The sequence below is a fragment of the Grampus griseus genome (genome assembly GCF_964374135.1).
Source record: "Grampus griseus genome assembly, chromosome: 16".
NCBI lineage: Eukaryota > Metazoa > Chordata > Mammalia > Artiodactyla > Delphinidae > Grampus > Grampus griseus.
In genome coordinates this window covers 55,334,507-55,385,680 of record NC_139010.1, presented here as the reverse complement: position 1 = coordinate 55,385,680, position 51,174 = coordinate 55,334,507, and the positions used below count along the sequence as shown (strand labels likewise).

The following is a 51,174-nucleotide window of genomic DNA, read 5'->3' as shown; positions in this document are numbered from 1 at the left end:
GACACGTGTACATATACCTGAAGCCCTGTCCAGCATACAACTGTTTTCAGCCTGAACTCTCTTTTGATTCCAGGATAGGCAAAAAGTCTTCATCTGCCACTTCACATCCACTAGAATGGCTCTCATTAAAAACAAGCAAAACAAAATAACAACAAAAAAACAAAAAAAAAAAAAGAAAGGAAAAAGAAAATAACAAATCTTGACAAGGACGTAGAGAAACTAGAACCCTTGTGTACTGTTGGCAGGAATGCAAAATGGTACAGTCACTATGGAAAACAGTACAGTGGTTCCTCCAAAAAATTACAGAATTACCACGTGATCCAGCAATTCTTCTAGGTTTATATTCAAAAGAACTGAAAGGAAGGACTTAAACAGATACTGTATAGCAATGCTCAAATTGGCTCTATTCACAATAGCCAAAAGGTGGAAGCAACCCAAATGTCCATCAACTGATGAATGGATAAATAAAATGTGGTATATTTGATGTACAATGGAGTATTATTCAGCCTTCTAAAGGGACAAATGCCACAACATAGATGAACCTTGAAAACATTATGCTAAGCAAAACAAGGCCAAAACAAAAGCGTAAGTATTGTATGATTCCACTTACATGAGGTACCTGGAATAGGCAAATTCATAGAGACAGAAAGTAGACCTGAGGTTACCAGGATGGGGGGGAGGGGAGTGTGGCGTTATTGTTTAATGAGCATAGAGTTTCTGTTTGGGATGATGAGACAGTTCAGGAAATGGATTGTGACGGTGGTTGCACAACTTTGTGAAAGTAATTAATGCCACTGAATTTTACACTTAGAAGTGGTTAAAATGGTGAAATTTATGATACATATATTTTGTCACCAAAAAAGAAAAAAAGCTTTCACCTGATAAATTGGAAAAGCCTTTCTTGGAAAAGTCACTTGTGTTGAGAAGGTTCTGGGTCCAGCGGATTGATTATCAATGTCTACAGGGTAGAGGGAGTGGTGGCATTCCTGTCGCGCATCCGTGTTCCCTGCGGGCTAACTTCCATAAATTGACTCTCAAATGGGGAAAGTAGCTCTTGCGTCATTGTAACTTGGAAGGGTTCTTTTGACCATTCGGACTCCTGAACTCCACAGGCGAGAGGATGAGCCCAAACACTGACACCAAAGGGAGCTGCTCAGACCCTGAACGGAGCGGCAGTGACTGATGCCTGGGGGCTGGTGCTGAACTGGAGACCTCGGCCCAGCTCCGGAGGGCAGCACCCCTCAGCAATAGCCCCTGATGTCAGGTAGGAATGTGGCCCATTGTTGCCATGGATTGTTTCCCGAGAGAAGCTATAAATCCTTTTTTTTTTAAATGTACTCTATCAGGTTTTAAGCATTGGCCACTAATTTTAAAATTTCTTAAAACACAGTGAAGGCCAAACAAGATACACCTATGGGCTGTATTTGGCCCATGGGCTGCCAGTTTTTACCTCTGTCATACATAAAAAAAACTTCTTATTCCCCCTTTGACATTTTCAGCGTGCACAAGAAGGCTTGGGAAGTTCATTTCCAGAAGTTCATTCCAAAAACAGGCTCTGGGAATTCCCTGGTGGTCGAGTGGTTAGGGCTCCGTTAGGGCTTCCACTGCAGAGGGGGCAGGTTCCATCCCTGGTCGGGGCACTAGGATCTTGCACGCTGCACCGTGCGGCCCCCCAAAAATAAAAACAAAAGCTCTGGCTCCCGGATCAGCTACCCTTGTTGCTGCTTATAAAACATGATGTACTTTCCCTAGTCTCTGTGCTGGAACCACGAATGTGGATCTAAATCCTCTCATTCTTTAAAACAGTAGAATAAAAAGGAATGAAATTTTGCCATTTGCAAAACATAGATGGACCTGGAGGGTATTATGCTTAGTGAAATATGTCAGACAGAGAAGGACAAATACTGTGTGTTAACACTTATGTGTGGAATCTAAAAAAGAAAACAAATGAATGAATATAACAAAACAGAAATAGACTCACAGATACTGAGAACAAACTAGTGGTTAACAGAGGAGGGGGTGTGGGCAAAATAGAGGAAAGGAATTAAGAGGCACAAACCACTAGGTATAAAATAAATATGTTACAAAGACGTAACATACAGGACAGGGAATATAGCCAATATTTGATAGTAACTTTAACTGAAGTGTAATCTATAAAAATAAAGCATTATATTGTACACCTGAGACTAATACAATATTGTAAATCAACTATATTTCAATTAAAAAGAAAAAAAGAAAAAAACCTGCTGTGTTCCCTCCTCCTCGGTGAAGGCCTCTGGCCCACAGGGCTCTCCTACTTCTAAGCCCGCATTGCCCATTCTCCCCTCTAGGTGGCAGCACTGCTACCGTTGTGCTGACCAGCCATTGCTCTCTGGCATTGTCGTCTTGTTCATTTTCCTCTCTTGTTTTCCAGGTCTCTCCTGGAGAGAGACTGTTATGATGAAGGGGAGATCTGGATTTTGGACATCGAGGCCTGACTTCCCTTGATCCATGATTCCTCCCTCCGCCTCCCCAGGAGGCCTGGGCTCCTTGCTGACTCCCTGGCCTCAAGGCTGACATTTCTTTGGTGACAGACGTGCTGAGGGGTGCTGGGGGGTAGACCTCGAGGCCCCTTGAACTTGGAGAGTGGACCAAGCACGGAGGAGGGCCTGGGGCCTTGGGTTCTATGGGAGTGGCTGTGCCCTAAGAAGCTACAGCTCCCAGCCTCCAATGGCCATAGCCCTTCCAAGAGGAACGACCTCTACCCACACCCACCTCACCTTACACACACACACACACACACACACACACACACACACACACACACACACACACACACACACACACACACCGTCACATGGCTGATTGGACCCATAATGCACACCTGGCCCAAAGGCAGCGCACCTATTAGCTGGAGAGCAGCCAGTGACCAGTTGGCCTACATGAAACTGGCAAGCTGACCCTATCAGATTCTGTCTTGAGAAATAGAAGATTTCAATAGGAGATTGAAGGACTGTTGGGCTGTAGAAAGAGAGAAGCAAGGTGGGCATGGGAGCCCTGGGGGTCAGCTCTGGCTGTCCCTTCCAAGGAGCAGTTCTGGGGATGCCCAGCTGTGCTCTGCTGTCGACCCTTGGGCTCCTTGAGATCTTTGTTCTTCATGCTCTTTATGCCTAATGTGGTGTCTGGAGGAGCTTTGATTCAAACATCCTTCTCCACCGATTTCCTCACCTGGTCCCAGGTGCTGCTTGGCCATTGGGTTTGGGGCCCAGCACCCATGAGACAGACGTGCTTATCCTCGATCCTTAGGGCGCGGCTGCGCCTGCCTGCCATGTGTTGCTATGAGTCCATCTCCCAGATGCTGCCTGAGCCCAGCCACAGAGCATTCTGCTGAATAATCCGGAAGAGGAAGGTGGGTGATGATAACCTCACTGTCATGGACCAGCACGCTGAGCCGTGAAGCCCTGATGGGCAGTGGAACAGCTGACCAGGAGAGCAGGCGTTCCCCATGTCCCCGCCATCCCTCCGAAGCCAGCTTTGGCAGGGGACCTTGCCTCCATCCTCCTGGCACTACTGCTCCCATTTCCTTCCGTCCCACGGCTTCCTCCGTGCTCTCCTCTAGCCCTGCTCCCCTGTGTATGGGCTCATGGTCACCAGCTGAGCAGAAGAATCCCCTCCCCAGCTTCTAATGGCACCTCCAGATTTATCAGGATTAAAAGAGATGCTTTATAGGAAGAGAAAAGAATGTAAAAGAAACTAAACATGTAACTCTCTGAAGTAGCTCGTATTCATGGGCCCAATTCCTCACCCTCCCTGCATTCATGCCCTTTGCGATACATCCCATTGTGACAAAGCATAACGCCCCATCTCTGGAGGCTTAGCCACGTGAATGGCTTCGGCCACTGGATATTAACAGACATGGAAAGAGTCTTGAAAAGCACATGCACGCTGGGGTTTGCTTGCTCTCTTGTCTCCGCTGTCATCGTTGAGAAGGAGAGGGCCAGGTTAGCCCGCAGGTCCCTGGAGTAAGAGGATGGACCCGAGGAGCAGAGCCCCGCCTAGCTCAGCCAAACCCCCAGGCTGTGTGCAGATCTGTGTTGCTTTAAGCCACTGAGTTTTGGGATAGTTTGAATTTGGGGCAATACTAGCTCATATACACCCCACCCCCAGGTTCCAGCACCAGGAAGGGAAGGAGACTCCTTCCCTGTGCCCAGGGCAGGGCATCAAGCTTCTCTATGGGGTCTTGGATCTCGCCATCTCCTCTCCTCTGAGGGGGCTGGAAGGAAAGGGCAAGGATCGTTGTGAGGCCTCCCAGCTCTCCAGCAGGCTGAGGACACAGAAGCAGCTGGAACAGATGGCCTTTCGGGTCTCTTCAAGGCATGGAGTCGATGCCTTCCTAGAGAAGGCATGACGTCCAAATGGGTCTGCAGCCTGGGAGTTCCAAAGGCTGCCTCCGTTCCCTTGGGTGCCCTGAGATGAAGAGGGCAAGAGAGATCATCTCCCTGAGAGAGACTCAGAGATGGTGGTTTAGGAAATTGTGCTTCCTTCTGAGTGAAAGCAGTGAGAATACATCCCATATGTGGCCTTGTGCCAGGACACCAAGGGACACAGCTCCAGGTGACAGGGGAGGAGCAGGCTTTGACCTGAGCTGAGAGTCAGGGCTCAGTCCCCCTCCTCCAAAAGCTCCAGGAGGGACGCACAACCCTCTCTAGAATCTCTGATCTTCTGATTAAACCTGTTTTGCCCCTGAAGGTAAACCTGAAACTCTTTATTCTTTCATTTTCTTACATTTTTGTTTAAGAATAGTTTAAAATATTTGAGTGAAAAACAAAAGACTCCACCATCTTGTGTTCTCCTATTTTTATTGGAAATATACAGAATTTCAGCTACATTGTGGGCATAGTGGGCTTTGATGAGCTTTCCTGAGAACAAGCCACCAATTACAACACTGTTTTTGTGGCAAATGCATTGTGAATCCTAAGTAACAGTCCCACAAATGGCCTATTAGAGCATAAACCATTACCAGGTGGGGCATGATCATGTTTCCCAAACTATTTATTTCTAGAAGCAATCTGCATTTCAGTAAGATGTAAAGAATCCCAAACTTTCCTAAAGCATCTTTCATTATAATATGAAGCATAATTTATCTAACCTGAAAAAAAAAAAAAAAACCAGAAAAGAAGTCGACCACTTTTTCCTAAGCATTTCTTTCCCATGGTTCGATGTAATCCAATCCCAGATGTGCAAAGATTTCTTCTTCACTTCCTGCTTTGAGAAACATCCTCTGAAAGTATAACAAGACATGTGTGCATTCAGATATTTTTGTTAAGCATCTCGATGCTGACACAGTGAAAATATAACTTGTAGAACTGTTTTGTCAAAACAAATCACTGCCAAAACACATTACCCTGCTTCTGAGGATAGAAATTCATCTTACCTGACTTCCGTACTTTTTGTATTTTCCCACCCCCCAAAACTTAATAAGTTAAGGTAAAAGGATGACAGCCTTACATATTCAACTAGAGGCATTATTCTTCCTACGGATCTGTAGTTCTTAACCACAGTTGCTCATTAGAACTACCTGAAGGAGTTTTTTAAAAAAAATGTTGAAAACTGAGCTATACTCCAGTCCAATGAAGTCAGAAGCTCGGAGAGGTCTTGTCCTCCATCTGTTTAAGGGGGCTGGGAAATTCTCCTGTGCAGTCAGGATTACATACTGCTGCCATTGGTAAGGAGGAGCGGTGATTATAGGATACTTGTGTATGCTGGGGCCTCCTCCTGGCCTTCCACCCCTGCCCCGCTCCCGCCAGCCTCCCACCGCATGATCTCTGTTAGAGCAAGCACCACTTCTCCTCCAGCCCTTCTTATTATAGCACAGCGTTGGGCCTGTAGGAGGCACTCGCTTATGTTGAACTATTTGTTACGTGTCAATTTGTAAGTCTTCCTGCATCGTGTTATGTGAAGCTGTCTCCACTCACATGCTAGACCACTGAGGCTTTCCTGCCAGCATCCACAGCCCTCTCTTATGACAGCAGCACCTTGATTTTTCTTTGGGAAACCACTCCTCCCTACTCTCAGTCTCTGAGGGTCAGGTGGGGCTAATCCCACCTCCAAGGAGGGGCACATGACCCAAGCCTGGCCAATAAGAGCCATGGAAAAGGGTTCAGGGATTGGCACATGGCCCAGGCCTGGCCAGTGAACATCAGCTAGGGCTCTTGCTGGAACTATTAGGAAGGAAGCTCTTTTCTGAAGGGGTAGCTAAGCTAGAAGGATGGAATTTATAGGAATACCCTGCCTGAGAGTGAAACCAACACTGAGGGAAATTTGCATGATCACCTTGATACAGCCACACCTGAAGTCCATGTTATCCCAGATGCTACAGTATATAAGCCAAATTCTTTTCTTTTTTTTGCCATTTCCATTTTGTATTCGGTTTCTGACACTTGTGAGACAGCGCTAACTAAATACACCTCATTTAGACTATAAGCTCCTATAGGGTAAAAGCCATTACTTCTAGTTATTTTGTGTCTTCTTCCTCCTCAGAGCTCTGTTTAGTGTCTTTGATCACCGTAGGAAGAGTAGATCTTGGCACTTGTGGACTTAGTTGAATATTTAACTCTTCCTAATTCATACAGTAATCTATCATTTTGCTGAGGCAGCATTTGGACTACTGCAAGGCTAGCATACCAAGTGAGTCTCAGCTGGTGTGTGAGTCTAGCTGACTGCTCATCTACATCTCAGGGCAGCTCTGTTGCTCTCCTTCTTGCAGTGGACTCTCATTAATGACCTATATGATCACTCAAAATGCTAATTCTCACTGCATCTGAGGGGTACTTGAGTGATATTTGTGATTTGGGGGGATCCTTAGTTTTCTTTGGAGTTACTCATTGCAGTTACCAAGGATATACCAAACTCAATTAATATTCACTGTTGGACTGGTTCTAGGGGCCCAACTAGCCCATCATCTTTGAGTCCAAAGCCTCTGAGGTGCATTCTGGGCCAGGTGGGGGCTATGCTCCCATCAGGATCTTTCCAGCTGCCCTCAACTGTGATCTGTGCAGACAGGGCACTCGGGCAAAGGAAACTGAACCTGGACACTAAAATTAGTTCTGGAAAAGCACTCAGGGAGCCAGCCTTGGTGATGAGGATCAAAGAGGCCCATCTCAGGGAGACAGCTCCACCTTGGTCTTGTCATATAGAGCGTGGTTATCCAGCACCATCTTCCGGTCGTGTGTAGCATAGCGCCGGAGGTCTCTCTCAAACTGCTGGATAAGGAATAATTAAAATAAATTACTATCAGGACTTCCCTGGTGGAGCAGTGGTTAAGACTCTGCGCTCCCAATGCAGGGGGCCCGACTTCGATCCCTGGTCAGGGAACTAGATCCCACATGCATGCCACATCTAAGGAGCCCATGTGCTGCAACTAGGGAGCCTGCCTGCCGCAGCTAAGAACCAATGCAACCAAATACATAAATAAATTTTTTAAAATAAATAAATAAATTACTATCAAGTCTAGAATGTCTTCGGTATTATGTGTTTAGAGATATTTAAATCCCAATACAGGAAGTCCCCTATATACAAACGAGTTCCGTTCCGAGAGCACATTCGTAAGTCCAATTTGTTCGGTAAGTCCAGCAAAGTTAGCCTAGGTACGCAACTTACATCGTCGGCTATATAGTACTGTACTGTAATAGGCTTATAATACTTTTCACACAAATAATACAAAAAAAACAAACACGAAAAATAAAACGTTTAAAATCTTACAGTACAGTACCTTGAAAAGTACAGTAGTACAGGACAACAGCTGGCATACAGGGGCTGGCATCGAGTGAACAGGCAAGAAGAGTTACTGACTGGAGGAGGGAGAGGAGGTGGGAGATGGCAGAGCTGAAGGATCGTCAGCAATAGGAGACAGAGGGCAAGCTGCGATTTCACTCATGCCTGACGCTGATGGCTCAGGTTCTGGTTCCTTGCTGGAACCAGATGCACGTTTGCATCTTTGAAAGTTCACAGTTTGAAGGTTACTATGTAGAGGACTTACTGTAATGAAATGTCTACCTCCACTAAACATTCTCCAAGCAATTTTCTCCCCCAGGGCAATAGTCTACGATGACAAAGCTCCATGCTCACATGCACACACTAGACTGTAAGCTCTGTGAAAAAAGGAACCTGATTTGTTCTGTTCATAACCATATTTCCTCCTCAAATGACACCTGGCACATAGATGTACAGCAAATATTTGCTGAATGAATACATGAGGATTGTGAGGATCGTGTCCAAAATAATACCTGGTCCAGAGTAAATGCTGGATAAATAATACTTGGTGTTGTTTTTTATTTGGAATATCACTCATATAAAAGAGGATGAGGGGTTAGGAGACCCAGATTCCAGCCTGGATTTTGTTCCTGTCTGGCTGTGCATCTCTCTGCAAGTCACCCAGCCTCTCTGAATCTCGGTTCAGAGGGTGGAGGAAGTGCATGAGTAAGGTCCCCTCTGGCTGTAACATCCTCTCATACGAGATTCTGTAAAACTGATGGTCTGAGCCACCTGCCCCAGAGTAGCATCTCCTATGATCAGGGTGAGCTCGGAGGCTCCAGGGAGCAAAACCTGCAGCCTTAGATAGAGGACAGGGAAACCCTGGAAAAGGAAGACAATGAATGAAGTTGTCGTTGAGGTTAATTTTCCTAAGAAGCACAGATCTAGAAATGTTGTCCTTTCCATGTGGGATTAGGGAGCAAGGAGGGAATCATTGCGCCCTCTAGTGGCGAGTATGGGAAAGCTGGCAGAGACTGGGAACTGCCCTTCCTCACCTGGCTGTGTGAAGACAGACTTTCCAGCCAGAAGTTCTTTATAAGGGAGTGGAAGAGAAACTATGGCTGTGGAAGAATCAGGGTGAAGCAGATTCTGGGTGCAGTAGCTGCTGGCCTGTGAAAGTACAGGAGTGTTGCTTAGCACACGGCCTCCTACAGTCCTGGGCCACTTGCCTCCTGTCCCCCCAGCACTTAGAGCAACGGCTCCTCACACTGGGCGTGGGGGGAGGCTGGAGAGGATGGGGTAACAGGTGCAGTGAGAAGCCCCCCTTGGCTCCCCAGTTCTGTGTGGTGAGAGATCTATGCCTGGACTCCTCTGCTAAATCCTCAGGAGCATTTTTCCATATTCTGTCAGGAATTATAATGATGTCTTCCATTTGAAGGGTAATCATATTGACTCAACCAATATTTATTGAGCACCTACTATGTGACAGGTGTGTTCTGGATGCTTGGACTACAACAGAGAACAAAACAATGATGTCTGCCTTGGTGAGGCTTGGATTCAACAGGGGACACAAATAAGACACAGTAACAGCATAAGTAAATTACATGATATGTTAAAAGGTCATGCTGCGTACAGTGCAGGCCTCATAAAGGAGGTAGGATCTGAGCAAGGACTCGCCCAAGGTGAAGGAGCTAGCCAAGTGGACTCTGGGAGGAGCACACCGTGCAGAGGGAACAGCTAGAACAGAGGCCTTAGGGAGGGGCGAGCCTGCCTGGTTAGGGAGAGAGCAGTGGGGAGGAGTTCAGAGAGATGAGGGTGTGGGGAGACCACGCAGGGTCTCGTGGCCACTGGAAGGCCTTTACTCTGCGTTGAATGCGGAGCCCCTGCCAGGTTTTGAGCAGGAGAGTGACCCGATCTGACTTATGTTATGACAGGATCACTCGGCTGTAGGGGGCAAGATACCAGTCAGAACAGCTGTGGTCATAATCCGGGCAATGATATCCTAGTTAATGTTTATGGAGAGCTTACCCTGTGCTGGGTGCTGGGCTGATTTCTTGCTTTATATTAATTTCTGATCTACTCTATTATCACTAGTATTTAACAGCTTCTAAAAGAGTCTAACAATACTTCTAAAAGAACAGTATTAAGTATACAATTAGCCTCAGAATTGTGTTAAGATGAAGGCACTGTCTAATTAATCCTCATTACAACCCCGTGAGGTTGGTACTGTTATTAGTCCCATTTTTCAGATGAAGAAAGGAGGCCCAGAGAACCTAAGTAATTTACCCAAGGCCACACAGCCAATGATGGAGATAGGACTCAGACTCCTGAATCCCAAAGCTCAGGTTCTTTACCCTGGACAGTTCTGCCTTCTGCTTTACAAGCTCTTTAGTTTCTCTCAACAACCCTGTGAGATAGGCAGGGCAAGGATGGTGTCTTTTGTTTCAGATAAAGAAAACTGAACATTGAGCAGGGGCAGTGATACTACAGTCTGGCTGTATCACTGGTCACAACACACTTCAGAGGTTGGCCCGTGCGTGCTGCATACAGTTGTGCAAGTTGTGCACTGCAAAACTCTAGAGGGCGCCATTCACTGTGTAGTCTTTGTAAATATGCATGTTTCTTATGACAATTTTCTGGGAAATGGCAGTAAGGTATTTTAAGGAAGAGATGCCTTTTAAAGTTGGCGAAAGGGGGCCATTTGGGCTAGTAAAGAGGCTGGGGTAGCCTAGGCATCTAGCCACCATTGTCCATGTGTTTCCGGAGGAGAGAGTGTACCTCCTCTAGCATCTGACACAAACGTGGACAATACTCTTGAAGGAATCTCAGCCAATAAAGTCATGCTGACAAACGGCACATCTAGTTTGAAGAAATATGATTCAGAGGAAAACAAAAGCTTCTTTTGTTTGTTTTTTTAAACTAATGAAGTCCATACCCAGTCCAGAAATTGCACTGTACTTGGATGGTTCTAGAAAAACCTCAGCTTAATGTGTCCCAGTGGATGCATCCTACTCAAGAAATCTTTAGGGCACAAGATCCAAAGGAAACTTTGTCAGCTTAGTAGATGAGACAACCTGGTAACTTAATGACCCCAAACTGGGGTGAGATTAATAGGTGAAGTGGCTTAAGAACATTTCCCAGGTGCTGAAATCTTTGGGTTAAAAGGTGAAATTAAATTTCTAACCTACAAAATTTTAGACCAGATCTAAACCTGGTCACCCACCAACATGTATCCACCTGGGGACAAAACACATCGCGTTCAGCGGTCACATAAGCGGGGGCGTAAAGATGGTAACACAAGTAGCTACTGTTTGCTGAGCCCTTACCACGTTTAAACACACGCATCTCATTTAACTGGATGGCAAACTTGGGAGGTGGGCGCCACTATTATCCACAATATAGATGGGGCAACTAGGACTTGAAGAGGTTATAATTTGTTTAAAGTCACCCAGCTAAAAAGTGGGAGAGCTTAGTGCTCTGTTAGTGCCCCGCAGAGCCAATAACAGTAATTTCTGAGAACTCTGAGAAAAGAGAATAAAATGTGCTGAAGAGACGCCCATGTTCAAAACAAAGTGAACAAAGAACAACCATCTCTGCCAACGAATCCTGACTGGCATGACCTTGCATAACGCTGGGCTTCTTTTTGGAACTCTCCCCTTTCCCAACAGACTCTGTTCCCAGAGACGTATGTCTATCAAACAAAGTGCATTTATGATGTATTGTTTCATCAGCTTTTCTAATTTTAATGAATGAAAGATGCCAGCCAACGTTTTTGATTAGGGTAAGAAGCTCTAGTGCTGAGATCCTGTGCTGAAATGATTCCGGCTGAAAGCAAACACACCTGACATTTAACTCAAGGTTGAGGACAATTAATTTCTACGTCATTTATCATATAAAATCCTTTAACGACTCATGTCACTCAAAGCAACAGCCAGCTACATGGGAAAACAGTGTGGGGTGTTAGCTGGGAGGGTGGAGCACAAGCTAATGGGACGAATCTCGGGCGCCATGTCTATGAATATCACATGATGGGAGCTGGGAGCTGCCACTCGGCGAGCACTGGCCCCGTGCCTGGCGTGGTGCTGGGGGCTTCGCCAGCTTCATCTCGCTGGATCTCTGCAACCCAGGGAGGTAGAGGCATTTTTGCCCTGACTTTCCTGATGGGAAAACTAAGTCTCAGAGGACATGGGGAACTTGACGGAGATCACCTAGCTCGCAAGAGTCAGAGCAGGGGCTTGTGACCAGGTCTGGGATGAGCCACATTGTGCCTTTAGCCACCAGACTGCTTTCTCTGCTTCCATGGTTCTCATACTTTAGCTGCGTCACCTGCAGGGTTCTTCCAAACACAGATTGCTGGGCTCTTCCCCCAGAGTTTCTGATTCAGAAGGTCTGAGGTGGGGTGGAGAATTTACATGTCTCCCCTGTTCCCAGGTAAGACTGATGCTGCTGGTCAGGGGATCTCATTTTTTTTCTTCTTTTTGTGTGTGTGTTTTCAAAGCCTATGCAAGCCTTAACCTCTAGGTGGTATTGCTTCCTCTATATGCAGTCACCCAAGTCCTACTGATTTTACCACCTAAATAAGACTTGAGAGTCTTTCTTCATCTGCCCTTCCCAGCCATTACTTTAATTTAGATCTTTCTCATCCTTATCTAGACTGTTGTGTTATCCTCCTAGTCTAACTCAGTAGATGATTCAGATCATTTAAATAGTTTCCCTGTTACCTATAGGTTAAACTGTAAGATCCTCAACATTTATAATCCATCCCCACATTCTATTACCTGCCCACTTCCATATTGTATTACATTATAAATCCCCTGAGCGTGGGGACCAGTATCTTTGTATTCCTTATATTGTGAACATAATAACGGCTCAGCCAATAGTTGTTGACTTAATGAAGGAGGCAGGCTCTTGGCTTGGCAGTTAACTATACTTCTCTAGAATTAAAATGAATTACTCTGTGTAGTAGGAATAAGAAGATTCTCTTATTTTCATATATTAATAATTCACACATTATTATTTTATGGTAGTAATGTCATACATTCCTCCAGTAATATTAATTTGAATTAATACGATTTTAAGCTATTACATGCAGTTGTTCTGAGTTCCTGTAGAATTGTCTTTTTTTTTTTTTTCCCCCAGAAGGGAATTAATAGAATTGAGACATAACAGGAGCAGAAACACTTGGTTTTGGACATCCGTTGTGGTACAAAATAAAAAATTAGCAGTCATTGACTCCTTGTTAGAAACTTGACTCCTAGTCAAAGATTTATAAACTTTACCTTGTGTAAATAAGTCTGTAATCATAATCATTTATGATGCTCAGAATATACCAATGATTCATGAGCCACTCTAAGGGAATCGTGTAACTGGTATAAATCCGTACTTGGTTTTGTTTTAATTTGCAACTTTTCTTCTTAAAGTCTTTTTTAATCTAAAGTTTTGATGGGTACATTGAAACACGGTAAAAATTATTGACAGTTGTGACATTATTTTTATCAAAAATGTTTACATCATAAAAACAAGTTTCTTAGACTTATTAGAAGGGTAAGATTTCATGACAGATGAAATATTTAAGATATGCTTCATTTAATATATCAGTAAGTTTCACTAACTACATATTTTGTGTTAATTCATTTATTTTTTTAAATTGAGACATAGTTCACATACAGTAAAATTTACTGTTTTGTAGTGTACAATTCAGTGGCTTTTAGTATATTTATGAAGTTGTCCAACTATCACCAATCTGTAATTACAGAACATTTTTATCACCCCAAAAGAAATCCATGCTTGTTAGCAGTCACTTCCTTTTCTTCTCCACCTTACCCCTGGCAACCACTAATTTACTTTCTGTCTCTATGGGTTTACCAATTCTGGAGATTTCATATGGATTTATACAATATGTGGCCTTTTGTGTCTTGGCTTCTTTCTTTTTTGTGTGTGTCATATTTTTTTTTAATGTTTATTTATTTATTTATTTTCTTATTGGTCATCCATTTTATACACATCAGTGTATACATGTCAATCCCAATCTCCCAATTCAGAGGGGATCTCATTTTGAGAATAACTGTTCTAAATGCATCTGTCTCAGGTGACCATGTGCAGGTGGAATGCCCTGGTTTAGAGATTTCTGGCCACTTCCCTCTCTCCTGTCCACCCCCTCCCCCTTCCTTGTCCGTCTCCCCACCCATCCCCACCCCCACTGCCATTGTCTCTCCCCTGGGCCCAGGTAGACCCAGTCTACCTCTTCTGGAAAGCTAAGACCATCCCACGGATACAGGTAGCGCTTACCCGGGAGCCAGTCCAGCCCAGCAGGGCAAAGGCATATTGCTCGTAGGGGCACATGACCAGGTCCACACGGATGGCCTTCCAGGTCTTTCCTTCCTGTTGGGTGGACTTGTCACTGTCCACTCTCTGATGGTGCAATTTTAAAATCAGAAAGCATTTTTGAAAATGATCTAAAGCATCCACTTGTCTGCTTGGCCCCTTGAACTTTTCAAATGTCGACTCCACAAGGTCACAGTATAAAAGTAATCCCTGAAAATAAGCAGAAAGACATCAGGAAGAGTCCCTGATGCAGAGGGTCAGAGATTTCATATTGGGCTCTTAATGAACGCTCTTAAAGAAAGCTTTGCAGATTTAAGCAAAACGTGGGTGCGTTTTGTCCTTGCCTTGTGAGCCCACCTGGCGACACTAGCAGAGGGAGCCATGGAGTGGGTGTGTTACACTCCCTCTGCAGCAGAGGAACTTAGCGATTAGAGGGGCCAAGCCAAGGCCACTTCATGGCAAAGCTGCCAGAGAATCTACGCCCGCAAGGTCTGACGGCTGACCAGCGTTCACAAACGTGCCGCATTCCCTTAAGTACAAACCAACTGTGAACAAAAAGCCGTGCCGTTTCTATGCGGTTGTTGAGTTTTAGTGTCCCTGCATAAAATACTGATGACTAGGTCTACTTGGCCCCAAAGTTTGTGGCTCAGGCTCAGCCGCGTTGGGGCCTGATGACTCACTCTTTCTAGGGAGGACTTTGAGACTGTTGCTCTGCCTGCCTTGGAGACTCAGACAAAATTGGTGGCACGTCACCGAACGTCGCCTAGTCAGAAAGTTACGCCCAGCAAGCTGCCATCCTCCAATTCATCTGCTCCGTGGGACTTCCTCACGGCACAGGGCAGATGTGGGGTAGGGAAAGGCAGAGCTATGCAACTAACTGCTGAATCTGAGTATCAACTAGAAGAGCAAATAACCTGAAAATAATCTAGTCATAGCTATTAGGGTGTATGTTCTGTTCTCGGATTCTTTAGGTCAGACATTCTCAAATATTATCATCAGACGCATTTGGAAGGTTTGTTAAAGCACGGTTTGGGAGGTCCTGTCCCCGGAGTGATTCGTGCGGGGGCGGGGCGGGGGGGGGGGAGATGAATGTGCATTTCTAATAAGTTCCCAGGTGGTGCTGATGCTTCTGATCTAGGGACCATAGTTGGAGCATCACTCGTTCCATTTGCTATTGTTATTAGAAGCGCTTGGCATTTCCTGCGCAATCTACCCCCACCCCCAAGAGACATTGTTTCAATTCAACTCAACACTTTGAGGAGGGGATGCTTTTCCTTTTGCTGATCTCAGAAGAGGGAACACTTGGCCCTTCAGTGCCTCTCCCAGAAAAGGCATGAGGAAGAACCGGCGCCGTCTGAAGCTGGGGTGGGGAGTGGGGGGTTGTGGGGCAGCGCTGATGTCAGGAAGAGCCTCTGGTGCAGGAGGCAGGTGTTGCCCTAGGCAAATCTAACAACCACCTCCGGGAAGACACAATTCTGCTTTTTAATGAAACTTACTAAGATTAGTCAATATCACAACCTTTCGTGTCAATTTCAATTATGTAAATCTGAAAAGCTAGCTATTAAAATATCAAAACAGTCTTACTTTGAAGCCAAGTTTGTAACTTCCCTCCCCCCTTTAAAAAAATTCACAAAGCTGGCTTCCTAAAAGTTGTAAACTGTGTTTGCACTATCGCCACGTGGTAGTGACACTTTGGCTGGTCATAGACACACGGGCCACCCACCAGGCAGGAACCCAAACTACACCCAGCCAGCCCTCCCCTCTTTGGGGTGAATTGCTGGTGGCCAGTGGAGTCTTCTGGATGGCACTCTCCCCCCAAGATCAGTATTTCCAAGCTCTTTTCCTCCCCTTCTCCCACGGAGAGGTCTTCTACAAGGACCACATGTAGATTCATCTGATAGGCAACTGAAAACCATACCCATTGGCTGTTCATTCGTTCTGCAGGTGTTTTAAAACATCGTATGTGTATATGCGTGTGTCGTGTAAGCATGTGCTCGAGTGTGCCTGCATGAGATATAATCATTTTAATCTGGAAAGTGCAGATTTTGGTAAGAAAGGCAGGAGTGGGGAGTGAGGTAGAGGTGGAAGTTAACCATGATTCACAACAGAGGTGTTGGGGGCAGGTGGGGGCTGCAGGGGTGTGGACAGAGCTGGTGCCCGATTGTCAGCAAGGGAAGGGGAACAGATGCTCGCGTTCTCCCCTGGGTCCCCTCACCCGGCACAGTGCCTGGCTCTCCGGCAGAGTTCAGTATACAGTCGTGCAGGAGAGATCATGACTACAGCCACTGTTTAATAGGCATTTATCAAGCCCTGCACTAATTCTCTCAGTTAATCCTGCCATTAACAAATGAGAGAGGCTTGCTATCCCTGTTTCACAGATGAGGAAAGAGAAGCTAGGAGAGAGTCCGAGCTCCTACAGCCAGTACATGGCAGGGTTGTGCTTTTAAAATCCTAAATCTAAAACCCGCGTGCTTAACCTCTGCCTCCACCAGTGTCTGCCCATCTCTTTGCTTGGGGACCAGCAGTATGGCTGCCTGGCGGCCGAAGACAGACCAACGAAAATGAGGCTTCTTGTCCCCATCTCCCAACCCCATCCCATGTCGTGCTGGGACAGTCTCAGAGCGTGGGGAGGGTGGTGACTGTCTACCAAGGTCAAATAGGTCCACCCTTGCCAGAGCCCCTGATGGGGGTCCAGGCAGCCCTGTCTCCACCCAGGCCGTGGCTGGCAGAGCCCCTCAGGGTGCTGTCTGGCCATGAGAATCTTTCAGCTTTCCTGCTCGAGTGGAGAAGGAGGGCCAGCTTAGGTTCGGCTGGCTCTTTCTCGTCCGGCATTCCCCTGGCTCAGCCTATGACGCTCACGCTCAGAGCTCCTGGCTGTCTGGATCCCCGCTCCTGAGAGAGGGGCCTCGTGGGTGAATTTGGATCTGGTTCCAAAGTTGGGTCTTCGATTCTGGTACTCCTGGCACCAGAGTCGTGTGTTTCTTAGACTAACTGTGTCTGAGGTCTTCTTTCTCCTGTGTGTCAGGGAGATTTGTCCACACCCAGAAGATGCTAAATCACTCAGGAGAAATGAAGCTGTGCTGGAAAAACACCAGCCCCAGCCTCCTCAAGCCGTCCAGGCCTACGGGTTCCTAGGGAAGGGCCCTCTGGTCTCCTCAGCGCTCTCACTGGGGTTGGGCAGGAGTCAGGGCCCTGCAGGTGGCTCTGGCCACAGGGTCATCCTTAGTTCCCTCCACTGGGCAATATGCGGCCCGGGGCAAATCCGATCTCAGTGGGTGGGGGCTCCTGAGCCATGACCTCTGCTGGGCCCAGCTTACCCTCATTAGCTCACTTCTTCCCATCTCAGCACAAAGTCAAGGTGGTTATTGACCAGCATAGAGTTCAAGGCAGCCCCAACACCTCTTGGGCTGATTTTATCCTAGTCTTAGCCCCACCCCTAAGCTTGCTCTACCCTGGTTCACACCTCCCAGGTCTTCTCAGCACACGCTGTTCATTTTCTTTAGGGCTCTGATGCCTCCGCACATCCAGCAGAGAGACAAGCCGCCCTCGGCCCCTTTGGTAACAGGACGAGTGTGTATACACAAGCTCACAACCCGGACTCTAGGACCCAAAGCAGGTACGTCTCGCTGCATGTCACTGGCACTGTGTAAGCTGTTGCCAACAACTGAGAATCAGTTAGATGATCATTGCACATTTCCAAGGTCAATAGTGTGCCGAATCCAACGGTATTAACATAATTCTTGAGTGCCCAAACATCTACTTATGATCTTTCTTCTTACCTTTCTTTCCCATAAGTTTATCACTTTCGGCAAAAGTTGTTGCTCTTCATCCTCTGTTGATCCTGGGCTGGTAATTAAAAAATCTACATCATGCCCAGTCTTCTTACGCCTGATTTTAAAAATTGTATAAAATTGAAATGAATTAGATTTTTAGCTCTCAATTTAAAAAAGCCACCTGGGTTTCTATGCCCCATGCTTAAGGTTTGCAACACAAAATGCTCATGATGTATCTTTTAAACAAAAGATCCTTGGTTACACAACTCTCCTCCTTGCAAAATAAATTTATGACACAGAAAAATTAAAAAATCATATACGGTACGTATATGATTATGTACATGTGGGTAAAAATGGCAAAGATTATTTCTTCTCCACACCCACACGTGCACACACTCCCACACACCAGAGACAAGCTGGACAACAAGCAAACCAAGAATTATATTCACGTAACATGAGATAGGGTTCTTGCAATTACGACATAGACTAAGGGCATTTTCTTGGATTTGATCTTGTCTTCCCACTTTCTCCGTCACCTCCACAGCCAACAGCCACCATGTAAGAGGACCACGGGGAGAGATGGAGAAGGGTGTGGGAGGGAAGGAGTCTCTTTCTGAAACGGGGCTTCAATATCCAAAAATTGCACACATCTCTGTGAAGAGTTTATTTATTCACTCATTGACACAACCAATATTTCTCAAGTGCCTACTGTGTGCCAGGCACCACGCACTGGCTCTCACTGAGCACTAAGCTCCCGAACCTTAGTGGGGAAACACGCATACAAACAATTACTTGACAGCTGTCCAGGGAGAACTGAGGAGGTGTGCCTCGCCCAGCATGGGGAGGAGGGAGTCAAGGAAGGCTTTCTGGGGGAGGTGGCATCTGAATTGAAGCTTAAAGGATGAGGAGAAGTGAGCCAGCTGATGAGTTGAGGGAAACAAGCCCAAGCAGAAAGGTGGGACGGAGCAAAGTCACAGAGGCGAGAAAGAGCTCCGTGTGTGCTGAGAGTGACCAGCCACCTGGGGTTGCTGGAGTGAAGCATGAGGTGCAGGAGATGAGGCTGCAGAGAGAAGCTGGCGCCAGACCCCGGAAGGCCTTTTGTGCCCAAACTCCTGAGCATGGGGAGCCACTGAAGGTGTTAGAGCAGGGGAGGTAAAAGCAGCCGTCAGCATTATTTACCTCCGGAATCCTCCCGTCATGGTGACGAAGGCATCAGGCATAAATGCCCAGACGGCCTCTTTAACCAGCACACCGACTGCTTCTGCTTCGGCCCTGGTCACACAGCTGACAAGGTCTTCATAATAGAGGAATCCTGAGAGGCCATTGGACAGGTCAATGGAGAAAGGGACATATCTCGTGTGAAATGACCAGCCCTCAGTGAGAGGGGATCCGTCCCCACATAGAGCTAACGTGGCCACAGACATCAATGCCAAACTGTTCCCCAGAGACCGAGTGATCTGCGTTCTCTTGGTTGTGAATTTTTCATGTTAACAATGGCTCTTTGCTTTCTGACTGAGAGACTTACAATTTCCTGACTAAGGAAGAGGCAATATTCCATATCCTAGAACCAAGCTGTTCAAATCTGACTTCCTATTGAAGAACCAGCCCTCCTGATCAATAAGCTGTGCCCTATTATTTTAAAAAGATAATGCATAAAGATTAGGGGTGGGAAGATTTGGGGTTGCACGGTTATAGATGAATTACAGAATTGAAGTCAAGAATAGGAAGGCGGGGGCTTCCCTGGTGGCGCAGTGGTTAAGAATCTACCTGCCAATGCAGGGACACGGGTTTGAGCCCTGATCCGGGAAGATCCCACATGCTGCGGAGCAACTAAGCCCGAGCGCCACAACTACTGAACCTGCGCTCTAGAACCCGCGAGCCACAACTACTGAGCCCGCGTGCCACAACTACTGAAGCCCACGTGCCTAGAGCCCGTGCTCCGCAACAAGAGAAGCCGCCGCAATGAGAAGCCCGCGCACCGCAATGAAGAGTAGCCCCTGCTCGCCACAACCAGAGAAAAGCCTGTGCGCAGCAACGAAGACCCAACGCAGCCAAAAATAAATAATACAGTTAGTGTGGGGGCACTAACTATAATGAAAAGATTGATAATTTGGATTTCATTGAATATAAGAACGTATATTCATCAAAGGACATTATCAAGCAATGAAGAAACACGCTACCAACTGGGAGAAGATATTTGCATATTATGTATCTGACACAGTGCTGGTGGGGTGTCTGCTAGAGCTAAATCAATAGCTATTCAGCCTCTGACCCAGCAATTTCACTCCTAGGTGTATGCACAAGAGAAATGAGGACATATATCCCCAGGTACAAGAATGTTCATAGCCAAAACCTGGAAATAATTCTAATGTCCATCAACAGGAAATGGGTAAATAAATTATGATACCAATGGAAGAAAAATTGCTAAGAGGGTAGATCTCATGTTGTGTTCGTACCATATTTTAAAAAATCAATTTAATAAAATTAAACAAATCATGTATAAATGTGAAAAAAAATGAACAACAATTTCCATTTGGCTCTTTTTTGATACAAAAATTTCATCATGGCTGATAGTCACAGTACAACTCATTTGGTAACCATAAAACTCCTGTGATTACTCAGGATGTACCTAAACCAAAAGTCATGATTAACAGCAATTTCTTTAAGGACATATGCAGGTGTCAGGAATGAACATGGAGATAGTTTAATAATTTGTTGACACCTATGAAAGCAACTTAATTGGCTTTCCTTTTGGGTATGGTAGGGAGGTTAACTTATTACCCTGTTCAGGGTTACATGTGTGCTGTTATATTTCAGAAACCAATGTGGCATGTGAATCCTCAAGCCTCAGGGAATTAAAACCAAGTATGATTATAAGTAAAACTGAATCAGGGTTTCACCCCTGGATCGTACTTTCAACATGTTCAGTTAGCTTACCCTTGGCAAAATGCTAAACTATTCCCATTGACAAGTCCATTCATTGTAGCGCTGCTACAAGGGACACATAAAGCCTGGGTTTTTCAGCTATAAGTATGATAGGAAGGCATTCCTCGAGTTCTACATAAAACAAAAGCATTAGATAGTCGGATGGCCATCACTGATGGATTGAGAGAATAATAGCTGCTTCATTCATCTGTCTGGAAGAGCCCAAATAGGAAGAGAAAAATCCAGTTTACAAAGCTGGGGAATTGGGAGCTACTTGGATCCCAAGAGCATTCGGTGTCAGTTGATAAAGGTTTTCATCTAAGGGAAATACGGCATTGCCTCCCATTTTCTCTCTATGTGTTGACAGCCCTTACTATCATTCTGAGCCACGTTTAATACTTATGTATATTTTAATACTTACGTATATATTTCTATGGCAACTCTAGAGCTGGTGTCCATCACGCTTATTAAGTGTGCACTTTCAGAAGCCCAGAATATGAATGTGGGTCTTTTTTTCCCTTAGGCTCTTTTAGTTCCTATGTGGCATCTTATAAACCTTATTAGCAATTTTTCGGAGGCTAGCAACTTAATGAAGTTGGGGAATTCTATGGTAGTGTTGATGTGAACCACCAAGAATTGATTTCTTCCTCTCCTCTTCCTTGTTTCTTTTCATCACTTAAACAGAAGATAGCTGTTTTCTCTTTTCTTTTCTTTCTGGTCTCCTCTTGTAGAAGATTCCCTTACTTTCATCTGATTAAAAATGTTGACAACATCCTCATTCTTTCTAACTCAGAAGCCATAGTGCTCAGAACTGGGGCTGTGACTTCCTTTCAAATCCCAGTTATATTGTATTTCTATTGCATATTAAAAATAAACATTTAAATCATACAATTTTTGACCCTGTTTTTTGACATTCCTTGATTGAAAAAAATATACCAGGACCCTTCATAAATAGAAGTGATCAAGCCATCTTCAACCTCCGTGAGGCCCTGCCAGGCTTTCAGATGCCTGTCTCTACACTCTTCTGGGTTAAGGAGTCCTGGTTGGGTAGATAAACCCCTGTCTAGATTTCCACCATTTCCCTTCTATGTCCTGGTTCTTACAGTTTCTAAAGCAGATCCGTATTTGTACCAAGCAACAGCTCTAGTTCGTTCAAATATTCTTTACTCCCCAACTCTCCAGGTCAACTTTCTGTCTTGGATTCCTCACCCATACCTCTTACCCAGCCAGGACCCAAATATCTGAAAGGGTCAGTTCAGTAAGAACTAGATCAATGGTGCAACCAGGTTTGACAGCAGGATAAAGGAATGACAACAGCCCTCATGCAGGGTATATTTGCTCTGTGCCAGGCTAAGCGCTTTGCCTGCAAGATCTGATCTGTTCCCCACTTACGTACTGATGTTACCTCCCTTTTATAGATGAGGTAACGAAGGCTCAAAGATTTTAACTAACTTTCTCAAGATGACACGACTGGAGAGTGCCAGAGCCAGGATTTGGATCCAGGTCTGTCTGATTCCAAAAGCTTGGGCTTTTAGCCATAGCATGAAAAGAGGCCAAACAAGAGACCAGCTCACCAAGACTGGAGTTGACGTATGAAGTACAGCAGACAGGTCCCTACCACAGCCTGACCAGCCCCTGGCAACAACATGAGATTTTTTTTAGGAGAGACAATTCACCTGCTTTCTGCATTCTTGTGAATTTCAAAGTTTTGTCCGACCTTATTTTACTCAGAGATCTGAACCCCATCCTGAACCATTTCTCAGATGTCTTCAATCCCACTCCAAATACAGAAGTAAAGAGCTGAAACAAAGGGAAAGGCATGCCTTTAGTTTCTAAAACAATCATGTCAATGAAATGATACTTTTCAAGGTCAAGCGATTAAGAAAAGGTGTAAACAAGCTCTGACCTAGTTCCTCCTGAATATGACAAGCAGGTGGGCAATGGTAATCTTTCAGAGGCGTTTCTATTTCAGGAGGGTCCCTTCCTGACATATGTTATTACTAAATGAAGCAGAAGGGAGGAGCCCGCCTCTGGCACTGCCGAGGGCTTCCAGATATCCAATAAGGACTGCCTGCACTGTCAATGCGTGACCACAGGGATCTGTACCCAACCCTTGGCCAAGAGTGTCTTACACACACTCATGCACATTCACCCTCACAATTTAAAGACGGATGCACGTGTAGGTTGCGTGAATTCTCCACCATCACACAACTGGTAAGTGTCAGAGCCCAGACTCAACCCAGTCTGTCTGCCCTCTGAGCCTGGCCTTCTGCCCTCGACCACAGGTTAGCCTGAGCATCACTTCTGAACCCAAGGGATTGCTAGGTGGAAGTCTCTGGACCCTGCAACTCCAAGGTAGGGAACATTGGGAGGTAACAAACCCTGCTTCAAAGTAGACAAGGATTCAGTGAGGAACAGGTTTCTTAAAGAACAGGTTTGTTCTTTAAGAGTAGGTTTGTTTTGTCTCACAGTCTTAGGGTACCCAGGAGTGACAGACTCTTGGGAGGTAAGGTCATTTGTATCTCACCATAGCATGGCAATAAGCTCGAGCACCCGTATTTATTTAGGCATCTCCTTCCTAGACCACTGCTATGGACTGAATTGTGCCCCCCCCCAAATTCATATGTTGAAATCTTAACCTCCAGTGTGATGGTATCTGGAGATGGGGCTTTTGGGAGGTAATTAGGTTTAGATGAGGTCATGAGGTGGGTCCTCACGATAGGATTAGTGCCTTTATAAGAAGAGACACCAGAGAGTTTGCTCTCTCTCTGTGTCATGCGAGGACACATTGAGAAGGAGGCCGTCTGCAAACCAGGAAGAGAGTCCTAACCAGAGCCCAACCATGCTGGCACCCCAACCTCAGATTTCCAGGCTCTAACTGTGAGAAAATAAATATTTGTTGTTTAAGTCACTCGGTCTGCGACATTTTGTTATGGTACCCCAAGCTGACTAATACAACCACTTAGAATAAGTAATAGGATTAACTGAAAAACCATTTTTGATAAATACATATAAAAATCACGTACTTTGAAGGACTGATATCGTTCATCGTTTAACACAGCTTTAACTTCAGAACTTTCTCCATCTTCAATAATTTCCTGCACGAACAGTTGAAAAATATATTACCTTAGTGATGTTAACTGCAGTCTAAGATTTTCAAATCCCCAGATCTAGTAGCTTGATTTTTCATGAAATACACCTGCTGTATACAGGATATTTCCTTAGCTGATCTGGAGAAAACAAGACATTTCCTGCTTGAAAAATCTCAGGTTATTATATTTCCAAGGACCCCTTTACAATCCTCAAGGAGGAAGGTACAGAATGATTAGGGTCCAAATCTACAGGACACCAAACCAAAAGATTCACTGACAAAGGTGTGTCTAAATATTTGAGATAGTTTTCTTTTCAATTAATATAAACTAGCTGAAACAAGAGGACTTTTCATCTGAGCCGGTTAATTTTGGACCCACTGAAAAGCTAATCCGGGTTCAAGCCCTTATGATGTCCAGCTCAGAGCCACCCAACATCCTCTAAATAGAGCTGGGATTATTTCCCTTGAATAATTTACCTCGAGCTTGACTATATCGAAACTTACTCTTGGATGACCAATTTGCCTTGCCAGGGAATCCTTAAACATCATTAAATAAATAACTACCAAAATAAATAAATAACTACCCATCCCTGGCTCTCTTCCTAGAATATACAGGTAGAGATGCAGAATCAGCTCCACTGCCCATCACACCCACCACCATTCTGGAGGGCAATGTCCCCTGAGTGGAAGTGAGGTTCTTCACACAGCCTGTGTTTGAAGTCATAGCATCCTCTCCCGTTGAGCTTTCAGGTCACTATAGTCTTTCACTGTGATTAATGATACGGGAGAGTTATTTTCCCACTAGCTGACCCCACGTAGCTCCAGGAGAGAAAATACTGGAGTAGGAATTACACAAATATATATGTGTATCTATCTATCTATGTAATATATATGTTATAAAATATATATATCTATATAATCTATATTAGAGAAAAAGGAAAATAAGTCATGAATACCACATCTATATAGTTAACAGGAAAATCCATTAACTGCAACTCTCTCTCTCCCTCCCTCCCTACCTACCTATCAGGAGTTGGGATGGATCACCTTTCACCCTTACCTCCATGACACACTTCACTCTGTCCCCCAGGCAGGGAATTCCTTCTGTGTCCCTCATACTGATGATTGTGAATGGCAGAGATTTAAGTACAGAAGCTGCTCTAGTAAATTCCAGACAAAAGACTTCATTTTCTTTAAACTCATAATTTTCAGCCAATACCTCAAAGGCATCCTGAAGAATAAAACCAGATGAGCAAAACACAGTCTGTTTCTCGGCCCCTAGCCCCCGAGCCAGCAGCCACTTGCAAACACCTCTTGCTCTCTGTTAAGTATTAGAACACCTCGTGACTATTTCCTCAAAGATCAGGATTGGGTGTCCTGTACTTTTACACCCCTCCCTTGGTGGATGAGCGGAATGGAGTTGAAAAGACAGGCCACAGAGTGCTTTGTAAGGAAACTTTGCGCTCTCTGCCATTAGATATTCAGGAGTGATATAACTATAAAATGATACTGTGCTCATTGCATCTTCCTAGTTGTTACTTGGCACGATCCTTCCCTCTTTGCTGACTGTCCCCGCAGCCTGTGGCCAGGATTCTGTCTTGATCACTGGGAAGCCCCATCTCTTATTTCATGCGTGAAATATAGTCAGCACTTAGCACAGGCTTGTTGAATGAATGGGTATAATCATAAGTGGCGCAAACCCACAGGCAGGGTTATTTAAGGTAGGGGGTTATTTAAGGTAGGGCACGTTTGCATTTCTGGCAGAGGAGGAAGCAGCTGCAGCTGTGCGGCCTGATGCTCAGTGTGCCCAGTAGCTGCAATTTCCTGGTGCTCCTTGCACACGTGGGGCTAGAAGACTACAAAGGAGAAGTTTTGTATTTGATATACTAATGCCTGTTTTATCTGTCTGACTACTGACTCTAGGCTGGAGGACAAGCAGTTATAGGCTTGTTCGGGTCATTTGAAACATAATTATTGAATTTCAGGGCTGAATTTAGAGATGATCTATAGCTAATTCCTTTTTGAGCAGATGAGGAAACTGAGGCTCAGAGAGAGGAATTGACTTGCCCCAGCTAGTTAATATCAGAGAGGCTGAATCCAGGTCTGCTGACTCTCAATCCTCTGGCTTCCCAGCAAAGCTATTTATGCACAATTGCTATTTCTATGTAATTTGCTCTTACTATGTAATGGACTAATTACAGTACATATTTGTTCTTTCAGAATATTTGCCTTTGATAACTGTTGCGTCCATTAATGACAACTCCCGATAGATAGTAACCTACTGTCTCTAAAGAATGTGCTCCATATATATTTGTCTATTTCCATGACAAAAGGAGACCCATTCTTGACAGAAAGAGGAACCAGAGATCAGGTTAGAGGAGTGGGTAAGGGTGTGAAAAACATTCCTAGATTTTCAGGAATATTCATAACTTAATTTGGAGATTCATGGAAAGAAGCAGAAAGCCCTGCGTTTGCTCTAGGTGTTGTTGTAAATCTCCATTACCGTGAACATGTGGTTCCAGTTGTTTAAAGTGGTTTTTCTCTGACACGCGTACTGAGAGATCTTTTTTACAGCAAGTGGTGGAGTCTTCTGGAAGTCCGGGTTGGGAGTAGCTGAATAGTCTGTTCTCACCTAAACAAATGCATAAGCATCCATTTTAAATAACAATTAATAGTGGTAATAATAATAGATGTGTGTGAAGAAAAAGGCAGTTTGATGGTAATTGTCTCTGGAAAGAGAATAAAATCATAGGAGGCTCAAATTTTACGTTATATGCATCTCTAATATTTGAATTTGCTACAATTAACATGTATTATTTTTGCAATCTGAAAAAATAACATGAAAAAAAACTACCAGTTAAATATCATTTTTCTTTTCTGTGAACTTATGTAGTTATGGTCCGTTGGTGATGGGTGTGGAATTAAGAGCTTAACTTTGTTTTTTTCTTTATGAATGATCACAGTAAGAAAAAAAATAAGAACCTTCTACTTTTCTGACTGCTAGACATCAAGACTTCAATATTTTGAAATATTTGTGTATAGACTTGTTTGTAAAAACAGCTACCATTTATTAAGTGCATATATAAATCAGGCTCTGTCTTAAGCACTTTACATGTGTGTTATTCTAATCCTCATAACCATCTTACAAGATAGGCAGGCACTATTGGTCTCATAATGTAGTGGAAGAAACAAGCTCAGAAAAGCTAAGTGACTTGTCCAAGTTCACACAGGGCGTAAGCAGAGAACCTGGGGTTTAACTCAGGTCTGTTGGTTCTACAGCCCATGTTCTTAATCATCAAGCAAAAGGCAATGAAAATCACATTCGTGACACTTACAACAAGCTGGTGTTTTCCTGTAATCTCCACCGGTTTTCCTGCTCCCATACTTTCTATCAGCCAGGAGACGTCGAGGAGTTCTAGCTGTGAGCTGGCTCTTACGTTCTGTACCTGAAGCCAGTCAAGAACCTCTGAACCAGAGTTGTTTTCTGCCACAATGTGGGTGACAGAATCACTGCAGAATGCAAGACAAAGTTACCAGCTGAAGGGACTTTTGAAATGAGAAGCTCTCCTCTTTCCCTGAGGCGTTTCAGAGCATTCCATCTGATGGAGAAAGATGCACAGTAGACCTGACCATAGGCACAGAGAACCTAGACCTCCATGCAAGGGAATTCTACTTAAATTAGTGTAACAACAGTGGTCTACGTTACATATCAGATGCAAGAAAAATTAAGAAAACATTAGTAAGATTGTGGTGTCAATGGAAAACCAAGGTCCAGAGAGGATGGAGGATAAAACCGTTCTTAAATTAGCACCTTGCACTCTGCTTGTGGCTTTGATGTGCCACTTCGTTTTTATTTGTAGAGGGCTTTAACCCAGTGCCTTTCAAACTTATTTGTGACCCACAGTTAGAAACATATTTTATATCATCACCCAAAATATAGATGTAGATGTCGATATGCTTATAACATCCCACTAAATTGATCTCACAACCCATTAATAGGAGGTGACCAGCCTTTGAGAAATATTGTTTTTGGTTTTTTTTTTTTTTTTTTTTTTTTTTTTTTTTTGCGGTACGCGGGCCTCTCACTGTTGTGGCCTCTCCCGTTGCGGAGTACAGGCTCTGGATGCGCAGGCTCAGCGGCCATGGCTCACGGGCCCAGCCGCTCCGTGGCATGTGGGATCCTCCCGGACCGGGGCACGAACCCGTGTCCCCTGCATTGGCAGGTGGACTCTCAACCACTGCACCACCAGGGAAGCCCCTGTTTTACATGTTTTTCAAAGTACAACCCTGTGATGTAAGACCCTGTATCTTTTCCCTAGTAAGTACTGAGCACTTACAATGTTTCAGCACTGTCCAAGTACTTTACATACATTATCTGATTTAATACTCACATAGCTCCTCAAGTAAATGTCATACTTGTCACACTTCAAAAATGAGGAAACTGAAGAACAGAGAGGTTAAGAACATCCTGAAGGTCACACAGCTGGTAAATGATATTTATCCTTTTTGACTGTCTTTTCTGGGTCAAGTATGTTATTTCTAGTTTTTAAGAAGTCTCCACAGTCAGCATTATATCATTGGAACTAATAATTTTTAAGGCTCCTTCAGTTCAAGTAGTCTATGAATCTGGGAAATAACAAGAGCAAATAGTGTACTTAGGTTATCTAAGAGAAAAAAATCAATTTTCTTTCTTTTTCCCACTTCTCTTGCTTGACTTCTTCTTTCTCCTTCTCCTTTTCTTGACTGACTCTTGGATTCATTGGGTATTTTTTGGTTCACTGTTATATGCACAGCCCTAGGTTTCTTGTGGTGGTGATGGGTACCGAAGAAGAAAAGAGAAGTCTCTGGGCATCAGTATCTTATGTTAACAGTATGTTATGATAAGACACAAGACATGGACAGGATCTGCAGATGGTACACAGAGAGGGAAAAGAATTTGGTGTGGGCTGGGAGAGGTGGATGGCTTTGTGGAAAAGCAGGATTTGTGCCCTGTCTGGGTGGAAGGGAGGGATAAGGTACCTGGTAGGCAGAACTTTTGGTCGTCCTGGAAGAAAAGGTTCAGAGGAAAGGAAGGAGAATGGCCTGTACTGGAGTGAAGAATTCATGTTGGGAAGTAGTTGTAGATGTGGCTGAGTACCACATTACAGAGGGTCTTGGAAGCCTGGCTGAAGAAGTTGGATCTTGTTTTCTGGGATTATGGAGCCAATGAAGGCTTTTGTGAGCAGGACATGGATAGCGTTGTCGTGTTATTTTAAAAGACTAATCTGTTACACACAATGATTTGGAAGGGGGAGTCATGGGTTGGGGAAAGGTGGGGAGCTACTTAGGAAGATGAATCACTGGACCAGATGTAAGATGACTTTAACCCCAATCTGGTTCCTATAGCTCTAGAAAGGAAGGCAAAGAAGACATATGATGGACAGCTGGCATCGCCTATAAAAGATGGTGTGGAGAATAGACTCAAATATGACTCCAGCTTATCTATCACACTCAAGTATTATCACTTTTGGTAGAAACAGGGATTTAGGAAGTTGCATCTCTTTGGGGGAAGGGGTGGGGGAGTGGAATTGAAGTTTATTTCAGGCATGCTGCATTGGAAGGATGGCTGGAGATCCAAATGAAAATAGCTGGCTGACAGTTGGGATCTGAGGCTGGCGCTGGGAGAGAGGTGAGGGCTGGAGATCAGAGCTGAGACCATCTGGATGGCAGGATGTGCAGCAGGCCCAGGCAGAAATAAGTCAGGGTAAAACGACCTTTTACAGGGGATGAGGGAAGACGGCTAGCTGCTTCCCTATTCCAGATCCATATAATTCCAAAGATTATTTATGGTAAACTTCTTGAAAGATTGTTTATGTCAAGACTTGAACAACAAAAGAATTAACAGGGCTACATAGTAATTATTATTCCTTCTATATTTCTGCCCTTTGAAGGGAAATTTTACTATTACATTATTTATTATAATATTTATTCTTATTATTATAAATAGGGTTTTGTCTGAACCTCAGAGGGAGCAGGGTGTGCTGAGGAGGCGCTCTGGGGCTCAGTGTCCAAATTTAGACCCCTCACCATCCACTCTTGTACCACCATCCCCCAGTGGGGATATGTGAGCTCACCCTATTGGATGAGGACCACGTTCATCTCTTACTGAATTCATATAAGCGTATTTGTGAATATAGGCTATACATCATATGAAGGAAGACTCTGATTTAGACTTCCAACCCCTGCTCATTAAGCAACTAGCAAACAAAACAAAACAACAACGACAGCAATAAAGCACATACAAAAACAAAAAATCAAACATTCACATTGTGCTATTTAGAGTTCAGTACTGTTTGTCACTCGTTCCCACAAAGTAAGAGCTTGAAAGTCAGCATTAGGAACTTTGACATCATCACAGTACAGTCATATCTCAGAGATATTGCAGGTTCGGTTCCAGACCACCACAATAAAGCATTTGTTCACTTTCTGTTCTGAGCCCTTAGCAGATAGTATTACCAAGAAGGGTCATCCCCTCTAGTATGTTCTGCTGCCAGTGTCTTACTGCTGTGTTGTGGCAGCCCTTTGCTGATACAGTGGTTTTCTCTCTGCCCTGAAGACTCCAGTATTGAAAAGACTAATCATATTTGAATATTACCACGTAGCAGAACCATGGTAGGCACATTTCATACACTACCTCATTTAATTGTCAATAACACTATGAGGTAGGTATGATTATCCCCATCTAAAAATAAGAAAAGAGAGCTTTTGAGAGACATTAAAAATTCACCCAGCTAATATTTGGTAGAGCTGAAATTTGATCTGAGGTCTGTTTTAATCTAAAATCTGTGTACTGGGGGACTTCCCTGGTGGTGCAACGGTTAAGACTCCATGCTTCCACTGCATGGGGTGCTGGTTCGATCCTTGGTAGGGGAACTAAGATCTTGTGTGGCACAGCCAAAAAAATAAAATAGAATAAAACCTGTGTGCTAGACCACACTGAGCTGTCCCTCTGTGACTTTGTGCTTAATTCCATGGCTCTGGAGAGAGCTATTCCTTTTCTCAAAAGGAATACCATCAGGATGAGTATCACCACCACCACCACCACCATCATGATCACGATGAAGATTCTCTCCGAAGTGCAGAAATAGAGGTGGACTGACACTTCCTACATAACACTGTTAGACACTCTCTCCCTGCTGCTGCCACATAGGATTCATGTTTCGATGTTTTATGTCCAGTATAATATGGGCTACAATAAGGACTGTCCCAGAAGTCTGAAAGAACAGTTGCTATGGCTACACACCAGGATGGAGTAGTCACAGAGGGGCTGTCAGGCTCCCTGAGCTCTGGGTTTTGCCTAAACTTCGGAGGGAGATAGATGTGCTCAGGAGGAACCCCCGGGGCTCCTCTTCCAAATTCAGGTCCCTCACCATCCACACTTACCACTCCCGGTTCCTCCACACCATCTCTCACCTAGGGTATCTCTGGACTCAGCCCTGCCTCTAACAGACATTCTGAATGCCTAGGGATGTGGGGGAAGGGTGCTGTAAAACAATGAACAAACAATTAAATACTGGTATACACGAAAGAAAAAGACTAGAGAGAAACATTCCAGACAATCAGCAAGAATAACAAAAACTACGTGCATGCACGCACACACACACACACGCACACACACACGCACACACACTCTCACACACACACACACACACACACACACACACACGGATATATTCTTACTCAATCCGCCCAAGAGTCTTATGAGGTGGGGAATGAAATTTCAAATGAGAAAACCAAGCCTACAGAGGTTACATGAAGCCAAGATTCAAACCCAGGTGTTCATGACTCGCGTAATCTCTTAACGTTCTGCTAGACTGTGGTTAGACCCCTGTGCGAGGTTTTGTTTGTTTTAAGCATTTTTCTATATTTTCCCATTTTCTGTCATGAACCATCTTTCATCACTTTTCCACTTAAAGGAATAAATACACATGCATGTCATTTTCAAGGGCAAAGCAACCTGGGATCGGGGCTGAGATGGCTGTTTGGGGCTGGCCCCAAAGACCTGGGCTTTCTTCTTATGATACAAGGTGGCAGCGAGCCTCAGGCAGCCACCTTCCATCTCTCCTAAAGACCCCAAGGCAGTGCTGAGATGGCTGTTCCTGGAATATCAGTGGATTCCATTCTTTAAGTGCATCCAGTTTCTTAGCCATGACCAATTAATAGTGCCTTGGAGTAGGTTTGGCAGGCTGTGAACCAATGACAGGAATTCTGAACTCGGATTTGTCCTTCAGCTTCCCACAGGGAAAACCATGCAGGGTCCTGTTCCTCAACTGGTGCTGAACTGAAATGTGCTTGACTTGATGCTTGGCATCGCTAAGGGCAGGGACAGTGTTATAATCTGCCTGGTTATAATCATGCCTGGCGCCCAGCTCATGGCCAGATTTATAGCAATGGTCAATAGAGAGCCCACTAGTAGAATGAACTGATTAATCTATAGCTCTAAAGGAACGTTTCTAAAATTCTAGTGTCTACTAGAGACACACAGGAAGGTGGACTAAAGTTCAGATGCATGAGCCTTATTACCAGAGATTCAGATTCAGTAAATCTCACCTAGGGACCAGAAATATGGATTTTGACAAGCTCCCTTGGTGATTCTGACATAGTCAGTTCTAGTTATCTACTTGGTGCACAACCAACAATCCCCAAATGTAATGGCTTTGAAAAGGAACAGTTTTGTTACGTCTCGCAATTTTGTGGGTCAGGAATTTAGGCAGCTCAGCTGGGCCATCCTTCTGTTGCATATACAGCTGATGGAGGTACTGGTGTTCCACACAGCCTGCGTGTCTGGCACCTCGGCGAGGGTGGCTGGGAGGTTGGGCTCAGCAGCACCGATCAGCCTGAGCACCTTTAAGTGGCCTCTCTCAGGGGGAACTCAAACTTCTTACCTGAGGCTCTGGGGTCCAAGGAACAGCAGAAGCCTCAGGGCCTTTTATGACCTAGCCCCCAAAGCCACATAGTGTCACTCCTGCTGTACCCTATCGGGTACACCAGGCCCCCCACCCCCAATGTAAGGAAAGGGAAAATAGTCCCTTTCACTCCTTGGGGGCCACCATATTTCAAAACCACCTCACAGCCCAAGAACTCCACCTTGTGGAACGGAGCTATAGAGAAAGATCGCTCTTTACCTGCCCCAGCTTAGATCTGATCCCCATGCTGGACTTGCTGCTTAATTACAGCAATGTTTCCCCACATGGTACTCATTTCTCTGCAGGCACATGAAATAATTTTAGGGAGTACATAACTGAACATTTTAAAAGTTTATATGTTTATTAAATCTATATGTTTAAATTATGTATATCAGACCCATGGTTTTTATGATTATTATTCCTTAAGATAGGGCTAAATTGCAATGATTCTGTTTAGGGGCAATTAAAAGAAACACATTAGGTATATATAATCCATATGGTAAAAGATATTATAAGGATCATGAATGTGGCCCTCAGATGTCCAGAAAGCTCTAAACTGAAAGAGTAACTCACAAATCTCAGTTCCGATTTTTTTTCTCAGATACCAGTATTCCTGATCTTTCTGTCTTTCTTTTCCCAGTTGGTCCTGCCTCTTGATACAATTAGAAAAACTCTCCATGAGGAAAGAGGCAGCCATCCTTCTTTGCCAGGAGCCAGACTGACACCCCAAGCTGTCCTCATGGATGGTCACCTGCTTTTTTCTTTGTCTTTAAAACTCTTTTCTTTCCCTGGGGAGGGCATTCTTTTTTTTTAAATTAAAGTATAGCTGATTTACAGTATTGTGTTAGTTTCAGGTGTACAGCAGTGATTCAGTTATTTTTTTCAGATTATATTCTATTATAGGTTATTACAAGATATTGAATATAATTCCCTGTGCTATACAGTAAATCCTTGTTGCTTACCTATTTTATGTATAGTAGTTTGTATCTGTTAATTTCTTAATTCTTTCCATCTGACATAGGACTTATTTTATAAACAATAACTTTAAATAGTTATTTATAGTTGAGCAGAGACATTCACAGTTTAAAAATATCCTCTTGCAAATTTCCCTAGCAACTGATCTGTTTCAGAATCCCTGACACTGAAAAATCAAGGTAGTTTTATTTGGTTTTATCGCACATTCTTACTAGCACCAGTAAAGCCAAGTTTCTATTTCCAGTCCTTGATATACTTAAGACTGAGAGGGTCTTGCCTTGAGTTTTTGACCCACAGTAAATGGGACTATGAACATTTTCTTTTTTTTTTTTTTTTTTGCGGTATGCGGGCCTCTCACTGTTGTGGCCTCTCCTGCCACGGAGCACAGGCTCTGGATGTGCAGGCCCAGCGGCCATGGCTCACGGGCCCAGCCACTCCACGGCATGTGGGATCTTCCCGGACTGGGGCACGAACCCGTGTCCCCTGCATCAGCAGGCGGACTCTCAACCACTGCGCCACCAGGGAAGCCCAACATTTTCATTTTTAAAGTCCACAAATTTTGAAATATAAAGTACTTTGGACCAGAGCAGGACTAATTTTTACACTGCATACTCTTGAACTCAGAAAAATAAAGTCTTCATTACTTTGCTGATTACAAAGATAATACAGGTGCATTGTAGAAAAAAAAAGTTTAGTGACAAAAATTACTCTTGGTAATCATAAGTTCCTTTGGTTGGCTTCATATTCACCAGATAAATCATTCTTTGAGCAAATATTTCCTGAAGCCTACTCTGGGTAAGAAAATTGTCAAGGGTATGAAGATGAGGTCTACACAATGGCCCAGATGACGCCCTTGCCCTTATGGAATCAGGGACGGGCAACTGGGTGAGATGAGGAGCAAACCCAAGTGGAAGAGCCGGGGCCCAACCCTAGGCCATGGATCACACCTGTGTCCACGGAGGAAGTTTCTTCCTCTAGGAAGGCTTCCAGGGACCTTAGGTCTTAGATGCAGAGAGGTGCAGGGAGGAGCCATTCAAGGTTGGGGGAGAAAGAGTGAGAAAAACCCATAAAGAGAAACCAATGCAGATGTGTTTGGACATTGGACCCAGAAGAGGCCTAGAGGTGGACCAGTTCCACATCGTATTTTCTAGAGCAGGTAACAGCTCTTTCATCTGGTGTTTAGTTTATTTGGCAAACAATGACTTTTAATATTCTTATTTGAGATACCACAAATTTGAAGTGATCAGACATTGTCAAAGATAAACAGAGCTGGATACTACTGAAAGCAGTAAGAATAGATTTTATTCAGTAATAACTATTGCAATAGGGAAGAGGGTCCAGCATGAATGGAACTCAACTTCGAGCGAACAGAAGGCAGGAGACCTTGTAAAGGCTGGAGTGTGGGAAAGGCACCGAGAGGCATTAAGGGGGCTGGTCCTTGTGACCTGGCCACCTGGATTTGCTAATTGCTGCTTATTCAGAGGAGAAAACGTCTGGAATCTTTGTGACAGGAGGCAGTGGGGCAAGTTAGAGCAAGGGGCCCACTGAAGTTAGGCCTTTACCTTCCTGCAGAGACTGGGGGTGAGAATGATCTCCTTGGATGTTTGCTCTCAGGTCCTTGAGAAGACAGTTTTGGGTGGTTGGAAGATTTACATCTCAAAGGGGCACAGAAAGGGTTTATACTGGCAAGGTTTCTAAAGTACCTGCTCTAAGAGGGGGTTCAGGGGTCTATCTGCCTATTGCCAGGTTTTGGCTGGAACAAACAGTAAATTCTCTGGTAATCTTGAACTTTCTCAGGCAGGCATTTTAAGGCGGGGCCAGGGGTACAATCCTAGGGACATGGCCTTAAGCTGCTAAAAGCCACACTAGAGTTTAGTCAAGGAAAGAGTCTTTATCAACATTCAGGTGAAAAACCATGGATTTGACTACCAGGAAATTCTGTGAAGACAATAGTTTTGGGATAATGAGTGAGGCAGAAGCCACGTTTCAAAAATTACGTAGTGAATGGATGGAAACCAAAATGACACAAGAAGGCTCGAAGTGTTGGGTAGGAAAATGCTAATTTTAAAAAAAGAGGAAGACGAGTACATACTTGGAAAATACATTATGCTATCTTTTCATGCTAGGTGACAACAAAGGTACAGTTCCTGACTCTCCTGTCTGATTTTAAACTCTTTGCTTGCAGGGTTCAAGTCTTCTACTATTTTTTGTCTCCAGAACCTGACACATATTGTGCAGAGTGGGTACTAACAGAACCCTTTATATGTGATGCCATGATGGTCTATCTTGCTTTCAGTAAAATCAGTGCCTTCCAAAGGTACCCTTGTAGACAAATTATGCAGGTCCAGGAAGGGCAAAAGTATCCTCTGATGGGTTTCTACAGCTTGAACAGTGGAACTCAGCAAGTGTTAATCTGCTGGGCGATGTAACCATGGAGATCCACCCTTCCTACCCAGCCCTTTCTTCTTCAGCATCAATGATTTAGGTCAAGACATAGATGGTAGGCTTAGCTAATATGTTCCTAGAGGAGGGTTGATGCAGATAAAGTTTTAAAATAGCTCAAAGTACTGGAATCAAGGATAAAAGAAGAACATGACAAACACTAGATTCTGATCCTTCTCTATCTTGTCCCAGCTAGAGTAGCTCGAATATCATGAAGCCGCTCTAAAATTTAAGATGTTGGCCATGGAATAAAATTCAGAAACCTTTTTAATGAATGTGCACAAATGCCTCAAAGGACTTGACACCTCTCCTGATTTATATTTCAAGAACCAGCTTCCTATGGCACATGGAATAGCATATCTTTTGCAATATAACATAAATATTAATGAAGTCCAATCCAACTATAAAGATACAGTGCACATATGCTAGAAATTTAAATAGTTCCAGATAGTTCTATGCATTCAGGTACCCCATTTCTAAGCTGTGTGTTCAGGTCCAGGTAAAGTAGGAATCAGATTTTTCCTCAAATTTAATCCTCCTGGCAGCCAAAGAATGTGTTAGAAACTATGGAGATTACTGTCTATTTTCAGAGCATTTTTAATTTTAGCTCCTCTTTCTCTGAATCCTATATATCAAAAGGAGAGATCTAGCTGTTCTTATTGAGAAGTATCCTTTCTTTTAAAAAACAACTTCCTTTATTTTCATTTTAAAAATACACGTTTATTGTAAAAACATTTGGAAAACACAGAGCATAAAAGCAGCCATAATGTCTCCCTACGACCTCCTCCGCCTACTGCCTAGTCTCTCCCTACTACCCCTTTCCCTACGAAATAGACAATTTGATGGGTTTCCTTCCTTTCCTTGTTCTATTTATTTATGTCATTTGATCTAGTTCAGAGTGTGGAGAGAGAGCCTTCTCCTTAGGGATTTACTGTAAAGGTCAATGGATTCAGCTAAGTAACAAGAAAACAACCACACTTTACATTTGTATAACTGTTTTAATTTATCCAAGTATATTGACATCCATCATCACATATGGTATCACATCAGATAGACTAGACCATTTATCAAGAAACTAAGGTCAGAGAGAAGAGGGGGGTCTTGCCCCACATCACATGGCTGGGAAGGGTCAGAGCCAGAATTTGAGGTCTCTAGATTTCTTATCTAGAGATTTTCCCCTACAATAATTTCCATTGTCTTTTCCAGTTAAAGTCTATATAACTATGTATGGAAATTCCGTTTGAGAGCTAGGACTTTTACTTCTTGTGGTTAATTTTTGTGCCATAAAACACATTTGTATTTAATGTGTCTTCTGAGCAGCCAGCCTGGGAACCTTGCCACCGTCATCTCACAGCAGCAGTTGGCTCACCGTGCGCCAGTTTCCTCTGTCGCCTGAGCAGCTGGGCTTGGTCCCTGGCAGCAAAGCTGCCTGTTGGGCTCTTGTCAAAAGAAGAAGCTTGCCTCCCAGCGTCTCTCCTAGTACCTGCCTCAGCTACCGTGTGCATATTCGTAGCTGTGCCTGTAACTAAACTAGTCAGCTCTTGCTGGAAGTGTGGACATTTCGACAGAGAGCTTTCTATGTAAGTGATGCCTTGACCATCTGGCTCTCACCTTCCTGTCTGGCCCTTTGCCAAATTTCTTTACCGCAAAGAGCAGTTCCATATTTGCTAAGGCTTCTAGTTTCTACTTTTTCAGTTTCCTTTTTTTCAATTTCGGTTTTTAGCCACTTACCTATGTCGTCTTTCCCCCTCCTGATTCCAATATTTTATGTAAGTCTGTTAAATAAGGCAGACTCAACAATTGGATGACATCTATGATTTTGTGGAAGGGATGTTTCAATGAGATTTTGAGCTTAATATCCCAAATGAGATAGGGGTTAAAAAGGAAAAAAGAGGCAGGAGTTGGGGGAAGGAGACCATGTAAAGAGAAATCGGGTGAGGGAGACCATGGGAAACTCAGGAATTTCTGAATGGGGCACTTCAGTAAAAAATAAATAAATAAAATGTTTCTATGAGATTGACTTTTCATATGAATTATGGGTATTGTGAAAATTATCATATCTGATTACTGACTTTTGACATATGTTTCTCTAGCAATCTGAAACTGACACTTCCTCAGGAAATGCTTGTCAGTTTTATTTTTTAATGTCAAAGACCATCTTCAAAGTAAAAATGTATTTTCACACAGAATTCTTATCGATTTTCCTGAAAAAAAAAATGCGGTCCAACTATTCCTTGGACAATCAGAGCCAGCCAATTGCATTAATTATCATTCTTTATTCACTACAAGCCCTCTGGCAATTCTGTTTGGAACTGTTTATGCCAAGGTTCTAATACCATTTGTGTCTGGATTTTGTTTTGTTTGAAACCAGTGAAGAGTTTACGTAACTGTTAGAAAAAAAGCAGGGCCAGCGCTGGGATGTGAGTGGGTTTGCTAGTGAACCAGTTGAGGTGCCCCACATGCTTGCTTCAACTGCCTTCTTGTCTGGGCTCTGAGCTCATCACTCTCAGCGTGGTGTCCATCACCCCTGGACAGAGCTGCCCCTGAATCTTTAACCAGCATCCCTCTCTCTACAAATCCCACTCAGACTGCTGCTTAGAAAAGCATGATCAAAGCCACATTTGGTGCCTATGGTGAGCCAGCTAGTCACTCATCCTAGACCATCACAGACACTACCCACCTTAGCACAGTCAGATGCACAGCTCAAGGGCCAAGCAATCAAACCAATCTTTTTGCTTCCAAGCAGCTGACAGTTTTTGATTGAACTCAGTGGTGCTTTAGTTTAATTTGGTCAAGAACAAACTCGAATGGTTTCATAATTGAACTTCCCAACTAGGTTTCTGTTGATCATCCCTAGATACCTCATCTCATAATAGTGAAAGGCCAAAAAAAAAAGAAAATTACGTTATCTTTTGGTGCCAACTGGTTTCAATATAATTGCATCAAATCCCCACTCATCTTATTTCCCTTAACTAATGGCCTCAAATTTGTTGTTTAATTTCATACCTGTTCTCCCAGTGGGAGAGTCACCTCTTCTGTAGGTGGAGGAAAACACGGGTTCCAAAGAAGCCCTGCTTATTCACAAACTGAAATCCGTGATGTCTTACCTGAGCTCGTTTTCAACCCTGAATCCTTTCCTTCGAGCCAGCTCCATGAGGAAGGTTCTGCGGGTGGTTCCCATTTTCTTCTCCAAAATGAAGAGGACCAAATCTCCAAACTTGATGTCATAAGAAGGGGAGGCCATTGAGGCACCCAGCTGCCTGGGTCTCTTCTTCCGAGGGCCTGAGGGGGCCACGTGCAGCGGATCCATGGGAAGAGACTGCTGCTGCCTTTGGCTGTGCCAACAAGTGGTGTCTCCAGAAGTGAGGGAGAGCCTGCCCCTTCTTCATAAGGAGCCCTGATGTCATCTCACCATCTCACTGGGCTCTGCCCTGTTCATGACTTCCTGCTGAAGATCCATGGGGAATTGCTACCTCTGTTCATTTGTCCAGTACAGAGATGATAATGGAAATGGTAAATTAACTTTAGGGTGCCTATGCATAATCTCATCAGATCCTCAGAATAACCTTTTGAGGAAGGTAGGGAAGCATCATTTTCCCCATGTTATTAATTAATTAATTAATTAATCTATTTACTTATTATAAATTTCTTGAGACCCCTCTTGTCTTTATTTATTTCTTTTAACATCTTTATTGGAGTATAATTGCTTTACAATGGTGTGTTAGTTTCTGCTTTACAACAAAGTGAATCAGCTATACATATACATATGTCCCCATAACTCTTCCCTCTTGCGTCTCCCTCCCTCCCTCCCTCCCTATCCCACCCCTCTAGGTGGTCACAAAGCACCAAGCTGATCTCCCTGTGCTATGCGGCTGCTTCCCACTAGATATCTATTTTATGTTTGGTCGTGTATATATGTCCATGCCACTCTCTCACTTTGTCCCAGCTTACCCTTCCCCCTCCGCATATCCTCAAGTCCCATTCTCTAGTAGGTCTGTATCTTTATTCCCGTCTTGCCCCTAGGTTCTTCATGATCATTTTTTTTTTTTTAGATTCCATATATATGTGTTAGCATACAGTATTTGTTTTTCTCTTTCTGACTTACTTCACTCTGTATGACAGACTCTAGGTCCATCCACCTCACTACAAATAACTCAATTTCGTTTCTTTTCATGGCTGAGTAATAGTCCATTGTATATATGTGCCACATCTTCTTTATCCATTCATCTCTCGATGGACACTTAGGTTGCTTCCATGTCCTGGCTATTGTAAATAGAGCTGCAATGAACATTTTGGTACATGACTCTTTTTGAATTATGGTCTTCTCAGAGTATATGCCTAGTAGTGGGATTGCTGGGTCATATGGTAATTCTATTTGTAGTTTTTTAAGGAACCTCCATACTGTTCTCCTTAGTGGCTATAACAATTTACATTCTCACCAACAGTGCAAGAGGGTTCCCTTTTCTCCTTGTCTTTATTTTTGATGATTTTTTAACCTCCCAAGTAGCTTGCATTCTCTTCCCCTCATAGGTTGGCACTGCAATACATTGGATTTCTGTAGTTAGCATGGGTGTTATTCATCGTGTATGGTTGTTTTGATTTTACATAAATGGCACTGTTATACTTCTCATCCTGCTGGTCACCTTTTTATTTTTCACTCAGAACTGTGTTTTCGGATCCTTTCACATTACTCTGTGTTCTAATCTGTTGCCTCTAATTGCTCCATCGGAATTTCATGGTGGGCATTTTAACTATGCTGGTGCATTTTATAAGTTAGGAAACAAAGGCTCAATGTACTCAAGATCACAGAATAAGGGGCAGAATCAGATCTTGATTTAGGTCTTTGGGTTTCAAATGCTAAATATCTCAGCTTTTCAGTAGACTAATGTTGTCTGTTCAGGAGACTAAGTAGTCTGTTATATAAGCCTAAAATTAATCTTTTGGGATGGGATGGGATGATCTTTAGGTGAGAATTACTGCCATAAAGAGACATTTTCATAACTTTATGTGTAAAATAAATTTCGTGTCTTTCATCAATACACTTTACTAATCTCATTTCCGGAGCATCTACTCTGTGGCCATGGCAAGCACCTAAAAGCCTTAGCTGACTGAATCCTCACACCACTGTCTGGTAGGTACTAGCATCCCCACTGGGTTTAACAACTTTCTCAAGGTCACAGAACTAGTCAATGGTCACAAGTAGGAAATGACTGAATTTAATCTGAGTATGAAACCTGTGCTCTTAACTGCAAAGAAGCCTTCCTCTACATGTGTCTTCCCCAATAACAAATTTGAGCTCTGCTCATCCATTCTGCCTTATTTGAGACTGTTGCTACCTTCAAAAGTACATGAACTCCTCACCACAATACCAGGGAAAAGTGATATGACAGCTGCCTTCAAGCCTTTGCAAAGCTATCTGTGTTGATTAAGAAAGATCAAAAATCTTCAGATGGAACTTATAGAGTAATACATTTTTTTTTGGCCCCAGCCGGCAGCTTGCAGGATCCTAGTTCCTGGACCAGGGATCGAACCCACGCCCCCTTCAGTGGAAGCACAGAGTCCTAACCACTGCCTCCAGGGAATTTCCAGAGTAATAGATTTTAACTCTCTGAGAGTAAGAACTTTTTATTAACTAGGGTTCTCTAAAAATAGAGAGGCCACATTGCATAGTGGGATATTACAGGTCATGAAAATTGTTCAAATAGAGTCCAAACAACTGTTTGTTGAAATGTTACAGAAGGGATTTAAACATCTGGTAAGACCTTTACTGCAGTTCTACCGTTCCAGTGTGCTGTGATTGCTTGCCAAAGATCAAAATCTGGGATGAGAGTCCACTGTGGTCTTCACTGGTAGGCTTTTGGTTACTGAAGTGCTGAATGTTTCACGTGAGAATGCAGTCTTAACTACCAAGTGGCCCCGTGGCCTGGAGTAGGGGAAAGATTCTGGCAAGAATCTGGGATTGTCGTGTTCACCTCCAGGGTATGGCCAGAGGAAGAACCAGTATGTCACCTAAGTGGTAAAAGGGATGGAGAAGTACAGAGACATGGCTGAGAGCTCAGGCTCTGACATCGGGCTGCCTGTACAAATCTCATCATCTCCATTGCTTTGGAACTGTGACCTTGAGCATGGTGCTTCACTTCTCTAAACCTCAGATTTCCCCATCTGTAAAATGAGGATTGACTGAGGTAACCCACAGCAACTCCTGAGTGGAGTGTATGGCACAGAGGAAGCACTTTAAATAAATGTCAGTTGGTAGTGATTTCGTGTTTTGTTTTTAGAGAAGTCCCACTTTGATCTGAAATCAATTCTATATGATTTATAAAGCTATTAAATCGTTGAAATATTATGCTAACCAATGTCTTATTTAATTTGCTTTGAATCATTTGTATTGGAAAGATTACTATCAAAAATTAAAAATGTGATGATGCCTGTCTGGTTATTAGGTTATTGTCTCTCAATCAAGAAATCTCTCTTTCTATGATCTACTCTATGCCTTTGGGGCTAGGACCGTGCAAACTCCATCTCTCATGTCATCTGGCTCCGTGTTGGGCCCTGCCGATAGGGTGGCGCTAGAGAGAGAGAGAGACTGCAAGCCTGGAGAGGGGAGGACTTGACCCTTTTGATTTGCTTGCTGATACTTTCAGGGTCTTCTCAGTAATGGTTCTTCTCTCTGGCATCTCCAGCTTTTGTTTTTTTAACCTTTCTCCCCCTTTTTTGGCACAGTCTCAGCTCTGCAGGGATCTTCCTATGAACTCCTACAGCAACACCAGCAGCAGGCAGCACCCTTTCCTCAGAGATCTGGTTTCCAGCTCCATGGGGACTGCCTGCTCCAAACTTTCAGATTTCAACAATGCCTGCTCTGTCCCTTTGTTCCTGCAGCCCTTGGGGTGGGACATGCTTCCTACAGTTACTCTCTCTGAGATATCTCAGTGTTCTCATTTTTCTTTGTAGCCCTCCGATGCCTGCTAAACCAATCTCCTATATTAAATTCTCTTTGTTGAAAGATCTAGTGTGCTTTCCTATTTCCTAACTGGACCCTGACTGACAAATACATTGTCCAGTGAAAGTGAGGGTGTAGGAAATGGAGAATCACCTACACTGCTGAAGGCATACTTATTCTAAGGGGAAATTTGTCTCAGAAATGATACTCATATGACTGCTGGTCATAGCCCATTGGTCAGGATTAGCCACATAGTCCACCTAACTACAGCAGGGCTTGGAAATGCAGGGGAGCACATGGGATTTAGGGGGAGTGCCTAGGATCAAGCTAAGTGCTGACAGATGGTTGTGAAGACTCCCAGTCAAGGGGACATTACTGCACCTGAACCAAGCCTGGGGAAGAGATTAGGGAGGGCCAGAGCCCTACACCTCCTAGAGGAGAGGCTTCAAGAGGGGGACCACACTGTACAGTGGTCAGGCCATTCTGGGCGCTTGCCAGAATTCCAAGCTGTGGGTATGGTCCTGGGGACAAGAAGATGTGACCCCCCTGAAATAACTTCATACCAATTGTTCCCTCTTTCAAGCATCATATAGAGGTGAAAGTACTTTATAAAGCACTAAAGTACTTAGGGCTATCCTAAGTTTGGGTCAGGTGCCGTCTGTGCTCCCACAGTCTTCTGTGTCTCCTTGCCCATAAGAGCACATGCTATTCTGTGCTGTAATACACTAATCCCTTGTGTGTACCTTCTATTGGACCGTAAGTCCTGTTGGGACAGGAATCATGTAGGGCATGTTAACATCTGAATCCCCAGCACCTAACACACCTCCTCGTACAGTAGGCACCAGTAAAAGTAGAATAAACTAGAAATCAAATCTAACTTGGTGTTTTTGTTAAGCTTTTATGCTGTTTGGGTAACTATGATGTGAATCTTCTGCCATGTCTGCCTTTCTCCATGCTACAAGTTCCCACCTAAATGTCTCTTCAATGTGAGCAAGTATAACACAGTAATAAAGGAGCCAGACTACCTGAATTCAACACCCAGACATTTATGAGCTGTGTGACCTTGGGTAAGTTATCAAACCTGTCTGTGCCTCAATTCTCTCATCTGTGCAATGGAGGTTATAATTATTTCTATGTTATAGGTGGTTATAAGGACTAAATAATTACCTCAAAGAGTCCCGGCAGGCAGCAAGTGCTAAAAAGTGTTCATTGTCATTATAATAGCTCATCTTTCTTGCCCCCTTCCCTCCCCTGTCCCTTGTGGTGTTCCCACACAATTGAGAGGTATTTCTGTCAGTGTACTTCTCACTGGACTTTTGATTTCCCTAGACTCTTCCAAAAGTGGTGTCAGGCCCACTCAAGAACAGACCGAGGATCTCAATGAGACTGGAAGGGTGTCCTGCCATGATTCCCAAAATGGGTGCTGGGTGACACCATTCTCATGAAGTGTTCCATGCAAAACAGAAAGTTCTGTGGTGTATTAAGGGAAGCCAGAAAAGCTTTATGTGTGTTAGACTATTCGGGGAGCCTTGCAGTAAAGAAACCTGTTTATTTTAGGTTAGCCCAATGTATTCCCAACTTGCTTGTATTTTTGGTTGGTTTGTTTCCTAGATCACCTTGTTGAACACCACAGGTGTTGACAGCTGCATACACACTCAGCCTGGGGTCTTGGAGTTAGGCCTGGTAACCACCTGCCACTCACCAGGTGTGTGGTCTTGGGCAAGTCACTTAACCTGTGGGCTTTTCGGCTTCCGATTTGTAAAACGGCAATCATAGTGCCGACTTCATTGCATTGTAAGTGATGAACAAGATAACATGAACATAGCCACCTGGCCCACTGTGGGTTCGTGGTCCCTATTCTACCCTCCCCTTTGTACTGCCACTCCCATGTGCTGGAGACACAACCAGTGGTCCTGGCTTGGGTAGGTGATGGCAGCTATGAGGAAACAGAGAGCACACCTGGCCATTGGCTGCCACTCTCCGGCTCCTATGCAGTTGCTGTTCTCCTTCATTTAATCTTGATTTGTTTTTCCATCTGGGATAATACTTGGTATCCATATGATTGATCTTACAGACCTTTATTGAGTATGAGTATCTGGGGCAGGAGAGAAGGGAGAGGGTTGCAGGTTCTCCCTGGGTTGGGTGGGGAAGTGGGCTTCTTCCCGTCAAAAGAAGAAAAAAAAACCAAAACGTTATTTTTGTCCTGAGAAGTCTTGTTGTTGTTCCGTTTCTGTGCATTAGAAGAAGTCAGTTTGAGAGAGAAAACTTCTGCTTCCGGTAGTTTTATTTTCTTTTATATCAAAAATCTTGTATCATCTACTCACTTCAAGCTGTCGACCTGGGAACTCTGCCATCCTCAAATGTGCGGGCAGGGCTTTGTTTTGGTTTGGTTTCTCACCAAGCACCAGCTTCCTCCGCTGCCTGGACAGCTGTGTTTGGTTCTCAGCAGCAAGTGTTTTTTGGAGCTTTGAACTGCCTCCTCAGGAAAATTCCTGGGGTTTCCTGAATGACAAAAATCTTGGAAAATTTGCTTCTTGCCACTGAAAATCAATCTGTAGCTCTGTATCCTTGATGCCAATAAATACAAGAAAATTCTATATTTTAGTTATAACTTGAGGTTTCCCCTTCATCCACAAGGTGAGGAATGATGGCAAGAACAAGGGAATTGATGGAAACAACAGCTTATTTGTGACTTCTAGTCTTCATTCAAAAATATTTATTAAACTCTATGAACCTATCTATGAAACAGAAACAGAATCACTGACATAGAGAACAGACTGGTGGTTTCCAAAGGGGGGTAGGGTTGGAGGAGGGATGGGGTGGGAGATTGGGGTTAGCAGGTGTAAGCTATTATATATAGAATAGATACACAACAGGTCCTACTGTATAGCACAGGGAACCATATTCAATATCCTGTGATAAACCATAATGGAAAAGAATATTTTAAAAAAGTATATATGTGTATAACTGAATCACTTTGCTGTACAGCAGAAATTAACACAACATTGGAAATCAACTATACTTTGATAAAAAAAAATATTTATTGAACTCCAGCTGCGGACAAAATGGTGGGTGAAAGCATGGGTGTCAAGCATGGAGGTAAGAAAGTACAGGTATTTGCCTTGAAGAAGAGTTTGAATAGGAGAGTTGGGATTTTATTTGCAGAGAATTGGGAGCTGTTGAAGGTGTTTGAGCAAAGGCACAATGTGATGAAATGGAGCCTCAAGAAAACCAACCAGGCAGTAATGAATGGGATGAATCGGAAAGGTAGAGAAGGGAAGAAATTAGGAGACCGTTGGATTAATCTAGGCATGAGGTAATCAAAGACTGATCTGGGACGGCAGGAGAGAACCTGAACTGAGTCTAAAGTGACAGAGGCAGGCCCTGGTGACTGTGCTGTTGGCCGTAGGTTGGGTGGACGGGGTTAGCAGTGGCTGCTGGATCCCTGGGGTAAGTCCTCCAGTGCTGCCAAAACCAGGGGATTTCCTAATCTTTATCTCTGGTTCATTCCTCTCCCTTGAATGCCTAGCCCATATAGTCTCCTCTTATGGGTCTTACTCAAAATGTCTGAAACAGAACTTCTATCCTCACTCCCCAAACTTCTCCTTCACCTCTGTCCCCAGATCCTTTTAATTCTCTCCTTCTCACTTGATAGTGTTTCTGAAGTAACCAGTAACACCTCTATCCCCTCTGGATTGCAAACCAGAAATAAACACAGGAATCAGATAGGTGGCCAGGAGTGTGTGAATGTTTAACAATCCGCTCTCAAAGTTCTAGAACATTTCACCTTTGGATCTTGTTAGCTGGCACTAGCCAGCTCTGATACACCACTGTGATCTGAGTCACTAGATCAGCTTTGTTTCTAGTAAACTGGAGAATCCGACTTGATTTTTTAGCTCCTAGCTTCAGGACACCTATGATTTAAATGAGAAGTTGATGGCAGAATCGTATGATGATGGCATAGCAGTCGTGGTCATCTGTAAAGATGTTAGTCTCTGTGACGTGCGTTAACCTTCAACCTCACACTCACTCTTCAGAGCACCCTAGAGGATGTTTAAGTTGCCCCTCTTACAATCTCTTGCTGGAGGAATTCAGAGGAGAGAGGGGAGGGGAGAGGCAGAGAATTTGCTCACAGAGGAGGGGGCCTGTCCAGGGCCGGGAGGGCTGCACCAGCTCTCGGAGAGTGCTGAAAGCCTGAGTAGGCATTGAGAAGCCATGGAGAGCTTCCGAGCAGAGAGTGGCGTGAGGAAGTCAGCCTAGCAGTGATGCCGCAGTAGTCTAGAAAGGGGACACCTCAGAGACGTGGAGACGGAGAGGAGAGAGCTGATGGAGGCCTAAACTGGGGTTATTCATTAATTCATTCATTCACAAATATTTATTGTGCGATTACTATACTACAGGCGCTATCCTACACAATAAGAATACAGAGTGAATAAAACAGACTATCCTGGCCCTCATGGAATTTACATTCTATCACGGAGTGGGGTGGGGGGGAACCAATAAATACAACTAATAAATGAATTAGAGTTGGCCAGACGGTGATAAGTGCTATGGAAAGAATAAAGATGTTAAGGTAGAGGTGAGGGGGGCAATTTAAATGAAGAGGATCAGGGCTTCCCTGGTGGCGCAGTGGTTGAGAGTCCGCCTGCCAATGCAGGGGACACGGGTTTGTGCCCCGGTCTGGGAAGATCCCACATGCCGCGGAGCGGCTGGGCCCGTGAGCCATGGCCGCTGAGCCTGCGCGTCTGGAACCTGTGCTCCGCAATGGGAGAGGCCACAACAGTGAGAGGCCCGCGTACCAAAAAAAAAAAAAAAAAATGGTCAGAAGGCCTCACTGAGGAGGTGACATTTGGGCAAAGACTTGAAAGAAGCTAATGGCAGTAGGAATGGAGACTTGGGATAAATGTGACAGACCAAGGAGGCGAATCCGAAAGAAACAATTTTATAAAGATAGAATCTCACAGTCATTTAGACAGTGTTTTGGAAAACAATAGGATCATAGCCAAAATTGTAAAATAGATAATTAAACCAAATTTGGAATGTGTTTGACCTTTACGGTTTGAAAAGAGCCAGCTGAGTTTTCAATTATTCTTTACTAGATTTTATGGGGCAAATGTTACATTGCAGTAGTATTTGTAACTCTAGGGGTCTGAGATGGTCTTAGGTCAGAGTGAAATGAATAGCAAACGGAGCCTGGTGATAATAATATGCTTCAAATTCCCTGATTGCTCCTAGTTCCTTAGGAATGGGCCTTTCCGCCTCCTGCTATGAACATTTATCACCAAGGTCACCGATCCCCCCTGCAGTGGATGCTGTGGTGTACTGCCTAGAGCCCCCCTTCAGGACCCAGGCACCCATTTCCTCTGCTGCTGGGAGTGTTGCCAGCTGATGGCTCACTGCCAAAGGGAGCCACCTGGCCTGAGGTCAGGACCGTCCCTGGGGACAGCTGCATCTAATTCCTGGTCGGGGAGGTTTATGCAGGTGAGGCCATCTTGTTTCAAGGGGTGACAACTCTGAAGGAGTCCCCAGCTCCAGAGCGTCCTGTGGGATTGACTGAAGCCTGTGTTGTGACTGTGTTGTGGATCACTGTTGCCTCTGCCTAGTCCACTCCCTTCACTCCCTCACAGATGTTGATCCCAAGAGCATCCTCAATAGACTTCCTGCATACAAATCCCCATTTCAGGGCCAGCTTCCTGGGAACTCACACTAAGAACACCCCTTTGTTACTTATCTTTTTTTTTTTTTTTTTTTTTTTTTTTTTGCGGTACGCGGGCCTCTCACTGTTGGGGCCTCTCACTGTTGTGGCCTCTCCCGTTGCGGAGCACAGGCTCCGGACGCGCAGGCTCAGCGGCCATGGCTCACAGGCCCAGCCGCTCTGCGGCATGTGGGATCTTCCCGGACCGGGGCACGAACCCGTGTCCCCTGCATCAGCAGGCGGACTCTCAACCACTGCGCCACCAGGGAAGCCCACTTATCCTATATTTATTGCCTACTGATCCTAAAATACCTTTCTTTATGTAGAGAAGCATGACTTGTCCTACGCAGGTCAAAACCTCCTTTTTAATATTTTAAACATCTTTATTGGAGTACAATTGCTTTACAATGGTGTGTTAGTTTCTGCTTTATAACAAAGTGAATCAGATATATGTATACCTATATCCCCATGTCTCCTCCCTCTTGCGTCTCCCTCCCACCCTCCCTATCCCACCCCTCTAGGTGGTCACGAAGCACTGAGCTGATCTCCCTGTGCTATGCGGCTGCTTCCCACTAGCTATCGATTTTACATTTAGTAGTGTATATATGTCCATGCCACTCTCTCACTTCGTCCCAGCTTACCCTTCCCCATCCCTGTGTCCTCAAGTCCATTCTCTAGTAGGTCTGTATCTTTATTCCCGTTCTGCCCCTAGGTTCTTCATAACTTTTTTTTTAGATTCCAAATATATGTGTTAGCATATGATATTTATTTTTCTCTTTCTGACATACTTCACTCTGTATGACAGACTCTAGGTCCATCCACCTCACTACAAATAATTCAATTTCGTTTCTTTTTATGGCTGAGTAATAGTCCATTGTATATATATATGCCACATCTTCTTTATCCATTCATCTGTCAATGGACTTATGTTGCTTCCATGTCCTGATGATTGTAAATGGAGCTGCAGTGAACATTGTGGTACATGACACTTTTCGAATTATTGTTTTCTCAGGGTATATGCCCAGTAGTGGGATTGCTGGGTCGTATGGTAGTTCTATTTTTAATTTTTTAAGGAACCTCCATACTGTTCTCCATAGTGGTTGTATCAATTTACATTCCCACCAACAGTGCAAGAGTGTTCCCTTTTCTCCATACCATCTCTAGCATTTATTGTTTGCAGATTTTTTGATGATGGCCATTCTGACCTGTGTGAGGTGATACCCCACTGTAGTTTTGATTTGCATTTCTCTAATGATTAGTGATGTTGAGCATCCTTTCATGTATTTGTTGGCAATCTGTCAACTTTGGAGAAATGTCTGTTTAGGTCTTCTGCCCATTTTGGATTGGGTTGCTTGTTCTTTTGATACTGAGCTGCATGAGCTGCTTGTAAATTTTAATCCTTTGTCAGTTGCTTCATTTGCAAATATTTTCTCCCACTCTGAGGATTGTCTTTTTGTCTTGTTTATGGTTTCCTTTGCTGTGCAAACCTTTTAAGTTTCATTAGGTCCCATTTGTTTATTGTTGTTTTTATTTCCATTTCTCTAGGAGGTGAGTCAAAAAGGATCTTGCCATGATTTATGTCATAGATTGTTCTCCCTATGTTTTCCTCTAAGAGTTTTAGTGTCTGGCCTTACATTTAGGTCTTTAATCCATTTTGAGTTTATTTTTGTGTGTGGTGTTAGGGAGTGTTCTAATTTCATTCTTTTACATGTAGCTGTCCAGTTTTCCCAGCACCACTTATTGAAGAGGCTGTCTTTTCTCTATGGTATATTCTTGCCTCCTTTATCAAAAATAATTTGACCATATGTGCGTGGGTTTATGTCTGGGCTTTCTATCCTGTTCCATTGATCTATATTTCTGTTTTTGTGTCAGTACCATACTGTCTTGATTACTGTAGCTTTGCAGTATAGTCTGAAGTCTAGGAGCCTGATTCCTCCAGCTCCATTTTTCTTTCTCAAGAGTGCTTTGGCTATTTGGGGTCTTTTGTGTTTCCATACAAATTGTGAAATTTTTTGTTCTAGTTCTGTGAATAATACCACTGGTAGTTTGATAGAGATTGCATTGAATCTGTAGATTGCTTTGGCTAGTATAGTCATTTTCACAATGTTCATTCTTCCAATCCAAGAACATGGTATATCTCTCCATCTGTTTGTATCATCTTTAATTTCTTTCATCAGTGTCTTATAGTTTTCTGCATACAGGCCTTTTGTCTCCTTAGGTAGGTTTATTCCTAGGTATTTTATTCTTTTTGTTGCAACAGTAAATGGGAGTGTTTCCTTAATTTCTCTTTCAGATTTTTCATCATTATTGTATAGGAATGCAAGAGATTTCTG

General features: G+C 43.9%; 1 protein-coding gene across 1 annotated transcript; it reads right to left on the bottom strand.

The window, feature by feature from the left end:
• Window positions 1-5,173: 5,173 nt before the first annotated feature.
• On the bottom strand, window positions 5,174-39,516 carry DNTT (DNA nucleotidylexotransferase; the record flags this gene model as incomplete). Its single annotated transcript, XM_082673902.1, has 11 exons — window positions 5,174-5,260; window positions 7,158-7,241; window positions 14,020-14,265; window positions 17,835-17,943; window positions 19,008-19,140; window positions 22,430-22,553; window positions 23,780-23,851; window positions 24,905-25,075; window positions 26,348-26,476; window positions 27,180-27,354; window positions 39,314-39,516. The coding sequence occupies 11 exons, from the start codon at window positions 39,514-39,516 to the stop codon at window positions 5,174-5,176; spliced, it is 1,533 nt and encodes a 510-aa protein (XP_082530028.1).
• Between the last annotated feature and the right edge of the window lie 11,658 nt (window positions 39,517-51,174).